The sequence below is a fragment of the Monodon monoceros genome, unplaced genomic scaffold, assembly GCF_005190385.1.
Source record: "Monodon monoceros isolate NGI ecotype Baffin Bay Population unplaced genomic scaffold, NGI_Narwhal_1 Super_Scaffold_1, whole genome shotgun sequence".
NCBI classification, from domain to species: domain Eukaryota; kingdom Metazoa; phylum Chordata; class Mammalia; order Artiodactyla; family Monodontidae; genus Monodon; species Monodon monoceros.
Genome location: NW_021703765.1, coordinates 12,076,343 through 12,137,072, shown reverse-complemented (window position 1 = coordinate 12,137,072; position 60,730 = coordinate 12,076,343). Strand labels below are relative to the sequence as shown.

The following is a 60,730-nucleotide window of genomic DNA, read 5'->3' as shown; positions in this document are numbered from 1 at the left end:
GCGGTGGGTGTGCCAGGGGCCTCGTCGGGCCTGCGGCGGGCCCGGCGCGCGCTCGGAGTCTCCGGGGCCCGCGAGGGGCCGGGGGCGCCCGGGGAGCCGCACGCGGCCGGTCGGGCGGCTGCCGGGGCCAGGAGCTGGGGGGGACGCCGACAAAAAAAGCGCTGGAAGAGCGCCGGGAATCGCTTCGACCCTTCCTAGCCGTGCGCGCGCGGGGTGTGTGTTTGTGTGTGTGTGTGTGTGTCCGCGTCCACACATCGTGTTACCAAGGACTTCGACCGTTTCTAGCCGTGCGCGCGCGCGGTGTGTGCGTGCGTGTGTGTGTGTGTGTGTCCACACATCGTGTTACCAGGGGCCTCAGCGCTGCCCTCCCATCAAAAGAGGCGACGCTGCACGTTCATCCGCGAGGGAAGCCCCAAGCATCGTGTTTACGTGCAAGCTGCTTCCTAGGTGTCCACGCACAACATACACTCCGGAGACACCATCCGTGACCGAGGCCACACAGAGCTCTCGGTGGCGCGGCCGAGGGATTAGTGAGGGATACCAAGGGCTTTCGAGTGGTTAAGTAAATGCTTTTCCTCTGCTCCTAACAATTTCGGTACTGGGTGAGGGCTGGACGCCACTGGGGGCTACAGGGCAACTTTCAGGCCCGCAGACCCCCCAGCCAGGGTGGGTGGGTTTCTAAAGGCCTCCGCGGTCGCCTAGCAGCCAATCTTAGATGTTCGCACCTTCTCGAGTTATCTATACATACACAAACCTATATATTACACATACATATGTACACATTTTTTATAAAAAATTCACCAGGATGAATAGCTCCCAGGAGAAAAGCACATAGGGCAAACAAGTTGCATGTGTTTATTTTTATCTCTAAGAGTCTGACAAATAAAGTACCAGGAAAAAATTAGCACGGCGGCTTACCTAATAGGACTCAAGTACAAACATATAGGGACACTGGCCTGTTGAGGTCATAGAAACATGACAAGTGAGTACTGCCATGTGTACAAATATGTTCTCACACTATATTTTGTCTCTTTCCTAGTCTAAAATCAAAGCATTCATTCTGTGGCAAAATAAGCACGGCAAATTATTTTCATTTCTTCATTTTATCAAATACAATCGGCCAACATGCCAACCTCTTGCATATAGGAATGGGTGCCTGGTACAAATGTCTTATCCAGGCAAGAGGGAATGAAGGAAGGTGGTCCTTCACGCCTTCCAACTGCTGTAACAAAGTCCCCTTTTATCCATGGCAGTGTCAGGGAGGTGTGCTGGCCTGGAGAGAGACACTGGGTATAGACTGACCTGGATATATGTTTTCACAGAATAGCAGAAGCCCGTGTTAATACCACACATCATGGTTTAGGGATCTCCTCAGAACCTTGTCCTAACCCCCCAAAATTACTTAAGAGGAATTGAAAGCCTTAGTGCTTGAGACCTAGCATGTCAGTGAGGAAATGAGAGGCCAGAGCTGGAAAAAAGACTGTACTTCTGCAAAGAGGGAGACCAGAAGGAAACAGATATCCCATTCCCAGAAAAGGGAAAGCTGCCTTTTTTTCTCCTTTACTCCACAGAGGCTCACTTTACAGATTCCTCCACACTTAAGTGGCATCTTGACCATAACCAAACATTCTCCAGACAGGTCTGCATTATTCCTTGACTAAGGCTATATATTCCCTAGGAATGTTCTGGATACTCTTTCAATCAAAAGAGTGAAACCGTTCCTCCATTCAGATTGCATGCTTATTAGAGTCCACCCAAAATGTAAGGACAAGTATTCCTTGGAGGTGTGTGACTTAACTATTTGTCTGTGAGTATTGGTGAGCTAGCGCAGGGAGCACTGGTCTGAGTCAGGAGTTCTACGTGCGAATCTAGAGACCTTCCGAGAACCTTCAAAATGTAGGCACTGTGGGCTTTTCACTTCCCAAGACGTCTTCCACTTAGAGCCAATGGATGGTCCTTTTCGTGGTTTTGCCTGGCTGGCTTCTAGCAGTAGGGTGGCACCGGGAAGAGAAAAGAACAAGATGCAGGGAATGGAGATTGTACCAAGGGTCTGAAAGGCCTGTGTTTCCCTTCTTTATTCTCCAATCTGCCAAACAAAAAGCTTTTTATTGCCAGTTTTTGCCACCTACTGGTTGATGTTTAACAGTATCATTCAGAAGGTTCTCTTCATCCATCACCAATATAAATCTTCCCGAAGTTTATGAAATTCAAAAAGGACATTATTCTAACCTGAACATAAATACTAATATTTAATATAGGTATATATCAAATCTTCCCAACTATTAAAATTTTTATTTAAAACAAGGATAGAAATACAGTGTTTACTGAGAGGGAACTGACAACTAATAGGTAAGATGAAAGAGTTAAAAATATAAAACATGACCCCAAACCATTTAGGCAAACTGACGTGAAAATAAATCCATCAACAAAATGAACTGAGTAGGGAGAGTAAAAACAAGCAGATAGCCTGCATAAAAGAAAAAGAAACTGCTTAAAAAATAACATCCCACAGGCCTAGATAAGCAATCCAAAACACTAATTTCCAATTTCAAGTATCTTCTACATTATTGTTTCCAACTTTATTGAGATATAATTGACATAAGTATCTTATATACTACAAACTCTTATGTTAAATAGGGCCATATGCTTTAAGACAGTTTATACATGTTGTTGGCAAACATTATAAAATAATGTTATTATTATAATACTAATTCCCTATTAGCGTTACTAGTAATACTAACAGTAGTACTGTTCCTGACTCATTTCTGCTCCAGAGCCCCTCTTCTGTAAGTGTGATCGTATCCAAGTAATCCACTGTGTGCTGCTCTCAAACCATCCTTGTCCTCATCAGGAAACTCTTTTACCAAATCTAAACCAACATGCCTTGGTTTAACTGAAAAACCCACCTGGCTAATTTTTGGTGGGTCCTAAGCCTCAAAAAAATGTTTGGAATCATTAAGCAACAACTTTTTTTTTTTTTTTTTTTTGCGATATGCGGGCCTCTCACTGTTGTGGCCTCTCCCATTGCGGAGCACAGGCTCTGGACGCGCAGGCTCAGCCGTCATGGCTCACGGGCCCAGCCGCTCCACGGCATGTGGGATCCTCCCGGACCGGGAAACGAACCCGTGTCCCCTGTATCGGCAGGCGGACTCTCAACCACTGCACCACCAGGGAAGCCCCAAGCAACAACTTTTGAAACCAAGCAACGAAGTGCAGGGAAGTCATTCTGTTGCGCAAGTTTAACAGCCAGCAAATAACGTTTACGTGTGGTTTACAAAGGAAAGCACAATAAACTCACTCGTGGCAATTTTTTCCTTTCAAATTGATGACCTGGCATTTAAAGTGAATCAACTGAGATTAGGAACTTGTCTTATACGTTTCAAATGTTTACTGCTCTTGTTGGATTGACATGAAACACCATAGTATTGAGGGGAAACAGGCAAAGAATATACATTCTTATGTTCAATAACTAATGTTTATTCTCTTATACTCTTTAGCACAGAGCACAGTATCTCCCAGACATTAACTGTTGATGAACACATTTAGAAAAATCAAGGTTAATATGTTTGTTATCTAGAGCTGCAGTAACAAAGTACCACAAACTGGGTGGCTTAAAGCAGAAATTTATTCTCCCACAGTTCTGGAAGCTCAAAGTCCAAAATCAAGGTGTCAGTAGGGCCATGCTCCTCTGAAGGCTCTAGGGAAAAATCTTTCCTTACCTCTTTCTAGCTTTCGTTGGGGGCTGGCAATCTTTGGCTTGCAGCTGCTTCACTCCGATCTGTACCACTGTCCTCCTGTGGCATTCTCCCTGTGTGTCTCTGTTTTCTCCTATTTTTATGAGGTCACCAGTCACATTGGATTAGGACCCTAATAACCTCATCTTAACTTGGTTATATCTATGAAGACCCCATTCCCAAATAAGGTCACATCCACAGGTACTGGGGATTAGGACATCAACATCTTTTGAGGACACACAATTCAACCCTTAACAATATGTTTATCTTCTATCTTAATATGTTTTTTTCCAAAGTAATGAGAAATGTTTATTCCAAGGCGCAAGGGCTCAGCAACGCCTGAATTTCAAAGGGAACCATGATCTTTCTAAATCTTGCCATTTCATATTTCTGCTCAAAGCTCTTCAGAGGCCGAAATCTCAACTCCTGCGCATGGGATGATGTGACCCAAGCCTACCCCCTGGACACCCACCCAATCCTTCCACTTTCCCTTCTTGTAGCCACATCACCTCTATGTGCTTTCTGGAATACGCCAAGATCTCGCATGTCTTTTGCCTTTGCACATCTGCTCATCTCCCTGAAAGGAACCCGACTTTCCTGTGGCAAATTCATACTCATTCCTCAAGGTTTACCTCAACAACCATCTCCCCTGTGAGATCATCCCCGACTATCCTGGGCAGTCCTAGGATTCCACTTATGCCATTAGAAGAGGTTTCGTACGCAGGCTAAGAGCTTCGAAGACAGAAAAATGGTGCGGATCCTGGCTTCATCGCTTTGCAGCCGCGACCCTAACCTAGTTACTTACACCCGCTCTGTGTCTGTGCCCTCATTTATAACATGGGGATATAAAGGTACCACTGGTAGGGTTAGTGGATGATTTAAATGAGTAAAATGCAAAGCACTCACAACAGTGACTAGCACGGGTTATGTTTTCAAATGTTATGATACCTTAATCATAGCTATTGTTGGATTACCATGTAATTTCTGACGTGTGTCTTTCTCCCTAGATTATAAACTATTTGAGGGCAGGGACCATATTTGCCTTTGTGCATTCCCAGCCTAGAATAGTGCCTGGCATTCAAATAATTGTGGCATAAAATTCAGAGGCCTGAAGAAAGGAATGGGGAGTGGTTCCCCTTCCTCTTGTAAGGCTTGTAAGAGCCTTCAGAGGGATGAAGGGGGGAGGGAAATAAGAAATGTAATTGCCACGAGGGAGGGACAGATTGTTTATGCAAAGTCATATCCCTGGCGCCTGGATACCGAGCTCGTCACAGGCACTCAATAAATACATGTTGAAGGAGGAAAAATGGGGTGTATAAAATCAGGAGTGGAACAGAGGTCAGGAAATGTTTCTCTTTTTAAACGTCCAAACATAAAAAATTATAGAAGTGATATCTATGCCATTTACATATATAAGTTGCTCAAATTTAAAGACAGGTTAAGTTTGCCAATCAAGACATCCAAAGCATCTCTTCTCAATGTGACCAAAATTTTTCTATTTAAGGACGGAGAAATAAATATTAAGGCGTGTCCTTTCCCGTATCTCTCTTCTATGCCCTTCAAGAGTCTAGGAGATATTTCATTGTTGGAATATGAAGGTTTAAAGTACGCGAAATCAAGTTATTTGTGTATGAAACATAATTACTTAAGAAATTTTATTAAATTCCACATTTCTTACTCTTTGACTCATATATCCCACACTGGAGTCAAACAAACACTGAACACATTTGAAACAAGGGCCCAGAATACGAAGTACTTACCGTGAAAATATTACTTCCTAAAAAAGTGATGTAAATCAAGCCTTGTCAAGTGTTTAAGATGCAAGGTTAGGATAACATTATGAAAGAGGTTTGTGTTTTGTTTAAACATCTCTTTAAAAAAATGGACATTTCTAAAAAAGAAGTTTTTGAATCTGTAAAGCGTGTTCCCCATTTATTTCTTGTTGTGATTCAGAAATACAAGATATGAAAATCAGGTTACAATTCTGCCACAAAAGCTTCTAAAGTAGCAAACACAGGTTCTAATATATATCAAAATAGCCATAGGCACTCTTAACAGTTTAAAAATGTCTTTAGAGTTGTCACATCAAGCAAGTGTAAAATATAATAGCTATTACCTCCTCTTCAAAATACCAAATCTGCCATCACTGGTCTGAACTAAACAAGATTTAGTCCAGAATATGGAAGGTTATGGTTAGTAGGTATTTTTTCAAAGCTGAGTCACTAAGAAGATAAGGAAATGAGAAAGATTCAAAACATTTTATGTCAAAAAGTGTGAATCTTTTAAGTGTCCTCAAGTGAGTTAAGACACGTTTGAAGTGGAATATGATGTAATAAAATTAAATCTGTTGATGATACAATTCAGTAAGAAAAAAAATTATTATGGTATTGACTTCTAGAAAGACAAAGACATACAATTCTTTGCATCTAAGCAACTGTGATCAAAATGCTCTTGTCATCTAAATATTAGAAATGGTCTCTCAAATGTTTACTTCTAAGAATCAACAATATATGGCTTAACAGATCCAAATAGAGACATAATTAAACATATATGTGTTCATATAAAGGGACCATCACTAACAGCATTTTTAGTTTCTTCTCCTTTCAGGTGTAAAAATTAAATTTTAAAACATAAAGAACAACTCTCTTGACTTTGTTTTTGTAAAAATAAATGAGAATTGTTTTTACACCTTTTTCAATGATAGAGGGTCCTTGAACATATTTTGGAATTTCTAAGGCTGAGTAACGTTAAGCATTTTAAAATAAATATACTCACAAATACATTATAATAAAACAGTACACCCCAACCTAGCAGAGGCAGACACTTGGAACTGAAACTCACATAATAACCTATGTCTCACACAGAGAGAACCCACATTTCAACAGAATTATGATTGAACTTCTTCTGCCACAAGTAAGACATACCCACTTCTGGGTACAATAGGAAGTGTTGAATCAATGCAATCCTTAAAAAAAAGCCAGTAGTTTCCCTAACAATCTGACTCAGGCTTTCTCTTCTTCCCCTGAGCAAAAAAGCAAGTCAGTATAAAAAAAGGTTGTACAAGAATTGAGCCAAAAAGGATAAAAAATAGAATTTGCCTTGTAATATTTTCATGTTTTGGATGAAGCCAGATCGTTATGTGATGCTGCTTAAGTGTCTACAATCCCTCATCCAAAGCCCTTCAGGCCAGATGTGTTTCAGAATTCATCATTTTTTTTTTGCATTTAAAAAGGTAGTATGGGGCATATACTGGATATTACAAAACATCTCCACAGAGTCTGGGGTAATCCCTGTAAGTCAAACTCATTGGTATTTCTTCGGACAAAATTAATGAACAGCCCATGGAGTGGCATAAATAAAAACTATAATAATCTCAAGTCAGGTTTTGCTATCAAATGAATTATGGCACCAAATTTAGGGAGAAAAAAAGGAACACCTCAGTTTTCAAAGCTTTTTGGTTACAAGAATGTAGACCTTTGCCATCTCTGACAAAGCAGCCCATTCCCTGATACTATAACCTCCACAAATCTGCTCTCATGCCTGAGCTTCATTTGGGTTGGGGATATCTCCCCACCGTGGAACAGGGGATTGCAAATTTGTTAATGCAGTAGATGACCTGGAGTCACAGTGTCCTCTCTGAGGATACCTTGAGAAATGTATATTGAAATAACTATTGCAAAATAGTTAATTTTATTAAATGAGGCATCACCTGGGACTAGATTTTAATATAGACCTTCAGTAGAAGGTGCCAACATTCAAGAAACATTTATAAGAAAAGAATAAAATTGAGGAGCACCCAGCGATTAATCTGTATCCGTGAATTAGGAGAACACGGCCTTTACTCCCTTCCAGAGGCTGCCCGGTATGACTCAGCTTCGCAAATGATGGCTCTCTAAGGCTGAAAGATTCATGAAACCATTATGGGTTCAAACCAGCCCCATCAACTGCAATGAAGTCATCCCAAGCACCTTATATATTAAATAATCATTTCTTCTGTCTTTGTCAGTGTTTGAAAATGTGCCATTCTCATGTCTTTCAAAAAGACACCATGGATTAAAGCCATCAGACATCTTACTTTGTAAAAATTAAGTCATTTTAAAGTCAAGAGTTCAAAAACTCAAAAGCAAAAAAGATTTGCAATAATTTTTAGGTCTTTAATCTTTTGTAGAATTGTATTGTTTTGTACTGTTACCGAAACAACCTTTTGTGTTGTTTTTTTTTTTAAACAATAAAAAAAAGTTTCTTCTTCAAAAGCAGTGGTCTTTTCTCACCAAAAGGAACTGGAAGGTGGTATAAACTTACTGTGTATGCAAAGGGGAGGGGACACAGCGTTACAATGGAGGTGACTGCCCTCAAGTCGGAGGAACATATACAATGACAGAGCGAAGCAGGTAGCGGTGGCTAAAACTCAACAGAGGCACTTGCTGTGGAAATCCAACCAATGGACAACGGAGCCTGGCATCTCGAAACAAAACTCAGGGGACCAACAGGATTTCCAGGTCTCTACGGTGAGAGTGATGGCTGGGCTTTCTTAACATGTGGTACAGAGAGGATGTTCTCAGGGTCAGTGGGAGAGTCATAGAAAGAACAGGGTGATCATTTTATTTCAAAAACGAGTATCTTCAACATCGGCCTTGTCGTCCTACATTTTTTTTCTTAATGAATAAAACTGAAACATGCTATCATCAGCCTTTCTTAAAAGCTACATATATGCTACGAGGAGACAAAGGTCACGCTTTCTAATTTTTTCATTTGTTTTAATAAATTCATTAATTAATTTAAAAAGTCAAGTCAAAAAAAACTGGTCTTCTCTTTTTTTTTACAAAAATATTATAGCAGTATAAGCAAAATTGGAAAGGAAGACATGGGAAGAATAAGACACTACAATGGCATGGGTGAGCTTCAGGTCATCATGGCTATTGAAGAAATTGTAAACTTTTAAGCTTCTAAGATTTGACTTCTCTTCAGAAAACATTTTAGGAGCCTGCCTTTCCCAGTAAATGAAAAATGAACAGTGCCCTAAGCATTTGAGTCTAAAGAAGACAAGAAAGCATTATTTTTTCCGACTGGAAAATATTTATCTCCTTTGTTCCACTGCATTGCCCTCTCCCATCCCCCTTGTAGTTTTATGGGATCAAAGAGAGAGAAGCCACGAGAGTCCACCAGCAACAGAGTAAGTGAGGGACGTTACTATGCACTCAGACACAGCGGCAGTGTATAAAATGCATCTGGAATAAAATACACCAAGTTAAAAAGAAAAAAAAGAAAAAAGAAAAGAAAAAGGCCCCAGGAACCCATAAACTGCCTCTCATGAAAGGTTAAAAAAAGTGCTTGGAAAGTACATTTCTGGACTTGATCTCTACCAGGGAAAAAAAAGAATAAATAGAAAAAAATTTTTCAGTGATCACTCTGGAATCCTGTCATTTACCCTGCTCACACGCTATGAATTCCCTTACCATCACTTCGTCGCCTCGGAGAATCAAGTGGTCTCCTGCTCCAAATTTGCATAGTATTAATAATATTCTCTGGAGTTGAACGTCTATCCCCCTGCTTGCAGCCAGGTTTCTGAAGAGCACTGGTCCAATCTCACAGATTCGAAAGCAAGACATGAGTGTCTGCAGGCCAAAAACTGCGTCCCGTTTAGCAGCAAGCTGGTCAAATTATTTAGAAAGTCTTTTTCCAAGGGATAAGAATTAGGCAGTTTTGTCTGCAATTTCAGATTTCGCTCTCTGCATCATGCAGCGACGAACTATACTGTCGAAGCTTCCAAGGTAAAACAAAGCAATCGTACGGAAAAGGCCCATGGTGACTACCTGCAAGACAAAGAGACCTTTGAGCTCATGCAACAGGACGACGCAATCATCCATTTCAAGGGATTTTAGGATATGTCTCTTATAAATAGTTTCTAAGACGCATCTTCCAATCTGCTCCAAGGATGAGTACGTATAATGAAAAATTTGTAAGTGCCAGCAGAACACGGAGAACAGAAGTTGTCTGCTCTGAGCCACTGCACAGCACAGGGCCTGCCAGACAGGCAACGACAAAACATTTGTCCAGTTAATATATGCAAATTATACAAAGAACAAAATAGGGATTCTTAGTAGTCTTGGGGTTCTCTGAGCTAGGGTAGATCCAGCGCAGCACCTCAAATATCCAAGCTACAATCAAGGCTTTTTGGTTTAAGGTTTATGTTCTGATCATAAAAGGCAGACCCTACACTAGGTGCTGAGAGCACTGTGGTGAGAAAGCCCAGTGCCGGCCTCCACCAGCACACTCCATACCAGGGCAGACAACCAACTGAAAAAGGGCAATTACTATTTCAGGGTTAAGACAGCAATTAACCATATCCATTAATTTTCACTCTTTCCACTAAAGAACTCTCACTACAACACCTGTAAGTGGAAATTTTAAAGAGAAATAGTTTCAGATACACAAAGCCTCAAAAAATTTGCCTCCCCAGCACGCTTTTTGTAGGAAGCTACCAGAAGAGGTAAACAGCCAAAGAGAGCGGTGTCAACAAAGAAAGGCAATGTCCTGTGACGCAGAAGGCAGGGGACCCAAAACCCAAGAGAGGCAGACGGGTCCCCCAGGATGACCGTGAAGGGGAGGCCGGGGTCAGCTAAGCACCTGACTGGGGGCAGCCACTCCTGACAGGCAGGTCAGAAGGCACCAGGAGGCATTCCTTCCAGTGGTGAAGCTGACAGAGTATCTGATATTTCTGAGAGGAGATGAAGACAGTCATTAGGAATAATACACAGAAATAATACATTAAAAAGGCCAACAATAGTTTCAGGGAAAACAAAAGGTTGTATAAGAAAGGAAAATTAGTTATGTGCATTACATAGCTCAGCTGTGAAGAGCATTTAAATAGCCCTAAGGATGGTTATCTCAATACAGATCTAACCAAAATCACAATATCACTAAAAAGCGAGGGTGGGGATGGAGGAGAGGCGGGTGTGAGCAGGTAGGACAGGGTGGAAAAAGGAGAGCTCCATCCTCATCCTTCAGAGCAGAGCTAGTACCTGATCCCGAACTGAGAAATCAAGTGGAAGCGGCCACGTAAGTATCTGCCTAGAGATAAGGAGGTGAAGGTCAGAAGGTCCAGCTAAGAGGACAGCCTGACTGCTCCTGAGAAAGGTGAAACGCGGGGTATGGGGTGAGGGTTTGCTGTGTCTCATAATGAGTCTTAAAAACAATTTGATTCTCTGAAGTGTGCGCAAGGATAATTTTGAAAAATGTAAAAACCAAAGGGAAGCTGGAAAAGGAAAACTCTGGAGACAGTAAAAAGATCAAGGGTTGCCAGGGGTTCAGAAGGGGGGTGGGGGATGAACAGGTGGACATAGGGGAACGTCAGGGCAGTGAATAGTCTGTATGACACTGCAATGGTGGATACATGTCATTCTACATTTGTCAAAACCCACAGGATGGATGGATAACGCCATGAATAAACCCTAGTGCAAACTATGGACTTCAGTTGGTAATAATGTATCAATACTGGCTCATCAATTGTAACAGTGCGGCCACACTAAGGCAAGATGTTAATAGTAGGGAGGGGGGAGGGGAAGAGAGGGTCTGCAGCAACTCACTAATTCCCGCTCACATTTTCTATAACCCTAAAACTGCTCTAAAAAATAAAGTCAGGGCTTCCCTGGTGGCACAGTGGTTGGGAGTCTGCCTGCCGATGCAGGGGACACGGGTTCGTGCCCCGGTCCGGGAAGATCCCACATGCCGCGGAGTGGCTGGGCCCGTGAGCCATTGCCGCTGAGCCTGCGCTCCGCAACGGGAGAGGCCACAGCAGTGAGAGGCCCGCGTACCGCAAAATAAATAAATGAAGTCAAAAATTTTTTTTTTAACTTAAGGGAATGAAAAAAAAAAAAAACACAAAAAAAAGCAATTATACTACAGCATAATCAGAGGCTAAAATAGGGGTGAGTCCAAGGCATTTCACCCAGTCATGGAGATTTCTGGAAAAAGCAACGTTTAAGGTGAGGCCTTGAAGGAAGGTTGGAAGTTGGTCAAAGGAAAGTGGGGATGGAGGGACAATGACAAAGTGGCAGAAAGAAGAGGAGGGGCAAGAGGAGAAGGAAGAGGGGGTGACAGGGCCGGAGGTCAGAGGGCCGCGCCACAGGGGCTGGGAGTCTGTGCCCTGTGCATCCGTGCCAGCCGGTGATGCCAGGTGAGAATGCAGACCCTGGGCTGCTGGGTCTCCAAGAAAAGTCCAAAATCTCGACTTTGAACGTAAATCTAATTTTGAAACTATTCTATTTCCACACGCAGGCTCATACCAGATGGACCAAACAGAACGTTTCACAGGCGCGTGGCTCCCCGGTTCACAGCCTCTGGCGCACAGAGCCTCAGGCACGGAGTGTCCTGGTCTGAGCTGCACGAGCAGTGACAGGGCCAGGAAAGTGGGCCGACCCAGGACGAGAGGGCGGGCAGACAAGAGCTGCCCCGATGTGAGGGGCAGGAGAAGCTGGGTGGGCGATGACACGCCCGTTTCTGGTTGGTCTCGGAAGTGAACGTGAACACTGATCACGGGGGCAGGGAATACAGAACTGCTGACAGAAGGCAGGGGGCAGGATGCTGGGGAAAATACTATAAAGTCTTCCTGTGGACGTGTTGAACTTCAGACGTAAAGTCACAGCCCAGGGAAAACATCTAAAAGAAATGTAGTGGCTCGTCCTTTTTTTCTTTTCCTGGCCACATGGCACGCGGGATCTTAGTTCCCCGACCGGGGATCGAACCCGCACCCCCTGCAGCGGAAGAGCAGAGTCTTAACCACTAGACAGCCAGGGAAGTCCCTAGCATCTACTCTTAAGAGAGAATCACAGTGAGAAGAGAAGAGGGAGGAAAATCAACACCTAAGTCCCGGGGACTTTCCATCTGGATGTGGTCGACTGCACATTGACTGCACATCGACTACACATTTAGCGTAGCGCTTTGTCACAAACTGCCCACTAGTGGGGGCAGCCCCTGCTCAGTGGCCTTCCCACCCCTCCCTGCCCTCCTCCTACCCTCCGTCATCCTCGGCTTGGTCTTTCTAGAGCAATTCCTCTGTTATAACTCTCATTACGCTGCACTGTACTAGCCTCACCATTCTTCTCAGTCTCTCCCTCTAGACTGCAAGCCCCCTGAGGTCAGAGAGGTTGCCTTACCTCTGATGCTCCAGTAGCAAACACGGCACCCGGCTCATCAAGGAGCAGTTAACTTTTGTGTGTGTTCTGGATGAACTATAATTTCCGTGAGGGCAGGGATTGCGTTGAATCCCTGACTTATCTCCCTAAGCTTCTGTGGCCTGACCCACAGGAAATTGTTCCAGTCTAATATTCCAGGACTTTCAGGCAAGTCCACCCCATCCCCCTAGTGACAGAGATTTCCATTTTTCAAACACAGAAGATGAGTGATTCTCAGAGGAGAACCCAGATTAACACCCCAATAGCAGAGACAGTGTTTTCTCTCTATATCCACAGTACCCAGCATGAAAGTCTTCTTCCCAGACTAAATTCCTCAAGTTACAGCTTTAACCTACTTCCTTTTTACTTCTCCCAGGTAAAGGAAGAAAAAAGTTGATACTTCAATAAAAATTCTTCACATCCTCATGTAAAGTTGCTATGTCTTCCTTTAGCCTTTTCTCATTGAGGTTCACTGAGAGGCGCCTGTTGTCTGTCTGTGTGTCCATCTGTCCGGAGGCCTAGGCACAGCTCAGCTCACCTGCTGGAGCCCTTCAGTGATGGAAGTTACCGGAGCCATTCCACAGGTCAGGGACGAGAGCATGTACCCATCCGAGCCGATGGAACTGTTGAAATTTCCTTGCTAAAACAGAAGGAAAAGAAAAGACAGAGGCAATAGTAGCGACATGGGAAGGAATCAACTCAGTCACATTGGAAACAATGACGTGTGTCTGTTCACTTCAGGTAGGAGGAGAGGGTAACAAAGCACATGTCGCAGCTCAGAGCCGAACGTGGCCTCAGCAGATGGGCTGGGATGGCTGAACAGCCACTTCTCAAAATGTGGATCCATGGACCCTGAGTGTCCTGAGACCCTTCCACGAGGACAACACGATTGTCATGATGATACTAAGACGTTAAATGCCTTTTTCACCCAGTGACACTTGCACTGACAGGCAAAACTGCTGTCTCATTAGCACAGACCACACTGGTGGTGCCTCTCCACTGCCACACACACTTGCAGTGATAAATAAATACACAAAGAAAACAGAAATTGTTTAAATCTCCAAAAACTTTTTAAATGTCAGTTTTGCTTAAAAATGCCCTTGATAAAGCAGTAAAATTAATCGTTTTGTTAAATCTCAACCCTTGAGGACATGTCTTAATATTCTGTGACAAATCCACATGGAAGGGGACAGATGCCTTGAAGAAGAGCCCTCCTCCAACCGTAGTCAGGAAAGGTCCTGCTTTTTCTGCAGAACACTATTTTTACATGCAAGAACCATGGACGGACAATCTGTGGTTATTCAAACACGGGTATCCGGAAGATACTTCGCAGAAAATGAATGAAAGGACTGTCGCTTCAAGGAAAACTGGCAGCTTTTGTGATCAATGTTCAAATCTGAGATTTCAAGGAAAAATTAAGAATTGGGAAAATGTATCTGCCATTTTGAGACTGTCAGCTTCCCAATACAGAAAGACTTTTATAATAAGATCAGCAGTGATAGTAATGAATGTCATTTTTTTGATAACTCAAGGAATCCATATTTTCCAAATGACTAATGCATAATGTTACAAAACCATGAATGGGTACAAAACATTCAAAGTGCAAGGCAGACCAATGTAACATGTAACAGAGAACAAGAAGTTCATTGATAGAGTTTCAATTTCACATTGCAACTAACTTTTAAGAAACTACTATTCATCCAGTTTAGGTTTTATGTCCCTCCCAAAAAATAAATAAGAATGTGCACAATTATCTGAGAAGCCTATAACATATTCCTTCCCATTCCAACTATATGTCTCCGTAAGGCCAGATCTACTTTATATCCTTCATTCAAAATAACATGTTACAGCAGACCGAATGCAGAAGCTATGAGGATCCAGCTGTCCTCTATTAACACAGACATTAAAGAACCAGTGAAATGTAAAACAACACCACCCTTCTCACTAAATTTTGTTTTGAAAAATAATTTTTGTTATAAAAAATGCTCATTAAAATATAATGGATTTACCACTGTTATTTTAAATGAATACATATTTTTTAAATGACGCAGTTTCAATTTGTGATACGGCAAATATATAACCCATGGAAACAAAAGTTCTCTGGGGTTGTCGACAACTTTAGAGTCAAGAGATGAAAAAGCGTGAGAACCGCCAGATTAAATGAATCCTGCCAAAATACAAAGAGCTGCTTCGGATCATTAAAAACATGGAGTGTGTTTGCTTTGACTTGAGATAAGCAGGAAAAACAAAGTCCGCCCAATCCGCTGGTGCCCTCTTTCTATGCCTTTGAACACAATCAGGGCAAAGTTCTCCCCACTTCTGCAGATATTTTAATAGCCTTCGATGCTTCCTGTATTCTGCTCGGCTCAGCCTGAACATGCAGCGGCACGGACGTTCCTTCCAGGCCAAGGCCCAGCCTCCTGACGCTTCTCATTCCAATCGTCCCCAAATTTCCTAAATTCAACGGGTCCTAAGGTTTACAGACATCCCCTGTACATGTATACTTTTCTGCATGTGGGTTAACGGGAATGTTGCCAAAAAGCTTGCGGCACATACGCTGTCCTACAGAATAGCACCTGGTTTCTAAAAATACCATTTCTGACTCAGAATAAACTCGGTAGCCTGGAAGTGCATTAGCTGAGTTGACAGGATGATGGCCCAGTGGGCTTGTGGCACTTTCTTATTAGTAAACATTTGGGAAAAGGATACTGGGAAGCAGGAAGGTGAAAGAAACATCCTTCATCAACACATCTGGCAGTAAGACACCTAAAATAATCTAAAACTGAAAATACTGCAGGAACGAAGAGGACAACATGCCGCATACAGTATATAGTACATACCGTTTACACATCACAGGTTAAGTCTCATTTTCCTTTCAAAGAACCGAAGTTCTCAGACTGATCAATCTGTTCCTAAGATTAAGATATATTACTAGTTTCCAGAACCTACTAATCAACATGGAATCAACAAGGGAAGAAAAGTACAGTCTAATATTAGATATGATGAATTTAACTCACCACAAAACCCCAATAATTTATATTTTGAAATAAGCCCTGAGAAAAATATCTTTTTGGAAATACAGTACTGTTAACTATTAATAAAAGGAAACAAGGTTTTTACTTACTATGGCATCTTTAACAATTTGTTTGGCCACTTGTTCTGGTTTGCAAACAGATGTGGTCTCTGAAATAAGACGAGTCTCCAAAGGCTGAAGGTGAAAAAATGAGACATACCATTACTGCCCACCGAGTTAAAAAATAATTTTACAGCCCTCCTCCCCAAATTTATACATAATTCCAGTTTTCTGCCTTTGAACTGATTCCTGTTTTTAGAATTATCTCTATCTAGATTTCAAATCAGTTTACTGATTACTGGTTACTGTATAAAATTCAGCCCAGTAGCTGAAGCAAGACAAGGAGACCCCAGCTACTCTCTGTGGGATGTGTCTCAGTTCCAATGAGGACCATCAGAGCTTAAGTTTAAAAAATGAAAAAAAATACCTTGCCCTGTCTTTATTTTCATTTTTAAAAAATCTTCTTTGGAGCGACATGCAACACATGTGCTCAAAAATTCTTTAGAAGGGAGTTTCAGTTAGAAGTTTCAAAACTTAAGCCTTAAATGGCATGAAACAATAAATTTTATTTACCATGTAGGCTTGAAAAAATAAAATAAAATAAAAAACAGAACATATTTTCTTAAAATAGAATAGCACAGTGCTCATAAAAGTCAAGTGTTTCTTGATGAACCTAAATTAACAGAAAAGCCCTTTTTTTTTAACATCTTTATTGGAGTATAATTGCTTTACAATGGTGTGTTAGTTTCTGCTTTATAACAAAGTGAGTCAGCTATACATATACATATATGCCCATATCTCTTCTCTCTTGCGTCTCCCTCCCTCCCACCCTCCCTATCCCATCCCTCTAAGTGGTCAGAAAGCACCAAGCTGATCTCCCTGTGCTATGCGGCTGCTTCCCACTAGCTATCTATTTTACGTTTGGTCATGTATATATGTACATGCCACTCTCTCACTTTGTCACAGAAAAGCCCTTTTGAAGGTGCCACCATTGATTCTTCCAGACCCCCAGGCTAACATAACCGTGTATGGCCAGATACTCAGGAGATTTAAAGGCACTATGGCGCCCCCTACGGGACCCGCAGATCAAGGTAGAATTTTATTTACCCAAAGAAGTCAGCCTGACATTTTAGTGGAGGAAAAACAAAAAACCCCAATTTAACAACAAAATCAAATCTTCACAGGGAAATCACCGTCCTTTGTCAGCTTTGGCTTCTGCCTAAAAGACCACTTACCAAATGTTGCAAATCTGCTTAGCAGATTCCCCTTACTCATTTGGCTTAAATTTACTTCTTTGAAATAGTAGTAATTTTTAAGAGGCAGCACCAAAGAGAAATGAATAGGAGAAAAAGCTTCTAAATCATAAACATCTTGTTGCAAATATACAGCCCATGGAGCATAAGTGCCAATTTTTATGCTGTGCAGATTCACACTTACTAAGCATCACTATAAAAGAGAGGAAAACACATCAATACCAAGTTCAAGGGGATAAGTTCTGATTGATTCCTTTCTCCCCCACTTTGTTTGCTCAGAGAGTGCCTACCACGTGTCAAGGCAGGTTCATCTGAACAAAGTGCAGAGACGGCATTCAGCTCAGGATGACTGACAGTCACTGTATTAATGTTAGTGTCCAGAGGTGATGAACACTATAGAGAAAAATAAGGCCAGGGAAGAGGATTCACATCTCACGGGAGGGATACTTGAGATAACAGAGGGTCAGGGAAGTCCTCTCCAAGATGAAGGCTGTACAGAGATGGAAAGAAACACAGGAGGAAGATCCATTTGAATATCCAGAGAGAGGATGGCAAGAGCAAAGCCTGCAGGTGCGAACAGGCCAGGCAAGCTCAAGGAACAGACAGGGCTCCGGTGTGGCTAAGGCCAAGGAGAGGAGAAAATGCTGTGGACAGGTGGCCGAGGTCCAGTGTGGGACCCAAAAGGCTCGCGGCCTCTGGATTCTATTCCAGGCACGCTGGGAGCTAGGGGAGCTGCACTCTTTGATATACAGCCAACACCAACATGTGCTATTTAATTCTAACTTTAAATTACTTAAAATGAAATAAAATTAGAAATCCAGTGTCTTGGTCCCACTAGCTGCACTGCAAGTGTTCAACAGCCACAATGTGACTTCCATACAGGAGCGTGCAGGACCATTTCCACCATTCTAGAACATTCTACAGGACTGTGCTGTACAGGAGGTTTTGATCTTTTGGGTTTTTTTTTTTTTTTCAGTTTTGTTTTTTGGCTTTTTTTTTACACAAGAGGGGTTTGACCAGGGGAGTGACAAGACCTGACTTGGGCTTTAAAAGGATCACTAGCTACTTTATGAAGAACAGACCCCAGCGGGGTAAGAAAAGGAGCAGGCAGACCAGGCTGAAGACCATGAGAGAAGTTCAGGCAAAAACATCAGCGGTTCTCACTGCTGGGATGGTAGTGATATGTGCAGTTCAAAAAAAAAAAAAAAAGGTCTGATTTGGGATAAATTCTGAGAACAGAGCCCAGAGGATGTGCATGTCAGCTGGATGTGTGGTGTGAGAGGAGGAATCAAGGCTGGCCTCGCGGTTTCCAGCCTGAGCAGCTGGGGGAATGGTGGGCGCCGGGTAATGAGATGGAAAATAATAAGGGGGGAAGGAGAGGGAATCGCAAGTTTCGTTTTGTAAATGTTAAGTCTTAGGCGCCCATTAGACCCCCGTGTGGAGACAACGGATCAGCAACCATTTCAGGTGTTTAAATGTATTTAAGGCCAGGGGAGAAAATATTATTTTTAAAGAGTATTATCTTGTTAGTTAAAATACAAGTTGTACTCTCAATCAGAAAGCAAACACCTTATTAATTAAAGCTTGAAGATTCTTAGCAAAAATGGCCTTTGGAAATAGGGCTACATCCTCCAAGACTCTAAATGAAAGTTCCAGAAAGTTTGGAGACCTCTTGCAAGCACATAAATTGAAAGGAACTCAATTTTCTGACTGATGAAAATGCCCCCAGGCCTAAGGGTGGAAAGACAGAAAATGGGAAAACGGGTTTCCTACGTTCAAAACTCGAAACAGGGCACAGAGAGGCATACTTACCTTGGTTTTGTTTTCTTCTGCAAACCCGGGGGTGTCTGTGTCTGGTGGGTAGGCAACTGTGACATAAACATTATACGGCTTCACCTGCATTTCAGAGACAACATCGACCCCTTCAGTAAACAAGATACAATTTCGCATCCTCCCTTATCAACCTGCGCTGGCTGCCAGGCAGACATTCTAAATACGGCCCTGATTTTCTCAAAAGGTGGTGAGACCAACAGGGTGATTCTGTAAGAGAAGAACTACCACCAGGTGAATCAGGAAACTCCTGGCCCTGAAGATCATTTAGAAGTAAAGGCAGAAAGCTCACCCCAACCTCGATTCCAGAAAGCAGCTGGCCCTGAGCTAGGGAGACTCGCCTCCTTCTAAGTTCCTTCCGCTCCCGCTGGCCAGGGGCCTGGGAGCCACCCATGAGGAGAGCAGGTGATGCTAAGGGGGAATGCGCTCGTCCTCCCTGCCACCGCACACTTGGGCTCGGTGGCCAAGGCCACGGGACAGGTCTACTCCTCGGCCATCAGGAAGGAAAACAAGTTTGTTTTCCTTTACGGCTGCTTCTCAAACCCTCGTTATGTTGATTTCATTTACAAAATATATTGAGATCATTCAAATCCCTTCCCCAATGCCCTTCTTGCGCCCAGACCCGGGTCTAGAATTATATCCATCCCCTGAGAAGTGTGCTGGTTCAGGAACTCCCCTGCCAATGAGGGGCTCAGGGGTCACTTCCTCCACCACAGGGCCAGCAGGCAGGACGCTCCCCCGCGTGGACCCCCCAGGTCAGACCAGGACAACCTCACCTGTGAACCATCTCATCCCACATCTATACGTGCAAACTCCTTCCCAGCTTCTCTTCCCAGCTCCCTGGCTCTCTCTGGAACAGAATCCTAGGCTTGTTTACCTCACTGCTGGGTGTCCTCACTCATAAACACACCCCCGACAATTCTAGAAGATTCTCCTGCTGGTCGGACAGGACACACCTTTCCCACTGACCCCGTGCTCCACGCTCGTATCTTGCCCTGAGGCTTAGTGACGCTAAGCAGGATGGATTAAACCATCAGAATCTCTGCCATGACTTTTGTTTGCTTCTGGCTCACTGTTTAGCCACACGGAAACGCCTAAGGAAGTTGGCAGCGGACAGGCAGCTGGTCGTGAGGAAGACCACTGTGCGTCTTAAGGAAGCTGCAAGTGACAATACTATATTGCTTCCTCGTGCAACAGCCTCTGAGAGCATCCCAGGGTCCTGTGTCACATGTGGCTTTTTTTCTCCCTACTTCCTTCTGTGAAGCACGGTCCTCAGGGCCGCGGAGGAGCCGCAGGGGCAGGAGAAGCACGCAGGCAGGAGAGCCTGGCCAGCCAGCCCAGGAAGTGAAAGAGCAGAGGACGGTGTTCCTGCTGGTTCGGTTCCAGGCACCTAGGGCGTGAGAGTGCATTCACTCAGCATCGCCGGGGCATGCAGCTTCAAGGCCCAGCCGTGCTCGTCAATAGCTCTGGATTCGGCCCGGCAGTGAGGCTGATGAGCAAGCAATTCTTCTTCCATTTGTTTTTGAGATACTGACTTTAAAAACTGTCTCCCACGGCCCTGCCCTTTGCTGTGCACAGACCAGAGAGAAACACCACCAAAGAAAGAAAAGCCAATAAGCAGTAATTAGACAGCCCACCCAAAGCCTGAAGCTGACTGCTCAGACGCGGTCGCTTCTGCACTGCTCCCTCCCCGGCAGTGGTACTAAGCTAACATAAGACAGGATGTCAAAGCAGTGTTTCTCAAAGGCAAGGTTAAGGCTGAGCTTCCAAATGGTTAAAACAGCTTTCCAGAAGAGCTTTTTCCCGGGGTGGGCACAGATTGTCAGGGTTGGGAGAAACCAGTCCAATCCCTTTCTGGGTACTGGTATCCTCCCTACAATCATGGAGCCAAATGACCCTCTCAACCTATGGCTGGATACCTCCAGTGGCTAGTAACCTAACCGCTGTATTTATTTATCCAACAAATACTTACTGCATTATTACTGTGCCCTTGTGGAGCTTACAGTCCCCTGAAACCCTTGGTTCAATAATTTGTTAAAATCTATATAAACTATATCTACAACCTTCCTTTAATCGACTGATCCCATAACTCCGGCAGAAAAGGAAATGAGGTTAATTTGGCTTCACTGGTTCTTGCTAAGACAAGTGCTGACCCCTCAAGCCCACTTCTGCTAAGAATTTATAGCCAGGACTTCACTGATTCCCATTTACATAGCCCCTGTCTGCGTTTCCTTGTTCTGCTCACTGACCATTCTGTCTCCCCCACTGCTCTGCCCTAGTCCCATCCTGCTACCATTCCCACCCTTCTACCTGGCCTCATTCTCAATCAGAAAGACGCCCTACGTGCTCACGAACTGGCTTATTACCAAAATTATCTCACCTAAGGTGTGCTGTTCCTCATTCCATCAAAGCCAAGGCATGGGGGCTGGAGGAAGGATTACAGCTGTTGACATGAAGCTCCAGAACTTAAGCTTCGGCTTACTTGTGGGCCATGGCGGGAAAAGACAGGGTTGGGGGGCGGGGCATGAGGCCAAGGGAAATAGAAAGGGGGACACCTAGTTTTCTTTTACTTGGTCTCTGCTACCACATCTTTGGCTACACCCCACCTCAGAAGTCTGCTTTCCAAAAAGATCAACTTCTAAAATCTTTAAATGATGTATTTGTACCTAAAAGACTGAGTCAAAAAAGGACGACCAAAAAAAAAAGCCAACAAAGCATTCTTTCAAATTTAGTCATTGTATGTAAAACATTTCTAGGTCCAACTTTAGTCTGGGGGTCAAGGGCTGGGGTGGAGAGGAAGATTTAAGAGTTCATTAAACCAAAAAAGAATGATAAACAGCACTTAGAGTCTGACTAAGTCTAGAAGGTTTCATTCACAAAAACACAAAAATCACCTTGGCCAAACAGACCAAATGATCCAGGTTTCAAAAACAGGATAAGTTTGGATATGTTTGTAAGGAAACAATTGTTTTGATGCAAGTTCTGCTATGAACAAACTAGATTTTGATTACTGAATTTACTTCCCCTCAAACCTACTTTCCATGTACGTGTTTAGTTTTTTTTTTTTTTTAATTAATTTATTTATTTATTTATTTTTGGCTGCGTTGGGTTTTCGTTGCTGCGTGCAGGCTTTCTTTAGTTGCGGTGCACGGGCTTCTCATTGCGGTGGCTTCTCTTGTTGCAGAGCACGGGCTCTAGGCACGTGGGCTGAGTAGCTGTGGCACACGGGCTTGGTTGCTCTGCGGCATGTGGGATCTTCCCGGACCAGGGCTCGAACCTGTGCCCCCTGCCTTGGTAGGCAGATTCTTAACCACTGCGCCACCATGGAAGCCCTATGTGAGGGCATTTTTAATGGAGTCCAAGTACGGAGCGAAGTCAAGCTGACCAGCAAGTCCAGACCGGCCACTTGCAGCCTGTGAATCACGCGTGTCATCAGGAGGCTTCAGGGACTCGTCTGGACTAGCAGCTCCTGTCTTTTCCCTCTGCTTTATTAACATCTTCTTTCTACCCGAAAGGAAACCAGGCTGCCCGGATCATACACTTTGCCCTAAATGAGTGAATCCTGAAGTCGTTCTGCAAGACAAGACTCGGGGACAAAAAGCCCTCGTGCACAGACCTTTCAATTCCAAACTATTCCTTCTCCTACTGGGTTTCTGAGACCGATGTGAAGGGGTGAGGCAACCCCTGACCTGAATTATAGACACGTTACAGAGGCAGACAGGGAGCCAAAAGGCAGAACGAGAAGGCATGGACTTTGTTACTATTTCTGTCACAGGGTAATGACGTGGCTCTGAGCAACCCAATGGCTTTACTGAAGACTCAGTTTTATTATCTAGAAGGTGGCATAACAACATCTGCCTCGTATATTTCACAAAAGTGTTATAAAAATAAGACAGTTATTCATAAAGGGACTTTTCAAAGTAAAAACTACAAAAGAAATACCGGTGTTCTTGTTGGAAATTTCACAGGCATACGTGCCCCACAGGCTAAGCATATATGACAATGACCTGTCATTGATTAAGAGGATCAAGGACATTGATGACAATGAAATCTGTGGCTGGTTCCTCTACCATGTACCATCAAGGGCTCTTCTGGGGGCTCTCTGAATCAGGGGTCAGCAAGCTATGGCCCTTTCCCTGTGTTTTTACTGGCACATAGCCACACCCGTTCATTTAAATCTTGCACAAGGCTGCTTTCCTGCTATCCCAAGAGATGTGAGTAGCTGCATTAGGCACCATCTAGCCCTCAAAGGCTAAAATATTTATTCTCTGGCCCTTTACAGGAAAAAAATTTATCCACCCTTGATCTTAATCATTAAATGGGATTCTCAAATCACACTCTTACTATAAGAGGATTGGCCACAGTGAAGTTTCCTGTGGGCTTCTTAACATCATGATGTAGTGTTATATTTCAGTATACAGCTGACCCTTGAACAACGTGGAGGTCAGGGGCGCCGACTCCCTGCACAACCGAATTCCACGTATAACTTTCCAGGAGGCCCTCCGTACCCACAGAGCTGCATCCACGGATTCAACCAACCTCAGATCATGAGGTACTATAGTCTTTATTGAAAGAAATCCACAAATAAGTGGGCCTCCGCAGTTCAAACATGTGATGTTCAAGGTCAACTGTATATAGAAATAGAAAGAATTTTACCTTAAAGTACGTGATTTTGGAAAGATACGTGCGATGCTCTCCAAGCATCCCCATGTGACAACAACGCAGAAGTCTACTTCACGCAGCTGAGGAGGAAGGTTATACACATCTGACAAGTGCTTATTTTATGCTAATCCTAACCACATCCTCCTTCCACAAGATGTTCTATTCACTGTGAAGATAAAACGCACTCACATTCAATATTTCTTTAGGATATTAAAATATAAGTATCAGGAAAGCCAAATGCAATTTTTAGTTTCTCATTTTTACAAACAAGGAAACTGAGATCAAGCTAAATGAATCTGTCTAAAAACTGAGAGCTACACAGTAGCTCTTTCTTCAAACACGTTAGTTTTATTAGTCAGTCATAAAGGACAGACCTTTTTTGTTAAAGGGGTATCTTTAAAAATGTTAAAGAACAGCAACAACAAAAAGTTAAAGAATAAAATATCATACAAACACGCACACAGCATCAGGCCAGTAAAGGCACACCTCACTTCATTATGCTTTGCTTTACTGCGCTTTACGGCTATTGCATTTTTTACAAGTTGAAGGTTTGTGACAACCCTGCACTGAGCAAGTCTATTGGCAACATCTTTCCAACAGCATTTGCTCATTTCGTGTTTCTAAGACACATTTTGGTAATTCTCCCAATATTGCAAACTTTTTCATTATTATTACATTTGTTATGGTGATCTGAGATCAGTGATCTTCGATGTTATTACCAAGACCCACTGAAGGCTCAGATGATGGTTAACGTTTTTTAGCAATAAAGTATTTTTTAATTAAGGAATGAATGTACATTGTTTCTTTAGACATAATGCTATGCACTCTTAATGGACCACAGTACTGTGTAAACGTGGCTTTTATATGCACTGGGAAACCAAACAATTCATGTGACTCACTTTATTGCGATATTCACTTTATTGCATCCGGAACCGAACCCACAAAATCTCTGAGGTATGCCTGTAATGCTACAAAGATGTTAGTAGTGCTAACTGTGTATTAAATTTTTATGCAATGAAAAGCACGTTAACTGCAAAGTTCAGGGGTTGCATCAATTCTCCTTCACTAATGCCAAATCTACAAATCTCTAATTTAATACAATGACACGTGTAAGGAAGTTACAGACTAAAGGGGAACATATATTGCTGGGCTGACTGAAGACAGCTCTTACCTCCATCTGCAAAGCTTCCGCCAATCCCCTAATGGCAAACTTGGACGAAGAGTAGGCTGTGAAACCAAATAAGCCCAACTGCCCCGCCTGGGAGGACACGAAGACAATCCTGCCCACGCGGCGTTCCTTCATGGTGGTGATCACCGCTCGGCTGGGGTACACGCTGCCCAGGTAGTTGACGCTCATTAATCTCTGCAGGGAACAAAGAGGCCACGAGAACTAAGCAAGGTCAACGCCCCAAGGCTGCATCCCACGGGCATCCTGCCTTCTCACCAAGTCTGAGCTCGTCAGTGGAGCCCAAGTGACTGGGAGCTCAGCCGATCTGCTGAACGAATGAAGGCCTAATGATCCTGTAGGTGACCGTGACACACAGGACCTACCACTGGGAGCCTATTTCAATCTAGCCTTACATTCTCACAACGAGAGCACTTACATCTTTGCTGAAGACTGGTCAAAATTAGTCTTCTCCTTATAAAAAAGTACACTACATGTTACAGGTAACACTTTTCGAGAAACAGTTTTGAGGAAAGAGCTTCAAGTATTTCCAGCTCTATTAGTTCTAAGTGACAGGAAGACCACAAAGAGACGGGGACCAGGGTTGACAGCAGCGACTGTGGTGTAAAGCCTGGGCTCTACCATTTACTGCCTATTTGATGATGAACAGAAAAGTCAGACACTCTATTTCCTCAGTGACAACAGGGTTAATATGGGTGTGATCTCACAGGCCTGCAGCAAGGATTGAAAGAGGAAACACAAGGCAAGCGCCTGGCACAGCCCCTGACCTGCAGCAATTACTCAATAAATGTCGGCTCTTATATTATGATGGGTAAGAACTCACAGAGGCACCAAGATCTACTTTCCCCTCATCCTGGGAACTCTTAAAAACCTTACATTTTCAACCTGAAAGTCTCAGGATACTGCATTACAATGTTTCTATATTAAAAGTCTTGTAAAAATACTAGATCTATCACCATGTGAAACCAAACACTTCACTGGCAAACTTTAAGTCCATCATGAAATGTTAACTCAACAGCATTAAGTAACTTTTAGAAACAATGACCAGAAACACCAGCAGGCCAGGGGGAAATACTTAGTTTAAAAAAAGCAGAGGGCAGGGCTTCCCTGGTGGCGCAGTGGTTGAGAGCCCGCCTGCCGATGCAGGGGACACAGGTTCGTGCCCCGGTCCGGGAAGATCCCACATGCCGCGGAGCGGCTGGGCCCGTGAGCCAGGGAGAGGCCACAACAGTGAGAGGCCCGCGTACCGCAAAAAGAAAAAAAAAAGAAAAGCAGAGGGCAGACAGTATTTATACCGTGACTGCAACTATTTTGAATATTAAATAAAAGTACATGTGCACAGGTACAAAACCAAAGAAATGTAGAAAATTGTAAGTGACTATGTTAGGATTCTGGGATTCCCATTTTTCCCCCCCAAATGTTTTTTAATATCATTATATTGGTTTGACAAAAAAAGAAAGCATACTGAACCCATGTGTAAACCTTAGCTCCCTTCAGAGACCCCACTAAAATCTCAACAGAGATTTTTTTCAAGGCAAGAATCCACATGAGCAAAGAAAATCGCAGCAATGACATTTCGGACGTTGAAAAGAATGACGAGTGAGAACTAACCTGGCAGAAAGCTGAATGCGAGGTGAGGAGAAGATAAACTAAAAAAGCAAGATTAAACCACAGAAGCCCCAAAAGGCTCATGCAGCACACCAGGCACCGCTGGGGGCAGGAGGGCAGGCGTGGGGCTGGAGGACAGGAATGTGGACTGAGTCTGTTTAAAAAAGTCACATAGACAAACCCACCCACCGTCATAATCAGAGATTTCAGTACCCCACTTTCAATAATTGACAAACAAGCAGACACAAATCAGTAAGGAGACAGGAGCCCTGAACAATGTTATCGGCCAACTGGACCTAATCGACACTGATCGAACACTCCACCCAAAACAGCACAATACCACCAACCCTCGGTATCCATGGACGATTGGTTTCAGGACCCCCCCTCCCCCCGATACCAAAATCTGCAAATGCTCAAGTCCCTCATATAAATGGCATGGTACAGTCAGCTGTCTGTATCCTCGGATATGCGGGGCTGACCCTATATATTCTTTTCAAGTGCACAGGGAATGGCTATAAGATAAACTATATTCTGGGCTATAAAGCAAGTCTCAATAAATTCAAAAGGATTCAACTCATACAAAGTATGTTCGCTGACCACAATGGAATTCAACTGGAAATCAAAAAGAGAAAGATTTCTGGAAAATCCCCCAAATATTTAAAAACGAAGTAACACTTCTAAATAATCCAAGGGTCAAAGTGAAAATGGAAAGGGAAATTATACAATATTTTTAACTGAATGAAAATGAAAATACAACTTATCAAAATCTGTAGGATGCTGCTAGCGCAGAACTTAGGTGGAAATCCACAGCGCTAAATACCTGTGTTAGAAAAGGGAAAAAGCCTTAAATGGATGACCTCAGCTTCTGCCTAAAGAAACTATAAAAAGAAGAGCAACTTAAAACAAAAGTAAGCAGGAAAAAAAGTAATAAAAATAAAAGGAAATAAATGGAATAGAAAAAAAAATAGAAAAATCAATAAAGCCAAAAGCTGGTTGTTGAGAAGATCAACAAAATTGATAAATCTGTAGTCATACTGGTAGGAAAGAGAAGGAACACAAATTACCAATATCAAAAATGAGAGAGGTGACATCACTACAAACTCTACGGATGTTAAAATAATAATAAGGGAATATGATGAATAACTTTTGCCCATTCAATGACGTAGATGAAATGGACAAATTCCTTAAAAGAGACAAGCTACCAAAGGTCACTCCAAAAGAAACAGATAAAAAGATATAGATGTAGCCCTTCATCTGTTAAAGATAAAGTTAGAAACCTTCCCACAAAGGAAACCTCAGGCTTCACTGGTGAATTCTACCAAACCTTTAAAAAAGAATAAATCAATTCTACACAAATTCTTCCAGAGAATTGAAAAGGAGGGAATATTCCCCTCCTCATGCTATGAGGCCACCCTGACCCTTATACAAAAATCACAAAATAACATTACTAAACAGTACAGCTAATATCCCTCAAGAACAAAGAAAGGATAATAATAATCACAACCAAGCAGCGTTTATCCCAGGAATGCAAGGTTGGAAACATTTGGAAACTAGTCAATGTAATTCACTGTATTAACAAACTAAAAAAGAACTCTATGATCATCCCAATAGATGCAGAAAAAGCATCTGACAAAATTCAACATTCATTCCTTATAAAAACTCTCTGCAAACTAGGATAAACTACTAAACTTGATAAAGGGCATCTACCAAAAACAAAAAACAGGGAGTTCCCTGGTGGCCTAGTGGTTAGGATTCTGGGCTTTCACTGCTGTGGCCCTGGGTTCAACCCCTGGTCAGGGAACTGAGATCCTGTAAGCTGTGCAGTGCAGCCAAAAAAAAAAAAAAAAAAAAGAATTAAAAAAGAGAACAAAAACAAACTACAGCTAACATCATACTTAATAGTAAAAGACTGAGTGCTTTCTCCCTAAGGTCAGGAACACGACAAGAATGTCTGCTTTCACGAGCTTCTATTCAACACTGTACTGGAAGTTCCAGCCCATGGAATAAGGGTATGCAGATGGGAATGGAAGAAGTAACACTTGAAGATGACATGACCTTCCATGTAGAAAGTCCAGTGAGCGCTAGAATTAATAGTTGAGCTCAGCAACACTGCACGATCAGTACACAAAAATCAATTGTATTTTTCTATATTAGCAATGAACACTCAGAAACTGAAATGAAAAAAACCATTTACACTAACATCAAAAGACATGAAATACTGAAAAACAACGTGCAAGACCCATATGCTGAAAATTACAAAACACTGCTGAGAGAGATTAAAGAAAACTTAAGCTAAATAAATGGAGATATATATTATGTTATAAGGGTTAGAAGACTCAACATTATTAACATGTCTGTTCTCCCCAAATGGATCTACAGCAGCAGTGTAATCCCCATCAAAAACTACTCTCATTGATAGCTACAGGCAGATAAAACAAGATACAGCTCCAAGAACCCACAGAGAAAACCACTGAAAAGGAAAATTAAGAGAAGTGTGTTGGTGTTCCCCAAGACCACCTCCAGTGTGGGCGATTTGCTGGAAGGTCTCACGGGACTCTGCACACAGCTGTGCTCACGACTGAGGCTTATCACGGTGAAAGGACACAAAGCGAGACCAGCCGGGGCAAAAGGCACACCGGCCAAAGTCCAGAGGAAACCAGGAGCACATTTCCACGAGTCCTCTCCCTGTGGAGCCACAAAGGACATGCTTAATTTAAGTCCCCCGGCAATGAGTCATGACAGCACAAACTATTGTGTACCTGCGATTTACATGCATGTGAACTTCAGCAAAATTAAAATGAAAAAAATTCCAAACAAACCAAAGAACATAACTGAGATAGAATTCATCTTAAAGAAAAAGGAACTCTTATCTTCAGAAAATGCATCAAACGTGGTAGTGTTGTTCTAACAGGGGGTGTCGGTGATAAGCCCACACCTGGACTTGACCAGAACAAGGCAAGTGACCAGACCGAGGTGGGAGAGAGCAGAGAGGCGCGTGACAGCCTGCAAAGGGGACGCCCTCTGCAGCACAGTGGCCTCCTGCCTCCTCTCAGGGCAGCCAGGGGTAGAGGGGCGATGGCCAGAGACGGCGGGGCCCACAGCAAACCATCCCTGGAACGAGGCCCTGTCACCGGAATAGAGCAACAGGTTTGGGGTTAACCAGCCTTCCTCTTTAAAGCCCAGTCCTTTCAGAGGTGAGGCCAATTCCAACATCCCCTGTCTGCTGCTTAAGCCCCTGCGCCGTGCTGACCTCTGTTCTCACCGCCCTCACTCCACAGTGACCCACGCCGGCACCTCCATCCACTTCCCAACACCACCAACCCTTGTCTTAATCACCCTGACAGTCCTAAAAGTCTCCTGACACAGCAGGCAGAAAGAGCCTCTAAAAGCTGCGATGCAGATCTCACTACTCCCTAGCCTGGCTTAAACCCCTTCAGAGGTTTTCAACTGAAATCTAAAGTGGCCCCATCCCACATGCCCAGGGCTCAGGAAGCTCTGGCCTCCTGGCCTCCTAGTCAAGCTCCTGGAGTTTGCCCGGCTCTTTCCACCTCGGGGCCCCTGCAGCCACTGGCTCTCCGGACTGGATCTCCTTCTTGGTGTCTCTGCACCTGCCCTTTGGGTCACCTTCCACATTGTGTAAAAGAGCCTCCTCTTTTCCTTTCCCATTTCCTCTCCCCCGAGTATCAATACTTAGCGCATCTGTAATCACACTGCTGATAAGCTGGATCCTGCCTGGTCTGTCCCACCTTAGCTGGGCCAAGCCTTTATTCTCTCGCTCACCACAGCATCCCCGGGCCCTAGAACGACACTCGATTCACTAGAGGCTTTCTCGAATATTTGTGGGTTGAATGAATAAAAGACAAAGGACATTAATATTTACACACAGCTACCCTGAGCCAAGCATTATGCACCCAATTATGCTACTTCATCCTCATAGCCCTGGGAGCCGTACGTCCCATTCACAGAGATGGAGGCTGAGGATGGAGGAAAACCTGAGGCCAGAAGGAAGAAGAACGGTTTGCCTGAGACCACAGGTAGTAAATGGTTAGACTTGAAACCAGCTGTGCTAAGATTTAAAACTGGTTTAGTCTGATGCCAAAGGCCAGCTTTTCTCCTACTGTCCCATGCTGCTGGGGACAGAGCAACAAATAGTCTGTGTGCGTGGGTACTGGTGTGGGTGGGAAAGAAATCAGTTGTTTTTCTAAATGAAAGTGAGACAGAATGAGAGACAGGCAGACAGAAGGAAGGAGATAGTGTGCTGGAGACTGAAGGTTGAGAATAAAGTGAGTTTTTAAAAAAAAGATTAGATTTGTGCTTTTTTTTTAATATTTCAGCATATGCTTCATATTCTATACATGAATTTTACTTCTTCCTTCATCTCACCTGCTTCACGTTTTCTCCTTGTCATTGATACCCACACACAGTCACCTGGTCTTTTTTTTGGCCATACCGAGTGACACGCAGGATCTTAGTTCCCTGACCAGGGATCGAACCCGCACCCCCTGCAGTGGAAGCGCGGAGTCTTAACTACTGGACCGCCAGGGAAGTCCCACACAGTCACCTGGTCTTATACTCTTAGTTCCTTCTATTCTTCTCAGTTATAAATCCCCACAAATCATTCACTCCATTACCTTCGGACTTCCATCAGACACACAATTGGAAACAATCCCTCCCCTTCTGTCCCTGGACACACCCCACATCCTGAGGTCTTAGCTTTACAACTATGCATTTATTTATTACAGCCACATAACTACTTACACCTCCATCCTCTTTGCCGTCCACAACCGGTCAAGGTGAGTCTGCTGATTCTCCCTTTATATCATCTTTCACGCACACACGCATGCATGCACACACGCATGCACGCACGCACACATACTCCTCTTTCGCTGGCCGCCTCTGAAGTCTCTCCCCTCATCATTTCATACCTAGACTACAACTATTTCCCACAACTGATTTTTTACACAGCTGTTGAGAAAATCTTCAGAATCTCCCTGTCAATACTTAGAGATAATGGCATACAGGTCAAGACAACTATCTTTTATGCCGAGTTGATAAAGGAGCCTTAAGACACTAGAGTCCCCGCTACGGCATCCCTCTGCTTCCCTCTCCATCTGGACTCGCCTAGCTCGCCTAATCACAGAGTTTACGGTGCTTTCCCACAGTCCACCAGAAGCAAGATGTCCAAACTGCTGCTCTTGGAGTCTCCTCTTCCATAAGAGGGGGATGCATTTTAACTTCACAGAGCAAATCATTCAAAATCCATGGCTACCAGGAAGGCTCTAGAGACCAGCAAGAAAGAGATGGTTGATGCAATGTCAACAAAAGAAAAACATGTTTTGCACCTAAGAAAGCCTTCAGATCTGATGTGCGTTTCTTTGGCTGACCTTTTTAAAAACATAAATATGAATATGACGCATTATCTTTGTCTCTTGGTTTCAAAACTCTAGAGTCTGCTCTTCACCTTTTTTGGGTTTTCATTGTTAAAAACACTGATACTTGACAAGAAAATCCAGCCTCTCTTGGCGTACAAAGAGCTCTCTTGATGATATGACCTCAGTGAATCAACGCAGTAATCTGTGTCAGGTTGGAGGTTTCATTCCCATTTTACAGCTGAGGAAACCAAGGTCCAGAGACTTGTCTAAACTTCTAAGGTTGGATGGTCACTGTGACTAAAATCTTGTCCATCCTCTAGTTTTCTAAAGCTTCTGTTAAATCTGAACGCATTTCACCTATTTCATTCATAAAGCCTTAAGCCAGGAATGAGTCCTCCCTTTTAGTGCATGGGCTACCCCAATGAGGAAAAAACAAATTTTTACTTACTTCAAAAGTACTAACTTCAAGATCTTCAAATTTTCCTGCAAGTGACATTCCTGCACAGTTTACAAGCATGTCCACTGGGCCCAGTTTCTCCTGTGCCTGGAAAAATGTATCAGAGTGGGCATTAAGAAAGAGAAGAAAAGAATCCCTTAGTAGCCAATCAATGCCAATAAATAAAATCTATAAAACTATTAAATCTACAAGGAAGATATGTCAACTCCAAGCCACACACCAAAATGGCAAACCAATCAAAAGGCGAGCGGATTAATTCCAATTAACCAAACCTCTTACTTGTTTTATGACATTCTCTACTTGGCTGTAGTCTTGAGATACATCAACTGATATACAAAGCACCACCTGTTAGACAGAGAAAAAAATAATCAAAGCTATGCAGGGGTCTGAAACTACCTTTAAAAGAACTTTTTTTTTTTTTAATTAAAGGCAATTTTTTTCCAATAGAGAATGAGTCCAGTTTTGGAGGTACAGATTGCAGGGTTTGAAATCTGCTGACAATGCAATTCGGAGAGACAAATGGGGTCAGGGGTGCACTTTCTTGAAGAAAACTCTTTTGAGCAAACTCAAAAGAATGTTCTAAGAAATGCTGGTTGGAGGGTACAGATTTTCAGGTGGAAGATGAATAAGTTCTGGGGATCAAATGCCCAGCATAGTGACTATTGTTATTAATACTGTACTGTAGACTTGTAATCTGCTAAGAGAGTAGATCTGAAGTGTTTTCACCACACACACAAAAGCGGTAACTACGTGAGGTGTTGGCCGTGTTAATCCACTTGTTTGCAGTCATTCTTACACAGTGTAAACATATATTAAATCATCATGTTGCAGACCTTAAATATATACAATTTTTGTCTATGTATGCCTCACTAAAGCTAGAAAGAGAAAAGAAATGTAAAAACTCTTCTCTTAAAACGCAACTAGACTATAGTGACAGGAAGTACATCACAAGCCACGTGCACCCAGGAGTAGAGGGAGAAACGGGGTGCAGAGGGGCAGGGCAAACTCCAGGGGTGATGGAAATGCTCTGTGTCTGGATTTCAGGGGTGGTTTCACAAGCATTTAGTGATACATCAGTCAAAAGCCATCCAACTGAACTCTTTAAATTGGTGTGGTTTATTGTACACAAATCCTACCTCAATAAAGTGGTCAAAAAATAATAGCAAACTTAATAAATACGTTTAAAAAAATACTCCTCTTGGAGCAGTATCAGAGCTATCACTGCCCTCTTGGGATTCAATACCAGTAGGTGGAATAAAGAGATAAGTCAACAGGATCTACTCCCAGAAGCCTCCTTAGTCCAGCCGGGCTGGGAGGCTAAGCTCGTGGAATCATCTTACTAGGCCAAGGGCAGATCTGGGCCTGTGGGAGCCGAGGGGAAACCAAGTCACATTTGGTTCACTCTGAGGTTTGCTTGAGGTCCCTGACTCTGGACTGAACTGCCATTTACAGATTTTCTAGATGAGGGGTCACCAAGCTGAGTCCAAGCCCACCTAGTACAAACCTGGCCATGTTTAGGGATGCACAGCACAGAGGGATGATGGGAAGAGCTCAGCCATTTAGTCTTTGAAAAGGAAGGGAGGGAGGGAGGGAGGGAGGGGAAAAGGGGGAAAAAGCATGTATCTTGGTGCTTACTTTGGGGAATGTATGTATTTATTTATCTATCTATCTATCTAGTTATTTGGCTGCACTGGGTCTTAGTTGCGGTATGCGGGATCTTTTTTAGTCGCGGCATGCATGTGGGATCTAGTTCCCTCACCAGGGATTGAACCCGGGCCCCCTGCATTGGGAGTGTGGAATCTCTGCCACTGGACCACCAGGGGAGTCCCTTGGTGCTTACTTTGATAGAAATTTATGACATAGAAATTAAGAACACTAATGGGGACAGTGAGCTACTGTTTTTTTTTTGTTTTGTTTTTGTTTTTTTTTGCGGTACACGGGCCTCTCACTGTTGTGGCCTCTCCCGTTGTGGAGCACAGGCTCCGGACGCGCAGGCCCAGCGGCCATGGCTCATGGGCCCAGCCGCTCCACGGTACGTGGGATCTTCCCGGACCGGGGCACGAACCTGTGTCCCCTGCATCGGCAGGCGGACTCTCAACCACTGCGCCACCAGGGAAGCCCAGGCTACTGTTTTAACTTTCCTTTTCAGACAATGTTTTCAAATCAGAGCTTAGGCCTCTGACATAGGAAATGTTCTATGTTCCCAGGGAGGTCACTGAGAGAAGCAGAAGGGTGTTTGCAGTTTCTCAGCCTTTCCATGGTTTCCTCCCTGTTGAGACTGGCCGCCAAGCTAAGTGGAAGACAGAGCGTGTGTGTACGGAAGGGTGCACACACCCACGATATGCACCCAGGTGCAGTTGCAAGTCCAAGGCCGTGTGTTGTGGTGGGAAGAACAGGCACGGCACTGGGGAAGCTGGGGTTCCAATCCTGTCCCTTCATTCACCAGCTGAGCGGAACCCAAGACATTTGCAGTGGTCTCACCTGTACAGTAACAGTGTCACAGGCTAGTGACGAGCAAGATCCCTCCCAGCTCTAAGAAGCCACGATGTGAGAAGTGAGGCCAAAGGGTTGGATAAAAAGAGCCCCGTTGCCTTAGGACTGATAACATCAGGCAGGAAGCTATATTTAATGCAAGAAGGAATCCCATCCTAATGGCCTAAATTCCTATGAAAAGGAAACAAGCCCCTTCGCAAACGTAACCTGGAATATTCCAGACTAGTGGGCTTGTCCTTGAATTTTATCTCATCATCATACAGAAGACATGTTTTAAAAAAGAGAGTAGGAATCATACAATTAATTTTAAACATGCCTTTTCATACGGTATTAGATCATTTACTGTGAATAAAACCTATACCACAGGTCAGTAACATTTCAAAAAAAATGTTTACAAACTCCCAGGAAAAAGAATGCCCCCAGGGCACTGCTTTTGCTAAGAGGAGTAACAAGCCAGCTCTGGGCCCAGTGGCAGGATCAGGCTCCCACTTGCCCAGCCCAGCCGGATGATCTTCGCCTTCCTTGATGTGCAAGTCAAGAACTTTCCACATGACCTGAAGCCTCCTGATAGATGAAGGAGTGGGAATAACGAGGAAGAAGCCCAGAGCAGAGATGGCGATAGCAGCAGGCGTGACTGGCCTTCAGCCAGGACATTTCAGATCTGTGGCTCTGGGTGATGTTTCATTCTCTATCAGAAGTTACAGGGATATTTAAAAACACGAAAAACTGGGGAGATTTGCTGAGCTGGCAGCTTTCTAATGTTTGTGGGCTTCAGAGAAGGAGATACAGGCAGAGGCCACGGTACTAGAGAAAAACTCACATAGGTGCACAAAGAGAGGTGGATGAGGATTTTTATGTGCAGCATAGAATGCAAAAGAAAAGAAAACACAAATAGCCAACAAGAGGCAACAGACTGAATAAACTCTGGGGTACTCAATATTATGCCACAGCAGTTTTAAAAGATGAGGCCGACTCATTTATATTGACATGTAAAGTTCTCTAATATATTCTCGTGGAAAGAAAAGAGGCAATTAAAACTACAGTGAAACACCACTTAAAACTCATCAGAAAGGCAAAAATTAGAAAGTCTGCCAATACCAAGTGTTGGCAAAGAGTCAACGACCACTACTGGTGAGAGTGTAAACACTTTGGTGATGCATACGCTCAACTCAGCAATTCCATTTCTAGGTATATTCCATTCTTGCACAAGTGCACAAAGGGATAAACTTTAGTAATAGCAAGAAACAAAGCAAACTAACAAAAAAACTGGGAACAACCTGAGTATCCACCCAACAGTAGAACTGATGAATGGAAGGTTGTCTATACATACAAGAAAACACTAGACAGCAGGAAAAAAAGAAAAAAAAAGAATGAACTACTACTTTATGCAGCAACAGAGAGGAATGTGAACAATAGTATCAGGTGAAGAAATAAAGTTGTGTGAGCGTACACAAAGAATGACGTTATACAAACGGAGAGAGAGAAAGTAGGTTAGTGATTGCCTAGGGCTAGGCGGGGGTTGGGAGCGAACAAGGAGTCACTGTTAATGAATATGGACTTTCTTTATGGGATGATGAAAGTATTCTACAATTGATTCTGGTGATAACTGTGCAACTTTGTGGATAAGCTAAAAACCACTGAATTGTACACCTTAAATCCGTGAACTTTATGGTATGTGAATTATATCACAATAAAGCTATCAAAATAAGAAGGATGCCATAAAGTTCAAAAAGAAGCCGAAGTAAACAATACTCTTCTTAGTGTCACATGCGTTTATGGACAAATTATTTTTAAAGAGCAATGGAAGAAGTAACACAAAAATCAAGTTGGGGGTTGCCTCTAGGAATGAGACAGGAAGATGAGGCTGATGGGGGGAACAGAGGAGCCTTCAGGGGCGCTGGTAAATGCCATTTCTTAAGCTGGTGATGAGTGTGTGGCTATCAATTTATTATTATGTTTTATACTAAAATACATATTGTATATATATACATACCATTTTATTCATCAAAAAATTCCACAACCAAAAAAAAAATTTTAATACTTCCTTCCCCTCAAGTTAATTTAAATAAATAATTGCAATGAAATCATTTTCTAGGAAAGCATTCTGTTATTTGATCATTTGTGTGTGTATGTGTGTTAGAGTCTATACATTGTTTTTGGTAATAACATGAAATCCTAGACAATTCAAATAATTTCATCTTTCTAAAGACAGCCTAATATGTATTTTAATTAGGAAAAGCTTACGTGCTTTCAATGAACTATTCACAGTTGAAGTACCTCTTCTTTTCCTCTGCACACCTGTGTTGATTAGTATAGAAAATGCATCATGAGGGCAGTGATTTTTACCTGTTTATCATTAATAGAGTGTTTTTCGATTTCTTTCTTTGCCTGCAACAGTTTGTCCTGAAAGTAACAGAGAACAATTAGTTCTACTGATTGTCTATTTGTCCACTTGTTTGTTTAAAAGGAGAGAAAAAGCAATTAGTTGTACAAGGATTTATTAAATGCCAAAAAACACGCAGGACAGCACCCATATTGCAGAGCTATGGTGGACACATAGCTGTAAAGTATGCTAAGCTATGGCTAAGTGAAAGCAAGTTTTAAAATTCATTGCAGAGAAAGAGAATAATAAAAATTAATGAACCTCAAAATCCCTATTATCAGTATTAATTGCTAAGGGTCACCCTATCAATTCTAATAAATGTTTTAATTTGACGTTACTTAGATATGAAACAAGAACAACCACGCTGATATGCAGTGCTTCCCAAACTTAAGGGTACATGTGATTCCATGTCAAGAATGCTTTCCTACGAGATCGTCCAATGTTTTCCTCCTCTACTGAAAAGCAAATATAGTCAAAATCAGTTTTCAGACGGACTAGGTAAACTTATGCCTGGATACTTTCGAAGACACTCTGAGGACAAGCAAAGCTATAACCCACGTAATTGTGTAATTCTTCCAAGGTCTCAATTCTGCTTGTTGTAGTCATTTTCAAGAAGACAGAGGTCGGTTTACAGTGCCTTCATTTGCTATAAAAGCTGAAATTTAAATACATCACGATAGCAGAGAAGAACAGAAGGGGGGGAATCCTTCTAAAAGACACGTGGGTTTTCTAAACAAGGATATGCCTATAATAAAATTATATTATTCTATTAATAAAGATGTATACCACCTGACTTTGCCAAAATCAGAATAGAAAATTACATTAGAAAATAAAGACTTTATCAGTGCCAGAAGGCTCATTCACCTCCAGCAATGCCAGGACCACAGAAAGAGCTTCTGAGCACCTGAAATGCTGGCCTCCCTGCCTCGTTTTTCATCTGCCTTTTGTCAGATATCAGCATTGTTTAAATCTCACAAAATGCCATTTTATCACAGTCGTGTTTTCAGTCATGGAAGGTGGCTTCAACGCCAAAGCAGATGCGTTGTTGGAGGGGTCAGGGGATAAATAAAAGGTAGCTAATTGTGCCTTTCTTCATTTTTAAAAGAAATGATGGACGCCCGAGCCTAATTCTGTGTCATTATTTACGCATCTCCCCCGGGCCCCCCGTGACCTGCCTTCCTCACTGAGCCCTGCTCAGCTGTGCACCCCTACCTGGCAGCCACCACACTACTGCCCTCCTTATTCACAGGTGAAGCCAAAACCCCCAATCAACGATGCCGCCCTGGAGCACCCACTCTCTCCATCATCCCTCCCTTCATTTCTTCATCCAACAAAGATGTCTGGAGCACCCACTGTGACCCAAGCAATTAGGCCAAGCACAGAACGACAGCACTGGGCAGGACAGCCATGGTCCTTCCCCCACTCATAAAGCAAGGGGACGCTGTGACTGCTCGTGGGAATACAGTGTCACTGCTCTGGGCTCTGGCAAGAATAACAGACACTTGAAAAACAAAAAGAAAGAAAGAAAAACAGACCTTGTGTTGACTCGGCACAGAGAGACACATGTTTTGCTAAACTGCTGGGGAAGAGTGAGATTCCCCTGCAGGGTCTGGGTTTCACTAGAGATGGAGATCATGTCATAAGCAAATTATAGAAAAACACCTACATGTCATCCTTCAGGACTTAGGAACGAGCCCCATGATGGCTGCTGTCGGCACCTCCGGGGAGGTGGCGGCCCCCGCGCTTCCTGTGGCCAGGCGTGTGCTTAACTAGGTTTTGGCCGCTCCTAGATCTGCAGTGTCCATGATGTTGCCTAAGAGTTGCTGGCACTGAAAAAGTATCTGTGGAACTAACCTGACTTCAGCCAAGAAGTCTTTGTCCCAAATACAAGAAATAACCAGTGGTTCAGGAATCACACCTCCAACCACAGACGTGAGCGATTTCCCCACAGGTGTGAACACTGTGACGGTCGCATAGCCTCTGTGACCAATGTAACGATGAATTAGTAGGTGAATAGTAATGAACCTAGAAGACTTACCTCATTTCGTGCAACCAGAGTTATAAAAGCTCCTTGTTTATAGCACTCGATAGCAATGCACTTTCCAATGCCACTGGAGCCTCCTGTAACCTAAAAGCAGAAGTTAAGAAATCTTAGCACTTGAAATTTCCCTTCTGTGGGAAGTTTATTTAAAATAACTATGATGGGCTCTAAAACCCAACCTACAGGAACTAGATCTTCAGCTACTGTAGCATCTTCATCCCAGACCTAATGAATGGAGTTTAAGTGCAGACGTGGAAAGATTACACTGTCAGCCGGGCCTGCATTGTTTCCAGTACTGAGCTATCAATTGCACACCTATGATATTTTTCTGAGTTCACTGTGGCAGGGGGGGTGGGGGGGTGGGGGGGGAGACGAGAGGGGGAAGTGCCCTGTACATCTAGCTAATAAACAGTACATTAGTCTGATAATTCGAAAAGACACATGCACCCCTATGTTCACAGCAGCACTATTTACAATAGCCAAGACATGGAAACAACCTAAACATCCATGAATGGATGAAGATGTGGTATGTATATACAATGGAATACTACTCAGCCATGAAAAAGAAAGAAAGAATGCCATTTGCAGCAACATGGATGGATGCAGAGATTATCATACAGAGTGAAGTAAGCCAGACAGAGAAAGACAAACATCCTATGATATCGCTATACGTGGAATGTAAAATATGACACAAATGAACTTATCTATGAAACAGAAACAGACTCACAAACACAGAGAACAGACCTGTGGTTGTCAAGGGGGAGGGGGGTGGGGGAGGAATGGATTGGGAGTTTGGGATTAGCAGGTCAAACCATTATATACAGAATGAATAAACAAGAAGGCCCTACTGTATGGCACAGGGAGCTATATTCAATATTCTGTGATAAACCGTAATGGAAAAAAATATGAAAAATTTTGCTGTACAGCAGAAATTAACATCGTAAGTCAACTATACTTCAATAAAATAAATTAAAAAGTAAAAATAAAAAACACTAGTCTGCCTTTGAGTCCAAACCCAAATGAACCATTTCTTTACTACACATCTCCTATGCATGACCAGCTCTACAGGAGATGAAAAGAATAATCACTTGCATATACTTATGATATTTTAAATGACTGCTTATTATAAAGTAATACATGATCACATGGAAATACTGAAAAGTAAAGCTTTTCTTCTTGCACTAGTCTAACCCTCACCATCTATAGCTCAGCCATACTGGCTGTCTTTTGGTTCTATGCTCTCTCCAACCACAGGGCCTTTGCACATTCTATTTTCCCTTCCAGGAATGCTCTCCTCCCCTCTTTTCATCTAACTGGCATCGATTCACCCATTAAATCTCAGCTCTACCTCACTACCTCAGGAAAGCCTTCATGGACTGCCCTCTACCCCACCGCAACCCACTTTGCAGCACTGCATCCTCTTTTTTCTTTGCTTTACATCACTCCATAACCAAACAGCCATGCATTTACTTGTGTGATTATTTGATTCACAACCATCTCTTCCATTACCACCCCATAAACTCCATAAAAATACCAACTCTATCTTGGCTCCCCACTGCATCCCTAGCGCTTAGTACAATGCCTGGCATACAGGAAGGACTCAATATATATTTTACTTAATAATACGAATGTAACATTACCTTTCTAGTCATTTTCCCTATACACATCTTATAACATGGGCCAGGGGAGTGGGGGGCCTGGAGTCGTCAGGTGAGGGGGGAAAGCAAGTGTCAGAGAGGCATCTGTCCTTACACGCTTTTGCATCCTACTCTAAAAAACATTATTTTGTAATGTCTGAGGTTAAAAAACTAAAAGGCTTTACAACATTGCATTAAACAGCCGTATCAAAAAATATTTAACTATTTCCCTATTGTTAGACATTTAGATTATTTCGAATATTTTACTGTTAGATATAAATCATGCTGTAAAGAATATCTCTGACCAATCGATCTCATGATTTTAAAATCATCATGACATCCTCCTACACAATGTACCTATGTCCGTGGGACGCCCCTACTTTCTCTTGAGCCTCAACTTCTCACTAATGAAGGGATTTCTTTGGGAAAATTAACCAATTATCTACCGGTTACTGTAAAAATATACCTGCTGCCCCAGCTAACAGTTGCCTCTGAGGACCTCCTTGCTATTGAAATATTTCATGGGTAGTTTTGGCTTATGAATTTTCACCAGATATTCCAATTCCATAGCAATTAGCAAGGTCCCTAAAAATGTCCTTAACTGTTTCATGATGCTGTTCCTGCTGCCTAGAGGTCCCTCCACTCAACATCTCCCACACAGCTGCATTTCCAAATCCTTACCTAACTCGCAGAGGCCAGTTCCAATGTCTCCTCCTCCAAGAATTTTTTCCGGACTCTGTCCCTCTGTCCTGTCCTTTGCCTGTCACTTTCTACTTCATGCAGTTACTTCTGTACCTGCCTTAGCTCCCTTACCAGACTCTAAGTTCCCCGACAACAAGCACCAAGTCCAAGTTATTTCCCTCATTCCTAGCACAGCACTTTGCATAAGCAGTTGCTAAATACTTGTCTACATTAATTTGCAAAATGGTGTATGATGCCATTTCCCTGAAAAAAAATACAATGCCAAAAAAAACTTGTAAGATTTCACTATTTGTTATTCAATGAATTGATAGAAGCTGAAGTGATGAGGTTACTGAGAAAATTTATATGCTCTAAAGTGCCATGTAGATATTCCGATTATTGCTGGCGTTTTTTCTAGACCGTAATAGGTAAGCAAGCTATGTTAAATTACTGCACGGCCAAGGACAGGGGTAACCTTATAAGATTTGTCCATAAAAACAAGAATAAGACTTCAACTTTTGGGTCAGGGTTCATGGGAAACTGACCTTCTAGGCCAAGCCAGCTAATTCATAAAAGGTATCTAAGAATATACATAAGTCCATCTAGACTATGTTACTCTTGATTGGTATAAGAAAACATAAGAGATTTTCCTAATGGCTGAGAAAAATGGTAAATATGTATTGAGTTGCCCGGCCATTGGTAAATTGAGATGTGAGACCCTAAAGATAACAGTTTAATTCCTTTCTTTGTCACTCCCTCTTACTGTTCATTGCAAATATTGTTTTAAATGTTACTATCTCTTTATTTGCACCATATACCTCTTACTGAGGGCAAGAGAAGGGGTGCTTTGCTGCAAGGACAGCTGCTCCCACCCATCTCTCCAAAAGGGAGGACTTGATTTTCTAGTTCTCACCAAGTCAGTTAAACAGCTTTTAAAAAAAAAAAACAGCTGATTTAAATAAGTATATACTGTGTAAGACTTGCTGAATAGGTTTACCACTGTAATTAGAGAGATAACACTAGTTTATCAGAATTGCTCTAAAAACAAAACAAGTTATGACCTAAGCCTGCTCATGCTTCCCCATCAGCAAGACACTCTAAACATTGGCCCCTTTTCTAACACGACTGGGTCTAGTCGTAACAAATCTCAAGAAAAAAAGTTACACTTTCACTCTTTTTATGACATTAAAAAAGAAGACAGATGGTGACATCATGTGTATTATTCATGTCATCCTCACATTATTTATAGCGGCATATTAAAACGGGATGGTGAAAATAAGAAATTCTTCGGGATCTACCCCAGGAGATGTGTTTATTATCTTATCTACAGCCTGCAGAAGCATGATGGGGCTGGTAGGACCAGAGTCAACATCAACTGAAAGTCCCTTATAAACACTGAATGAAATTTTTCATTACTGCTTTGACTTTACATTTTTTACAAGTTATGCTCTGCAAATACCACTTCTGAAAATTCCAACTTTTAAAGCCACGCTTTTGAGGCAGAAGTCTTCTTGCAGATGTGATACTTTCAGACTTTAGCATGACTGTAAAATTTTGCTCTTCTCTCCCTCTGTAATGAATTTACACTCACCTCCTCCTCTATCTTCCACATCAGAAATAGCAGGATTTGGAAAAACACTAATAGTTTTATGAGAGAAATTAAAGAAAATATATGTTCCCATTCACAAACTCTGTCCCGATTTAAAGCACACTAAAAGCAATGACCATTCTATCCCATCCCAGTTCGGTGAAGAGGCTCGGATTTTAGCGGAGACACCCATATGTCACCTCTGGCACCAGGAGGATTTGCACTGCCAGCTTAGTAACAAATTTTGCTTATTCATAACCTCCCGCCTCAATGTCCCCGGGGTTGTGAGAAAATCAAGTTAAGAAAACGGACCAGAAAGCCACAGCAAAATGTGACGTGCTGGGCGCAGGTAAGAAGGCATTCCCTCTGTTTAAGAAAGGTGCCCCACCTGCAGAAAAGGGATCCTTGAAGACATGAGCTTCTGGTAAGAAACAAACCAAATCCATCCACATCCCCTTCATTCCTAAAGCACTAACTAGCCAGGTCGTTCCGCTCATCCCTCTGACTCCAAAACGACGGCAGAGGATTGCACTGGGACAGCAGTCAGTCGACCCCAGGCTGAGCTCACAAGAGACAGGCAGTGTAGACTGGACAGAAGCGACTCAACACCGCTAGCCAGGACTGCCAGCCCACCGGGTTTAGAGCAATCCCGTCCCCCCGCCAGGTGAGTCACTTCCTGTATTCCTTTGGCAACTGTCACTCGCACAGGCCACCTTCCAGTTCCCAGCTGCCTCGGCGGGTCCTGGAGGCTGGGACCCGGTTCCCCGCTGCCCGCCTCCTTGCGACCCCGCCGGGACCGCGCGCCTTGCCCGGCGTCGCCACCGACCGCGGTGTCCTTGGCAAAGTTTCTCAGCCTCTCTGTTCTTCAGTTGACTCATCGGGAAACCCGAGGACAAAAATATCCAGATCCCAGGGATGCCCCGGGGATTAACGAGAGCCTCCCGAGCCCCTGCAGTGCGGGAACCCAGCTCGCTGGCGCTGCCCGCGCCGCCCCGCTCTCCGGCCCCGGGAGGAGCCAGAGGCAGCGGAGGGCGGGTCCCCGAGGCCCTCCGAACAGACAGTGCCGGGGCGGAGGGCGGCAAGTGACCCTCCATTTGGAGAAGGGGACGTCGGCGGCCCGGCCTGAGTCGCGGACCAGCGCGCCGGGGTTCGGGGCGACCGAGCGGGCCGGGAGGCGGCGGCGCAGCAACAGGAGGCCACTCACCACCACATGCGCCCCGGGCAGGGCGAGGGGCTTGGGGCTGATGAGCGGAGACACCATGTAGAGCAGCAGCACGAACGCCACGAGGAAGGCGGCCGCCAGCAGCAGCATCGCTCGGCCGAGGCCGGGGCCTGGGGCGGGCGGCGCAGGCACAGGCGCACAGGGCTCGGCTGCGCCGGCGATCACGCGCGGCCGCGCGCAGTGCGAGCCCGGTGTTTGGGTTCGCGGCGCGGGGCGGGGTGGCGGCCGGAGGGGAAGAGGCGGAGCCTGCGAAGGGCGCGACCACGGGGGGTGGGGCTTCCAGTGGCTAGAGCGTCGCGGCTGCCGCCCGATTGAGCGGACGGCCCTTTGGGGTCCCCGAGCTCCCAGCGTCAGGACGGGATCCTGCACCCTCCGCCGGCGAGATGGGCTGCCTCGAGCGCGCAGCGGACGGGGCCCGTGTGGCGCCCCCCGGCGCGCCCCTGGGTGACGCTCGCGGCTGGTGGCGAGGGTGCTGCTTAGGACCGCGGAGAGCGGGTGCCGGGCCTTCCCGAGCCGCGCTCCCGGCGTCGGGCCCCTCCGCGCCGTGGCTCCGGGTGCCGTCCGCCCGAGGCCGGAGGAGGCGGGTCGGAGCCTTTTAAGCCCCGGTTCCGGGATCTCGTCACCTCGTTAGTGTATGGAAGGAAGGGGATCGAGCTCTGAAATCCCGGGCTCCATTTCGTATTTTCTTGGCGTACTTAGAAAATGGTAACAGCCCACTTTCGCTTTGCAGAGGACCGGGAAAGCCTTAACATGGAGTTTTAAAAATCGCCCACATCATTCAGTTTCGTTGAGCTCAGAGTTCATCTCCTTTACCAAGGCAGGGTTTAAAAAAGATAAAAAGCTTTTTGAGATCTAATTTGCACACCAGACAATTCGCCCGTTTAAAGTGCATAGGTAATGGGTTTTGGTATAGTCAGGGTTGTGCAACTGTCACTACTGTCAATTTTGGAACATTTAGTTACACCCCCAAAGGCGCACACAAATCCTTACCCGTTCACAGTCACTCCCCAGTTCCTCCCCATCCTGGCCCGGCCCTAGCTAATCACTCACTAATCTGTCTCTGTAGATTTGCCTATCCTGCATATTTCATATAAATGGAATTATAGAATGTGTAGCCTTTTGTGTCTGGTTTCTTGCACTTAGCATAATGTTTTCAAGGTTCATCATGTGGTACAATGTATCAGTACTTCATGCTTTTTATAACCAAATTATATTCTATTCTGTGGACACACCACATTTCATTTATTCACTCATCAGTTGGTGGACCTCTAGGTTGTTTCCACTTTTTTTTTTTTTTTTCTTTTTGCGGTGCGCGGGCCTCTCACTGTTGTGGCCTCTCCCGTTGCGGAGCACAGGCTCCGGACGCGCAGGCTCAGCGGCCATGGCTCACGGGCCCAACCGCTCCGCGGCACGTGGGATCTTCCCGGACCGGGGCACGAACCCGTGTCCCCTGCATCGGCAGGCGGACTCTCAACCACTGCGCCACCAGGGAAGCCCTGTTTCCACTATTTAGCTACTATGAATAATGTTGCTGTGAGCATAAACATTCATGTATAAGTTTTTCATTTCTCTTGAGTATATACCTAGGAGTGGAATTGCTGGATCTTCTAGTAACTGTTTAACCAGAACTGCCAGACTTTAACAAAGCAGCTGCACAATTTTACGATCCCCACCAACCATATATAAGGGTTCCAGTTTCTCCACATCCCTACCAACAGTTGCTATCATTTGTCTTTTTAATTATAGCCTCCCTACTGGGTGTAAAGTGACATTTCATTATGGTTTTGGTTTGCATAAGGCACGTATTTTTGCTTTTCCTTTGCTTTTCCTTTTTGAAGTTATTTTTAGAAATACTAAGGTGCTCGGGAACAAAGGAATTGATCTGAGTTTTCCTTCTTTCTTAACTTATTGCCCAGAATTAGCCAGATTGCAAGATTTGAGGGTACAGTCCCCAAGACTTCCGACATCAATTGCAAGTTTGGAGGAGGGTCTCCCAAGCCACCCTCAGGTTTGATAATTTGCTAGAAGGACTCAGAGAGCTCACTGAGATCTGTTTTACTCATGGTTATGGTTTACGAATGTCAGCCAAGGGACGAAGTGCACAGGGCAAAGTCTGGAGAGCTCCAGATGTGACCCTCCCAGCACTGGAGTGTGGCAGTATCCATGGAGTGTTGTCAACCAGGGCAGCTCCTCTGGCATTCAGAGTTTATACTGGGGCTTCATTATTAGGCATGATTGATTGATTGCCCATGTGGCTAAAGGCAGAGTCCAGGTCAGCTGATAATGCATGACAGAAGACTTCCACCTAAATCACATGACTGGTCTTTCTGGCATGACCACCCTAAAATCCAGTTTGGCCAGCCCTCATCTAAACAAGGACACTTCTATCAGGTCTGAGATAGAATAACTTCAAGAAGCCAACGGCAAAGGCCAGACCTTCTCCTGGGGCAAGGCCATCCATCCAAAGCTCTTCTACAACAAAACAAATATATGCCTAACATTTGAAGGAGGCAGTGTGGAGTAGGAGGTTCTTAATTCAATTTCCCAACAGATTTGACCATCAGTATCAGTACTGCAATCTTGCTGCTAAGACGATGCCAGTGTTACATCATATCGAGGTGTGAGTAGTAAACAGAACCTGAAAAATAAGAGTCAAAAGATAGCAGCACATTTGCTAGAGTTTCACTCAGTCATCAACAACTGGTCAAGCTTAGCATATCATTCAATCAAAATGTCTCCCAAAGCAATGCCACTCAGGTTTGCAAGTTTCCATCCGACTCTATGCGTTTCCCAAAACAGGAGTGATCTTCACCCATCCAGACATCTTCTAATTGAGCTCTCTTCAGAGACTGTATCATCTCTTGCTCAAGGCATTTATGTAGCTTTGGATTTTCCTTGTCACATAATCTGTTTATTCATTCCTTTCCCCTTGGCTACCAATTCTCCTTCTATTTGTGATTTACTTTTACTCAAACTTTTCCCCGTTGGAAAGGATATTATGTTCAGCCTAGCACTCTGCTGTTCCGGACTGCTGGCACGAACACTAGTCCAGCAAAATCCTCCTCTCAGTCCACTCCTACCCATCATATAGGGCAGGGTGACACAGGCACACAGCGAGTGGGCTTTGCCAACCACTAGGCAATACAGCTGCATTCATGATCAATCCCAACTGTGTCAGGTAGAGTGAAGGCATAATTCACTCATCAGCCCCTTAGGAATTCTGGTGTAAAGGTTTAAAAGTATAGTTACAATTTCTTGCTTGAGGATCATCCCTGATTCCAGCATCCACAGTTGGAGCCCTGGTGCTTGAGACCACTGCATCAGGCACAAAAATAAGAAAGTTGAGGCAATGTGGAGAAAAGAGAGAAAAGTGTAGCAGTACCACCATCTTGTTTCCACGGAAAGAACTGCAGAGGCATAGCAGCATTCTCCCCCACCCCTTCGCCTCTGGAACCCCCAGAAAAGTGGAGAAATCTACCTACTGGGGACCCTTTCTTGGTTTTCCTCATGGTAAGTGTCAGCACACACTCATGAAGGCATGTAAATCTGCCCCTCCGCCCCCATTTGAGACTACAAACCTTTCAATTGCCTGTTCCAATTCTCTATTAGACCTTTACTCTGAGGATGGTGCACAACCTGGTACATCCATCTGATGTGATAGCTCCTTGCCCATCGTTGGACATTATGGGCTTATTTTTACTTTTTTTTCCATTAAAAACATTTTAAAATTTATTTTATTTTATTGGACACTATGGGTTTAGTATAAAGTGTGTTCTTTGATCTGAAGAAATGTAACTTGGAAGTCCAAATTCATGCAATATCTTCTGGTCCAGTCCTTTCATAGTATTTTGAGCATTTGCGTCTACCTCTGGGCATGCAAAGCCCAGTCCAGAGTATGTCTATCCCTATCAAGACCCATCTGTAGCCTTCCAGGGCTACCAGCATCAGTCCAAACACCAGCTCTGTGTTGAGCCTTCCCCCCTGGGGAATCTGCCCCATAGCCATCTGCAGCCCCTGCCATTCTTGTTGGCACATAAAAAAAAAAGTTCTTGGCATTTTGTGCCCCAGAGGGTACACGAGGACAAGGTCTAGATTCAGCCCATCTTTGGGCTGCAGGCCCCCATACCCACTCTTTTCAGGTACTCAGGTGGCCACCTCAAGTGGGCACACCAGGATATCCACTTGCTGGTTCCAATCACCTTCTGATCCTAGAAGGAGGTTCTTCTAACGAACAGTGACATGCTCTACTTTAACATACCCCTTGAACTCCCATAGTGATTTCCCCAGGGCCGTGCCCCCTATAGGCATCTCTTTAATAGGCCAGTTTTCTGTTGCCCTCCTACCCAGCCACATGGACAGGACGTTAGCCGCTGCCTATGCGTTGGTTTGAAAACCCAAATCTAGGGACTCACAGCAGGTAACTCAGCCCACCAAGCTGATGTTTTCATCTTTTCCAATCAGAGTTGTAGCCTTTCCAACGCGATGCTGTCTGCTCACCTCGAAACTGCCATCCATAAACAAAACAGCTCCTTTTTGGTCAACACAGAGCTACTCAGACGGCACTGCCCAGGTAACTACAGGTTCAGCAATTCCTCAAGTGGTTCCAAAGTCGGTCCTAGGGCAAAAGAGTCTACCTGCTTTGAACACATGTGCACCTCTCTGCATTTCCCTGGGCCGTGTGCCTGCAAAACCGGTTCCATTTTCTAATGGAACCCTTCTGGGCACTGTCTTCTCCATTAGAGTGCTTCTTTAACATCACCCAAGACAACATGTGTATTTCAGGTTTCAAGATTATTTTTATGTACTTCAGTCATTGGGGCAGTTTCCATTAATGTCCAATAGCAAGCTAGTAATTGCCCCTTAAATGGCAATTCTCTGGTCTAAAATCTCAGCAGCCATTGACAGGTGGCGCTCACAGCCTTTTGCCATAAGCCCCAGTCTGAGTAAAGATTCCAGGATTTCTTTCAAATGGTTTTATGGAGAAGATCTAGCAACATTTCCAGATGAGGAAATACATGCACCTCCAAAATTCAAATAAACCAACTAGACACCGTTCTTATAACATGTTTTGTCAACCAGGTATCCCATACTGGTTGTTTTTTTTTTTTTTTTTTTGAGGGGGGGTGCCCCACGAGACTTGTAGAATCTTAGTTCCCAGACCAGGGATCGAACCTGGGCCACCGGCAGTAGAAGCACGGGGTCCTAAACACTGGACCGCCAGGGAATTCCTTCCCATACTGTTTACAATTAACAGCCTGTGTGGGCACAGGCAATGTTATTGGTTCCCATTTAGCCTGGTCAATCAATATTGAAGGGCAGAATCACCTGCCTTCTGATTTACAGTGCGAGGTAGGGGAAGCTTTCCCCAATCAGACACAAAATCCATCCCCAGAGTACATTCACGTAAAGGAGACACAACCACTTCACACAGAGTCTGCCCCAACATTCCAATTTTCATCCAACCTTTCACCTTAATTCTGTCAACCTCTGTAGCCCCAGCACCTCTCACCCGAACTGTAGAACTGTAGTCCGTGTTGGGACTTCACCAACAGGTTTTAGAACCACCTAAATGTCCATCAATGAATGAATGGATGAAGAAAATGCAGTAAATGTATAAAATGGAATATTAGTCAGTCTTAAAAAATAAGGACATCCTGCCAGTTGTGATAACATGAATGAACCTGGAGGACATTACACCAAGTGATATATGAAAACATTTCACAGAAACTTTGCGACGCAGAAAGACCAATATTACATGGTCTCACGTATACATGGAATCTAAAAGAAAAAAAAAAATCCAAACTCAAAGTAATAGAGAACAAAATGGTGGTTACCAGAGTCTGGATGTGGGGGAAAGGGGAGATTAAAATTTTTTTAAAAAGGAAAAGAAAAGAGAGACAGTAGAACGCTGGTTTCCAGGGGCTGGAGGAGGAGCCATGGAGAGTCACGGTTTCATGGGTACAGAGTTTCAGTTGTGCAAGATTAAAAGAATTCTGGAAATGAAGATGGTGATGGTTGCACAGCAATATGAATATACTTCATACCACCAAACCGTTCACTTAAAAATGATTGGTAGTAAATTTCATGTTAGGTGTATTTTATCACCATAAAAAAATTTGGAAAAAGACAGTTCTCCCCAGACTGATATACTGTCTCAATGTACTTCCTATCAAAATCCCAGCAAGATTTGTTTTTGTAGCTATAGACAAGATTATTCTAAAATTTATATAAAAAGGCAAAGAAACTAGAATAGCTAAAGCATAAAAAAAAAAAAAAGTGGGAGGAATCAGTCTACCTGACTTCAAGACTTATTATTTAGCTACAGTAATAAAGACAGTGTGGTATTGGCAGAGGGGGATATACAGAGGTCAATGGAAGCCACACTAATACACCCAACTGGTTTGTGACAAAGGTGCAAAAGCAGTTTGATGGAGGAAAGGTAGCCTTTTCAAAAAATAGTGCTGGCAGGGAGATCAGCTCGGTGCTTTGTGACCACCTAGAGGGGTGGGATAGGGAGGGTGGGAGGGAGACGCAAGAGGGAGGGGATACGGGGATATATGTATATGTATGGCTGATTCACTTTGTTATACAGTAGCAACTAACACAACAATGTAAAGCAATTATACTCCAATAAAGATGTTAAAAAAAAAAGGAATGGTGCTGGGAAAATTGGGCATCCATCGACAAAGAAAGGAAACTCAACCTCAACTTTACACCTTCTGCAAAAATTAACTCAGGTGGTGTGATGGTTAGTTTTATGTGTTGGCTTGATTGGACCACCAGGTGCCCAGATATTTGGTCAAAAGTTATTCTGGGAACTTCTGGGAGAGTGTATTTAATGAGACAAACATTTAAATCAGTAAACTGAGTAAAGCAGATGGCCCTCCCCAATGGGGGTGGGTCTCATCCAATCCGTTGAAGGCCTAGATAGAACCAAAAGGCTGACCCTACCCCAAGGAAGAGATCATTATTCCTGTCTGATGACCTTTGAACTGGAACATTGCCTATTTTTCTTGCCTTTGGACTTGAGTTGAAACACTGGCTCTTCTTAGGTCTCCAGCTTGCCAACTCACCCTGCAGATCTTGGGATTTGCCAGCCTCCATAAACACGGGAGCCAACTTCTTATATTTTATATACATGTACATGTATATACATATCTTCTATCTGTTCTGTTTCTCTGGAGAGCCCTAATACAGAAGGGATAATGAACTTAAATGTAGAACTATAGAAAAGAAACATTGGATTTAAAAGAATGAAGACTTTGGTCAATCAGGAAAAAAAAAAAAATCAGGTCATTTGTTTAAAAAGGAAATCAGGCTAGTTTCAGATTTCTCCACAGTGACACTGAACATGAGAGAACACTGATACATCTATAAGATCCTCAAGGAAGGAATGTTTTCTATCCAGCTAATCTGTATTTCACCCGTTGAACATGTAATCATTAAGGAAATATTTTTCCCATCAGTGCTTCTTGAGAAAAGTATTAAGGCTGTTATCTTAGTCTGTTTGGGCAGCTATAACAGAATACCATAGACTGGGTGGCTTATAAACAACAGAAATCTATTTCTCACATTTCTAGAAGTTGGCAAGTCCAAGATCAAGGCACTGGCAGATTGAGTGCTTGATAAGAGCTCACTTCCTGGTTCACAGATGTGTCTTTTCACCGTGTCCTCACCTGGAGGAAGGGGGAAGGGAGCTCTCTAGGGTGTCTTCAGTGAGGGCCCTTATCGCGTTCATGAGGCCAAAATCACCACTCAAAGACCCCACCTTCAAATACCATCATGTTGGGCCTTAGGATTTAACACATGAGTCTGGGAGACGCAAACATTCAGCTTATAGCAGGAACTTCAACTGGTCAAAAGATGACTGAGAAAAGTATAGTAAAAGGACTGTCTTTTGAGAATTCGGCAAATGAATATGTTTAACTGTAGAACAAAGACTAAAACAAATGTAGGGTCTAGGGTAAAGATGGTATATAAATGTTATACACCTTAAAAATGTAGAAATAATAAAAGAAACATGTTTTGGGAGGGGAAGGAGGAAACACGTGGAAGGTAGGGTGACTTTACTAATTGCCTCATTTATACCTGACTTCCAAATATACTGGTTAAAATAGACAAATCAAGTAATAGAAGTATAAATATTTACCACTATAAATGTAAACATTAAAAATATATTATTGACTCAAATCAGGTGAGTTGGGTAGGAAGAAGTATATAAATTTTATCGTTGCTTATGGTGAAGGATTAACAGATCCTATCAAAGGAAGCAGATATGGGGCTAAGTAAGGTCTAATCATAGAGGCAAACAACTATATTAGAAACTATCCTAATGAGAGGTTCTTTACAAAGGCAGAGGGAAAATAACACTACCACTCTTCATAGATGAGGATTACGTTCTCTGCTGCCTTCCACAGCAAGTGCTGTTTCCGAGTCTTGAGAATTCCCCGTGTTATGCAGGACCGATTGGCAAACATCAGGCAGTACTGCCCTTTTCACTCTTAGTTGAGAGCAGTGCTTCTCAAATTGTGTTGAATGTCCAGGTTCCTTTTTTATTTCCTTTCCGTTGCAAACCAGTTAGAAAAATGAAATGAAAACAAACCAAAACAAAGACATGCAAAATATAACCTTTAACCATTTACTATTAAAGTCAACAGACTTAAAAATACATTAAATAAATATTATCTGAACAAACATAGAGAAAAAGAATGACACACTGTATAGGCTGTTCATAGAAAGTATGCATAGGGACTTCCCTGGGTTGAGAATCTGCCTGCCAATGCAGGGGACACGGGTTCGAGCCCTGGTCAAGGAAGACCCCACATGCCGTGGATCAACAAAGCCCGTGCGCCACGACTGTTGAGCCTGGGCTCTAGAGCCCGTGAGCCACAACTACTGAAGCCCATGTGCCTAGAGTCCATGTTCCGCAACAATGAGAAGTAGGTGCACCGCATGGAAGAGTAGCCCCTGCTCACTACAACTAGAGAAAGCCTGCAAGCAGCAACGAAGACCCAACGCGGCCAAAAATAAATCTATAAAAATTATTAAAAAAAAGAAAGTATGCATAAAAGTGGTTAATATAGAGAATTATTTTTGCAACAAACTATATTTTCCAAAGACGGCTGCCATGGTATTTCCAATCCATATGTTCTTTTATAATGTGACCTTGATGCTCATTCCACTGAGTGGTGGGGTCTACGTCCCCTTCCCTTGAACCTGGGTGGACCTTTGCGACTGCCTTGACCAATGGACTGTGGCAGAGGTGACACTGCGGGCCTTATAATTATAGCTTTGAAAAGGCCGTGTAGCGTCTCCCTGGTTTTCTTGGGACAGTAGCCCTTGCATTTGATTCATTGTCCTTGAGTAAACTCAAGCAGTCTGTGGATGGGTCCACGTAAACAAGAACTGAGGCCTCCGGCCCACAGTCCAGTTGACTCCCAGCCAGTAGCTGACGCCAACTTTACAGCCATGTGAATAAGCCATTTTCAAAGTGCATCCTCCGTCCCCCAGTGACAATGCATGGAGCCCTATCCGTATGGCAGATTCAAGAGCAAAAGAAATGGTTGCCGTTATTTTGAATCACTGAGTTGTGGAGTTATAACTGGTGACAGAAGTAACAGAACTGAAACACTATTACACTGGCAGCTTTCTATTAGTTTGCTTTGATAACAAAATTGAGTGAAATAGCAGTGACTCACATTACATGCCTATAATCACACTAGGTAGCATTTTTATCGTGAGAAATGAGCTTTCTTCTTTCTTGTTAACTTATCTAATGTATTATAGGTTGAGTTACCAACAATGCAGCTCATAAGGGATAATGTTTACCAAAGCTATTTGAAGGTTTTGTTTTAATACATGCTGCATTAATAAGCTAGATACTAAAGGGCAAATGTTGTAGATTCCGTTTATACGAGATACTTAAAATAGGCAAATTCACAGAGAAAGAAAATAGAATAGTGGTTATTAGGGGCTGGAGGGAGGAGAGAATGGGGAGTTATTATTAATGGGCAGAGAGTCTGTTTGGGTGGAAAGTTCTGGAAACAGTGTTGATGGTTCTGCAACATTGTGAATGTACTTAATGCCACTGAATTGTACACCTAAAAATACCAAAAAATGGTAAATTTTATGTTATGTATATTTTACCACAATAAAAAAACGCTCACTTCATAAAACTTAGAAAATAAGAAAATAAAGAAAAGATGTTTAATTAGTAATTCTACAACTCAGAGAGAGCTGTTCTTAGCTCTAGACTTTCCTCAAGACGCCTTCTTGGGATGACCTCACAATACGTGGCAGGGTTATTAAGATAATTTTTTTCTATTTTCTCTTCCCTTGTTCGAAGATAGAGGGCTTTCTTTGTATTTTGTAAACAGGCAAAACATAATCTCCTGTACAATATTTTCCTTTCTTCTGGCTCCCCCTACCAACAAATCCTAATCTCTCATGTCACTAAAGAGATTAAGCGAAATACCTTTGAGAGCAACGGGAGAAAAAGGAGATTTTGCAGGCTACCGGCAGGAACGGGGACAGATTTTTCACCTCACATTTGAGGGTTGGAGTGAAAGGCTCCCCCCAGTGGCCAAACTTCAAACAGGGCGTGGCACTAAGATTTTCAGCTTCAGCGAAGATTCTCTCCTGCGTCACTGGTGCGGAAGGGGATAGCAGAGGGACGTCTATGGACTTGAATAATAAAAATGTCAGCAACACTGTTGGACTGGGGATTTATCTCCTGTTCTGAGCACTATGTAAGCCTTTTGGACTTTAGTACAAGCCTTGGAGGAAGAGGTCTAATAAAGACTAACAGTGATTTTCCTGACAGCACAGGAGATTTAGGTTTGATTTAATGATAATGTAGAAATATGATATTTTAGTCTACTGGAGTTTGTGAACGGAAATTTAGACTCGCCATTAGCGAGTTCCCATAATTTCAACATCCCCTAAAGTAACAGGAAAAATTGTTAACGTGTTTTCTCTACTTTGTAGCCAAACCTATAGCAGAAGGAATCTGTGAGAACTAATGTTCTGCCTCTTAGAGGAAAGGGGTGTGTGTGTGTGTTTGTGTGTGTGTGTGTGTGTGTGTGTACTTTTATTTAGATTCTAGACATATTGCCTTGGAGATTAACGGCTGTTGAGAGCAGACAGCCATGCTGATTGGCCAGGGCTGTGCCCACAATATACCCATTGTTAACCATTTTTATCATCACCCTTCCCACTTCCATGTGGCTGCTACCAATTTCTTCCATTTTCAGTTTTAAAGTTTTTATTTCATAACCTAGAGTTCCTTTGATACTTTGTAATCACTTTTTAATATGGAATGTTTAAAGGCTTCTATAAAATTGTCAGTGGATTCTTAAAGGAATTATTTACGGCCTAAGACATCATACGTTGCAACATTAAAAGGCTTTCGTGTACTTAATTGCAACGTATGATGTCTTAGGCCATAAATAATTCTTTTAAGAATCCACTGACAATTTTATAGAAGTCTTTGGGAAAATAGGATATAAGTCTTAAGAGTTTTGGCAACTTTCCAAGATACAACTATTCCCATATCAAGAATACCTACATTCAAATGCTTAATCATTTCAGCCAGAATGGTGATCACTTGTATACAATAAGCACGTTTTCATGACCTTGTTCATAGATAATTCGTGGGTCTGTGTTAAGTGCTTGGGAAATATCAAGATCAGTCAGTGATGGATTCTACCACTACATGTTTTTAAAGTTGGCTCTTAAGTTTCATCTCCTCCAGAAATGACCTTTAATCCTTCAGTCCTAGTTATTTACTTAGTCACATTTGCTTTTTGTGGGGCTGTGAATGTGTGTATGTGCAATTTCAAAGTAAATTGCAGACATCATGGGACTCTTGTCTCTCATCCCTGTATGTCCATAATTCAGGACATATCACCTGAAAATAAGGGCCCCATAAACACCCACAATAACCACAGTACCATTATCACACCCAAGACAATAGCAATTCCATATTATCTGATATCTAGTTTGTATTCATATTTCTTCAATTATATCCAAATTGTTTTTTTACAGCTGTTTTTTCAGGTTCTCATATTGCATTAAGTTATTGGGTTATGTGTCTTCAGTTTCTTTTAATCCAGGAAAAGTCCTTCAACCTTTTAATCTTATTTATTTTTTGTTTAACGACATTGACTTTTTGGAGAGACCAGGCCAGTTGTCTAGCAGATGTTCCACATTCTCTTTGGACTGATTGGTTCCTCATGATGTTATTTATTTCCCTCTCCCCTGAATTTTCTGTAACCAGCAGTTAGGTCTGTGGTTTGACTGGATTCAGATTACATATTTTTGGTAGGAACACTTCCTAAGTGTATTTGGTATTGCATCCCACCAGGCAGTGCAGTCAGGTTGCCCACGCTCAATTTGATTTCTTGGGTAAGGTGGTGACAACCGTATATCTCCTGGTAAAGATCATGTTCCCCTCTGCAATGAGCAAGTACTCTGGGAGGGACACTTGGAAATGTTGGTAGATTGCCACCACCAACCCCTCCCGTTCCTATTTGCAATTCCTCTACCCCCGACAAGAGGTAGAATCTATTTCTCATCCCTTGAAGCTGGATTGGCCTTGTAACTTGGTTTGACAAATATAATGTGATAGAAGAGGTATTTCTTTATTTCTGGTCCTAGGCTTTAAGAGGCCTTGAAGCTCCTTTTGCCCTCTCGGGATTAAGCCACCAAGTAAAGGAACTCAGGGTGGACTCTGAATGATGAGGGACCACATGAAGGGGAGAGGCCCAGCCAGCCCAGCTGGAGGCACCAGACGTGAGTGGAGCCATCTGGATCCCTGCGCCCTGGTCAAGCCGCCCCCGCCAAACACCACGTGCAGCAGAGGCAAGCCCTCTTCAGGGAGCTCTGCTAAACTGCAGTCATGAGAAATAAGACGGTGTTTTAAGGCACTGTGATTTTGAATGATTTGTCTTATAGGAAACAGATCTCATGTAAATATTCTTTCATTCAATAGTTTTAGCATCATCGATGATCCTTGCCTGGATCGACTATGTCATTGGGGTTGCCAGAGGCTAGTTTAAAATCTGTTATTCTCTGTACATTCATTAGCTGGCTTGTTTTATTGAGAGAGAGAGTGAGCAGGGGGAGAGGGGAGAACGCCAGCTTTCCCTCATTGACTAGGTATAAACTAACTGTACTGTACTTTCTGAAATGAGGGTAAATGCTTACTCTTTCCCATTAGCTATTAGTTTCAGAATAAAAAGTTCTGAATAATATTTACCTCCAAGGATGATAAATCACGTTCTCTCCAATTCTTTTCCTCTGGTCTTCTTTAGATGTCTCTCCTCCATAGCCACATGGCACCCTATGTATTGCTCTGTCACTGAACTCCAAGTGTTGCAGTGTATTCACCTGTCTATCCTGTTAACTGGACTGGAAGTTTCATTGTTTTTCTTTTCTGGCTGTGCCATGTGGCATGTGGGATCTTAGTTCCCCGACCGGGGATCGAACCCAGGCCCCCTGAAGTGGAAGCGGGGAGTCCTAACCACTGGACTGCCAGGGAATTCCCTGGACTGTAAGTTTCTTGAGAGCGGGAACATTGGAGGCTCAGACTCAAGTACACACAAAGTTCTCAGTGAAACTAGATTTCTGCCGTACTCCTACTTTCAGTTTTTTCTTCATGCATATATCTTGCATAATTTAGATAATAATTTATAATTTTTTTATCCTGCAACTGTTTTTGTCTTGGTTATCTAGATTTATTGACCTTAGACATGATTCTGTTTCCTATTTGATAGATGAGCCCTTAGCTCACTTACATTAACCCTTCTCTTCTCCCTCCCAATTTTTGATAGTAAATATCACCATTTAGAATTCTTTTATTAGTTACATTTGAAACTTTTAATATTTTAAAACCACTATTTCTTCATCAATTTTTGAAACCTTGCATTACTACCCATTTTTTAAGATTAAGCTTATATAATGTCTGCATCCTTTTTTTAAAAAGGATTTAAGATATGGGGATATATGTATAGCTGATTCACTTTGTTATAAAGCAGAAAGTAATACACCATTGCAAAGCAATTATACTCCAATAAAGATGTTAAAAAAAGGATTTAACTTTTCTTTTTTTAAAATATTTTATTTTATTATTATTTTCTTGGCCGCCCAATGCAGCTTGTGGGATCTTAGCTCCCCACCACGGATTGAACCCGGGCCCTCAGCAGTGAAAGTGCGGAGTCCTAACCAGTGGATCACCAGGGAATTCCTGTCTATATCCTTTTTAACACACCTCTTTCAATACTCAACGATCTCAGATGTATCTTAATGAAATATTAGGCAAATAGAAGAACATAAATATGTAGGCCCTGATACTCTCTAAAACTCACTTTTCTGCAGTCCATCCTGAGGAGTTAAATGGGTCCCTGGTAGATGACACCACACAGCATCTTCCATGTTCTGAATAGTGGCACGAATTGGTGTGATTTCTCCTAGGTCTGTAAATACTGCTTTACTGCTTTTTCAGGAGGGGGGCGTTCCAGGGGCCCTTCTTTTCCCATTAACCTTCACTCCTGGGGCCGGGGAACTGCTGTGGTGAGGATACTTGTGCAGAGTTCCACTGGGCCTGCTGTGGTGCAGACTCCAGTCAAAACTCCACCCCACTTATCACTTGCCTCCCATAGATGCTCTCTTGAATAGTGGACCACAATGACTTTTTGATTCTCTGGTAAAGAATATTAGCTCAGGGACTTCCCTGGCGGTCCAGTGGTTAAGACTCCGTGCTTCCAATGCAGGGGGCATGGGTTCGATCCCTGGTCGGGGAAGATTCCACATGCCGCATGGCACATCCAAAAAAAAAAAAAAAAAAAAAGACCACAAAGAATATTAGTTCAGAGCCAGTGTTCAATAATCCTGTGAGTATTCCCTTTCCTTATTTCACGGTAGCCTTAAGCAGCATCAGACCCTTTGGGGAAAGCTGAAGGGAAGCTCCCAGTGCACCTGAGATGTTCCTGTAGGATCCTTCCTCAACAATACAGAGTCTCCACTTCTTTCAAGTGGTGTAGAGTCTATGACCAGATTGTGGTCTGGAAATTGAGTGGGGTGCTCCATCATGATGGGAAGACCTCTGCTTACCAGCTTTTTGGTTATACCAACACAGCAGCCCTTAGTGAAGATCCTAAGGACCCTGCCACCCTTGAATCACTGGTCAAGATCTCTGCAGGAAAGACCACGCTGATTATCACGCCAGCCCTGCAGCCTAATGTGGTGACCAAGTCCACCCGGCTTGTGCTGGCTAATTGCCACTACTTGGCTTCTGCAACCAAAAGATCGTTTCCAGCTCCAATGAAATCAAGGACCCAAAAAACCACTCTGAAATGCCTTCATCTATCAGTGCCTTGGTCAAGGGGCTGGGTTCTGGGTCTTCTCCAGGAACTTGTGGCTTTGTGAGTGATTCTCATGTGATATATCCACTCCAGCATTTCTCCTCCTAGATACTGGGTTCTTTCTTTCACATCATCTTAACTGGAGTTCAGAGTGGTCGACTGTCAAGTTCAGTTTCTTCAACCAGTAAAGCAAACAATTAAAATCACTCTTGGCTGCTCAAACGAAAATTCTAAATTCAGAATCTGTGTTGACTGAACCCATACTGATAGATTCAATCATATCTGAAGTCAGACGCTTTTCTTGGCTGATCACCGACATAATCCATTCCCACACATAGTTCTCGAGATACTGCCTGATACTCAGAATCCCCCAAGCTCTCACAAATATACATATTTCGATAGTATGGATCCTACTCTACTAAATTTCCTTACGTTCACATAAAATAATCTTGGTGAACCTGTGAATTCCACTGATATAATTTGGCAACCTGCAGGATCAAATACTGAGTTTTGCTTTTGATTACTTTAGTACTCTGAATACAACAAATGTTTCTTTTAGCACAGTCACGGAGGATCCCTGGGTTTCCAATTAGCAGTCCTTGAAGTTCTCATGCCTTCATTTTGTTGTACAGCAGCTGCAAAGTAGTTCCCCAATGTCTTGTCCTCACTGGACACTTCATTCCATGAGGCCGCAGACAACGACGTAATTAGCCATTTCACCATCCGGTCAGATGCTATTGATGCCGCTGCGGTCCTGTTCTTAACGTCCTGCCATCTTCGTGGTGCTCAAGATTGAAGGGCCTGGGTGGCAGCATCTGACAAACCAAGGCTAGTCAAGGGCCCACATGACGTCTGCCACCTAATGAAGAAAAGTAGGATCTCCCCACTTTGGTTCCTATAGCAGGAAGCCAGGGCCAGTCCCAAAACCAGGTAGGTGATTTAGATGAACATTCCTCCAAAGAACATTTGTTTGAT

At 43.3% G+C, this 60,730-nt stretch overlaps 1 protein-coding gene across 1 annotated transcript; it reads right to left on the bottom strand.

Annotated features, from left to right (window-relative positions):
• Positions 1–5,637: 5,637 nt before the first annotated feature.
• Positions 5,638–44,585, bottom strand: KDSR (3-ketodihydrosphingosine reductase). The gene is made up of 10 exons (XM_029230448.1): positions 44,376–44,585; positions 39,263–39,352; positions 37,188–37,244; positions 32,628–32,693; positions 32,340–32,435; positions 24,897–25,088; positions 19,046–19,129; positions 16,032–16,115; positions 13,446–13,547; positions 5,638–9,547 (listed from the first exon to the last, which is right to left on the bottom strand). The coding sequence occupies exons 1-10, from the start codon at positions 44,481–44,483 to the stop codon at positions 9,428–9,430; spliced, it is 999 nt and encodes a 332-aa protein (XP_029086281.1). The 5' UTR covers positions 44,484–44,585; the 3' UTR covers positions 5,638–9,427.
• Positions 44,586–60,730: the final 16,145 nt, after the last annotated feature.

Bases quoted from the DNA above. Each gene is read 5' to 3' on its own strand.
- KDSR (XM_029230448.1), bottom strand. From the start codon at position 44,483: ATGCTGCTGCTGGCGGCCGCCTTCCTCGTGGCGTTCGTGCTGCTGCTC. The intron at 37,245-39,262 runs GTAAGTCTTCTA...TGTTACTTTCAG, and splicing joins CTCTGGTTGCACGAAATGAG to GACAAACTGTTGCAGGCAAA. The intron at 25,089-32,339 runs GTAAGTAAAAAT...TGTTCCCTGCAG, and splicing joins TTGAAGTTAGTACTTTTGAA to AGATTAATGAGCGTCAACTA.